General features: G+C 38.9%; 3 protein-coding genes across 3 annotated transcripts; 2 read left to right on the top strand and 1 right to left on the bottom strand.

Annotated features, from left to right (window-relative positions):
* The first annotated feature begins 22,445 nt into the window (after positions 1-22,445).
* Positions 22,446-24,165, top strand: LOC105867110 (melanoma-associated antigen B18). The gene is made up of 2 exons (XM_075999497.1): positions 22,446-23,519; positions 23,647-24,165. Exon 1 carries the CDS (start codon positions 22,446-22,448, stop codon positions 23,481-23,483), a length of 1,038 nt encoding a protein of 345 aa, XP_075855612.1. The 3' UTR covers positions 23,484-23,519; positions 23,647-24,165.
* A 23,178-nt stretch (positions 24,166-47,343) lies between these two features.
* On the top strand, positions 47,344-48,396 carry LOC142865816 (melanoma-associated antigen B1-like). The gene has a single exon (XM_075999178.1). The coding sequence runs from the start codon at positions 47,344-47,346 to the stop codon at positions 48,394-48,396; it is 1,053 nt and encodes a 350-aa protein (XP_075855293.1).
* A 12,414-nt stretch (positions 48,397-60,810) lies between these two features.
* Positions 60,811-64,216, bottom strand: LOC105867078 (melanoma-associated antigen B5). Its single transcript, XM_012756863.3, has 2 exons — positions 64,075-64,216; positions 60,811-62,147 (listed from the first exon to the last, which is right to left on the bottom strand). Exon 2 carries the CDS (start codon positions 62,084-62,086, stop codon positions 61,022-61,024), a length of 1,065 nt encoding a protein of 354 aa, XP_012612317.2. The 5' UTR covers positions 62,087-62,147; positions 64,075-64,216; the 3' UTR covers positions 60,811-61,021.
* Between the last annotated feature and the right edge of the window lie 7,873 nt (positions 64,217-72,089).

Genomic DNA, 72,089 nt, shown 5'->3' with positions numbered 1-72,089 from the left:
TTTCCCACTGCATTTGAAAACAGTTTGCAAAGTAATTATTTTACCTATATTGTCTCAAACGATTGCCTGAAAAATAAGTATTATATTCTTTTAGGCTGATTATTAGAAACCAGCTGGCTCACACTTTTTCTCTTGGTTTGAGAAAGTCCTATTCCAATATGTTATAATGGCAGTATAATTTGAATATAATTTGGCAAAGGCTAGGTTTTTGGTGGCTGTAAAATGGGTGGCAATTGGGATTGTTTGATTGAAGATACAGCTGGGAACGAAAAAAAGGAGCAGAACGTAATAGTATTTTGCCCCTTACACAACTATGAGGAGAATTGAGTTACATACAGCTGGAAACAACTGGTTGACACCCAAATTAAAGTACCTTCTCTGGAGTATTTAGTTTTATTTCAAAATAGCAAGTTTGACTTTTGGTATTCTAAGTCATAAATGCCTCAGATTCCCTCAGAATTGCTCAGTCATTTTTGAAAAATCCAGAAGGGAGAGTAGCAGTGTCTGTAATCAACACTAATAATGGTAATGACTTTCATTTACTAAAGGTTTACTGTACGCAGACAGGTTGACTAGGTTCTTGACATATATTATCTCGAATCTTTTCAAAAGTCTTGCAGAAAGAGGTTCATTTTACAGATGAAGAACCCCAGACCCAGAGAGCTTAAGATATGTCCCCAAGAGCACACAGCTACTAAATGGGAAAGGTCAGAGTGTTGTAATTTGTGTAGATCTCAAACTGTCTACGCTCCTTCCAGCCTGAACTAGGCCCTCTTTCAGTGCTCTTCCCACTATTCATAATACCCTATATGAGATAAAACTAACTTTCTGACCAATATTCTGAAAGCAAGCCTAAAGAGGGTAGGCAAAATGTAAAATAAATGTAAATACGAAGAAAACACAATTTTGGATGTACCAGTTGGATTCATTTACCCAGGATATTCCTGTCCTCACACAGGGTTGCTTGAAAGCTGCCACTGTTCAGCCATCTGTGTTTCATACATATTAATTTAGCACAACCACATTACAGGAGTCTTCACCTCAGTCTTCCCAGTGTTCTTTTCTGTTAAATTATTAAATGTGTATCTTGACCTGCTAACCATCTCTTCACAGCCTCTTCCACTGTCCCCAGTGGAGAAAACCAATGAGAATCGCTTGTCTTCTCCCTAACTCAGAGGCTGTCTACTCTCCACAGATGACCTTTATCTGTCCCATACTTACTATACCCCCTCCATACCAGCCCCATTAACTTTGGGGTGAGGTTTTGATATGTGGCCATCTCCTCCAGTCCATTTGTATATATTGGCCTATAACTTAGTTCTCCCTGGTCTTGTTTTGTAACCTTGCCCATAAGCCATGCCTAGTGATGTAGCCATGATGTGTGACAATGGGATACTCAGGAAGCCTTCCCTCTCTATCCCAATCTCCACCCCTTGCTAGCCTGCATTTGGTATGTTTCCTTATTGCATCCCTTCTTGTTCATTGTATATATTCCTGAAATTAGAGAAGGATGTTTTGGAAAACTGACTGATATTTGCAGTGTAATATTTTTTAGAAATAACAATTTATTCCTCTTGAGTAATTAGTATGTGGCAGACATAGTTTTTGTGTTTCATGTCATTTATTTCTTAACACAGGCCTATGAGGTCAATTATATTAGTATGCCTTAGTTAGATATTAGAATTTAGGAATCTATCATTTATCTCCACACTAGTCTTTATTTTTGCTTCCTTTTATTAGCTTTGGGTGTCTTTAGCTCCTCTTTATTTATTTCTGGGCTCTTTTTTCTGTTCCAATGATCTATTTGTCTATTATTTCACCAATACCACACTGTCTTGATTACTGTAAGTTTGATAGTAAGTCTCAAAGTCAGGGAATGTCTGTCCCCTGACTTTGTTCTTCTCCTTGAATGTTGTGCTGGCTATTCTGGTTCATTTCTGTCTATATATAAATTTTAGAATTAGTTTGTTGAAAACCAAAAAAATAACTTGCTAGTATTTTGATTGGAATTACATAGAATTTATGTATCAGTTTGAGAAGATCTGACATCGTGACTCTATTGAGTCATCCATGAGAATAGAATATCTCCCTATTTTTAGTGCATTTTTTATTTAATCAGAGTTTTGTAGTTTTCCCCATATAGATCTTAAACATATTTTGTTAGATTTATGCCTAAGTAATTCATTGTTTTGGTGCTATGTAGACAATAATGTGTTTTAAATTTCAAATTCCATTAGTTCATTGCTATGATATAGGAAATTGGTAGACTTTTGTATGTTAACGTTATATCCTATAACCTTGATGTAATCATTTGCTCTGGGAAGTATATTTTTTTTGATTATTTCAGATTTTCTATATAGACATTTGTGTCATTTGTGAAGAAAGACAATTTTTATCTTTTCTTTCTCAATCTGTATACCTTTATTTCCTTTCCTTATTTCTATACCTTTGATTTCCTTTAGTATAGCTAGTACTGATGCTTCTCACTCATGATGGAGTGATGTTCTAATAAACCTATTGTAAGTTGAAAATATTCTAACTTGAAAATGCATTTAATATACTTAACTTACTGAATGTCATAGTTTAACCTTGCCTACCTTAGATGTGCTCATAACAGTTTCATTAACCTATGGTTGGGCAAAATCATCTAACACAAAGCCTATTTTATAACAAAATGTTGAATATCTTATGTAATTTATTGAATATTGTGCTGAAAGTGAAAAACAGAATGGTTGTATGGGTACTTGGAGTACAGTACCTATTGAGTGCATACAGCTTTTACATCATCATAAAGCTTAAAAATTTCAAGTCAAACCATTTTTACATTGGGAACAATCTCTATTTCCAATAAAAAGTTCAATAGTATTGTTGAGAGGGAATATCTTTTTTTTTTTTAATTTCAGCATATTATGGGGGTACAGATTTTAAGGTTTCAATAAATGCCCATTTCCCCCCCTCCCCCCAAAAGTCTGAGTCTCCATCATGACCATCCCCTAGATGGTGCACATCTCACTCATTATGTATGTATATACCCGCCCCCTACCCCCTCCCACCTGCCCAATACCCTATTACTGTAGTACCTATGTGTCCACTTAGGTGCTACTCAGTTAATACCAGTTTGCTGGAGAATATATCTGGTGCTTGTTTTTCCATTCTTGGGATACTTCACTTAGTAGTATGGGTTCCAGCTCTAACCAGGAAAATATAAGATGTGCTATATCACCATTGTTTCTTAGAGCTGAATAGTACTCCATGGTATACATATACCACATTTTATTAATCCATTCTTGGATTGATGGGCACTTGGGCTGTTTCCACAGCCTTGCAATTATGAAGTGTGCTGCTATAAACATTCGAGTGCAGGTGTCTTTTTTGTAGAGTGTCATTGGATCATTTGGGTAGATGCCCAGCAATGGGATTGCTGGATCAAATGGTAGATTCACTTGTATCCCTTTAAGGTATCTCCATATTACTTTCCACAGAGGTTGAACTAGTTTGCAGTCCCACCAGCAGTGTAGGAGTGTTCCTCTCTCTCCGCAACCACGCCAGCATTTATTGTTTGGAGATTTTTTGATAAAGGCCATTCTCACTGGGATTAAGTGATATCTCATTGTAGAAGAATGGCCAACAAACATATGAAGAAATGCTCAACATCTCTAATCATCAGGGAAATGCAAATCAAAACCACAATGAGAGGGAATATCTTGACTTATTGTTGATCTTGGTGTGTAAGCTTCATGTTTCTCACCACTAAGATGTTGGCTGTATGTTTTTTGTAGATGTTTTTTTACCAAGTTGAGGAAGTTTCTTTTTATTCTTAGTTGGCTGAGAGTTTTTTTCATCATAAATGGGTGTTTGATTTTGACAAATACTTTTTATGCATCTCTTAATATGATCATGTAATTTTTTTCTCTTCAGTCTGTTGACATGATGCATTACATGAATTGATTTTTAAATGATGAACCAATTGCATACCTGGAAGAAATCGCAACTTTTCTTGGAGGATAATTCTTTTTATACATTGTTGCATTTGATCTACTAATATTTTATTAAGGATTTTTGGATTTATGTTCATGAGAGATATTAGTCTATAGTGTTCTTGTAATGTCTTTGTCTGGTTTTGGTGTTAAGATAACGCTTATCTCATAGAATAAATTAGAAAGTATCCTCTCCACTGCTGTCTTCTGGAAGAGATGGTACAGAATTGGTATCAGTTCTTCCTTAAAGGTTTCATAGAATTCACTATTGAGCCCATCTGAACCTGGTGCTTTCTGTTTTGAAAGGTTACAAGCCTTATTCCAATTGTGTATTTCTGCTTGTATAAGTTTTCGAAGATGATGTCCTTCAAGTAATTAGTCTATTTCATCTAGATTATGAAATTTGTGAGAATAGAGAAAATTGAATCATGTGGAATGCTAAGACTACCAAATGCAAAAAAGTGTTTAGGACAAAAAAAGGAGCAAAGAAGAGGAAATGGTAACATATATGGTAGATACTATCTCAACTATATCAATGATCACTTTAAATATCAGAAGACTAAATTCAGCAACTACAATATAGAGATTGTCAGAATGGATCAAAAAACCCAACTGTATAGTATTTACAAAAAAATTTAAATGTAAAAACACATATAGATTAAAAGTAAAGGGATGAAGAAAGATATGCCACACTAAGGCTAATCAAAAGAAAGCTGGAATGGCTCTATGACTTTTTGAGAGAGCAGGCCTCAGAGCAAGGAAAATTATCAGGGCTGAAGAAGCCATTACATAACAACGAAAGGTCCAATTTTTCCAAGACTTCTTTTATTATTAGGCAAAACTGATAGAACTGAAAGAATAAATAGATGAATCCACTATTATGATTGGTGACTACAGCACCTCTTTATCAAGTGGACAAATTCAGCTGGGAGAAAATTCAGTGAGGATATAATTGAACTCAACAGTGCTATCAGTCAACTAAATATAATTGACATGAGTAGATTACTTAATCCCAGAGCAGAATGCACATTCTTCTGAGGCTCACATGGAATATTCACTAAGAGAGACCACATTCTTGACCACACCTTAACAAAGAATAAATATATATAAAACATATTTATGTATATATTATACAATATATACTCTCAGATCATAGGATACTTAAACTAGAAATCAGTAACAGAAAGATAACTGGAAAATCTTCAAATACTTAGATATTAAGAAAAAGACTTCTAAATAATATATGGGTCAGCAAAGAAATCTCAAAAATTTAAACATTTTTTGAACTACTTGAAAATTAAAACACAACTTGCCATAATTGTGGAATGTATTAAAAGCAGAGCTTATGTGCACCTGGATATCTTAATCTTTATCAGTGATCTCTGAAGTTACCTGAATGACTTGTACCTGGTTATTGTAATCTTTTTGGAAATCTTTAGAACTTGTTTGCCTGTGGGATATCTATAGAGCATTGCTTGTTTGTGTGATTTAAAATGATCTTTTGTTCTTAGCATGAATAAATATGAGTGAGGAAAAAAAGATAAGCAGAGTTTAGAGGGAAATTTATAGCATTGAATAAATATATTAGAAAAGAAGAAAGATAAAAAAATCAATAATCTAAGTTTCCGTCATAGGAAATTAGAAAAAGAAGAACAAATTTAATGTAATGTAAGCAGAATAAAATATATAATAAGAATTAGAGTGGTAATCAAGGAAATTGAAAACAGGAAATCAATAGAGATATACTTTTACAAATAATCCACTTTCAAGTAACATATCACTTCGCAGGTAGAACAAGTACCTTATAATAAGAAGATATTCTTAATTCTTTTCTCTTCTCCCTGTTATCATTTCTGCCATTCATTCAATTTATACATAAGCTATACTCATTATATTTTATTATTATTGTTATTTTGAATAAATTGGTATCTGTTAGACAAATTAAGAATAAAAATAAAATTTTTTATTTTACCTTCACTTATCCTTCTCTAATGTTCTTCCTGTCTTTATGTGGATCCAAGTTTCTGACATATAATTTTCCTTCTCTCTGAAGAACTTCTTTTAACATTTCTTGCAAGGCAGGTCTACTGGCAACAAATTCCCTCAATTTTTGTCTGTCTGAGGAAGTTTTTATTTCTTCTTCTCTTTTGAAGGATAATTTCACAGGGTAAGAATTCTAGGTTGGTTTTCTTTTCTCTCAGTGCTTTAAATATAAATAGTTCATTCTACTCTTTTATTTTTTGCAAGGTTTCTGAGATGTCAAATGTAATGTAACTCTTGTCTTCGCTGTTCTGTAGGTATGGTTTTTTTTCTCTGGTTTCTTTTTTTTTTTGTATATATATTTTTAGTTAGTCAATTAATTTCTTTCTATATTTTGGTAGAGACGGGGTCTTGCTCAGGCTGGTTTTGAACTCCTGACCTCGAGCAATCCGCCCGCCTCGGCCTCCCAGAGTGCTAGGATTACAGGCGTGAGCCACCGCGCCCGGCCTTTTCTCTGGTTTCTTACAAGATTTTTTTTTTTGATAGGGAGTCTGAGTCTGTTGCTGGGGCTGGAGTGCCATGGGGTCAGCCTAGTTCACTGCAACCTTAACCTTCTGGGCTCAAGCGATCCTCCTGCCTCAGCCTCCCAAGTAGCTGGGATTACAGGCATGTTGCACCACCCTTGGCTAATTTTTCTATTTTTAGTAGGGTCTCCCTTTTGCTCAGGCTGGTCTTGAACTCCTGCCCTCAAGCAATCCCGCCTCAGCCTCTCAGAGTGCTAGGATTATAGGCGTGAACCACCATGCCAAGATTTTTCCTTTATCTTTGATTTTCTATAGTTTGAATATAAAATGCCTAGGTATTCTCTTTTTTTTTTTCATTTATTTTGTTTGGTTTACTTTAAACTTCTTGGATTTATGGTTTAATGTCTTCTATGGACTGAATGTTCATGTCCTACCCGAATTCTCTGTTGAAGCCTGGTCTTCACTGTGATGTGGTGTGTGTGTGTGTATTTGTGTGTGTGTGTATGTGTGTGTGTGTGTGTGTGTGACAGAGCATTCCTTCTACACTTAGTCTGGCAATTTATAACTCTGCCTATACCTCTCTTCCTGCTTGCACAGAGCATATAGATGAGCCTGAGGTGGGAGATCAGGACCTCTCAGGTAACTTTTTGAGTAGCAGTCAGCCCTGGGCATGCATATGGCCTTCTAGGTTCCCAGAAATATGTGGTAGCTTTTCAAAGCTTTTATCCCCCAAAGCAAATTACTTCTCTGCCTTACTTGTAATGCTTTTTGGTTTGCCCATAGTTTGCTCCAATTGTTATCCCTTGCCCAAGGCATCAGTGGCTAATACATTTGCCTTTAAATGTTTTTGGCAAACACCTCCCAGGAAGTATGTCCAACCTCCGGAGGGTTCTGAGTTAGGAAAATAGAGAGTCCTTTGAGGCCATCCTTCAGGGAGTCAGCAGACAGGCCAAAACTACAATTCTCCAAGAATAAGGTCTGTTTTGCTCTTTCTGGTATGATGAATCCAGATCTAGAATGTAGATTCCCATCCTTAAGGCCACCACTGATCATGGGAGCCAGGGACAGGATCAGTTAAAATCCACAAAGATTTCCCAGCAAGATTCTGCTGCCTTTTCTTGATTAACCATTCTCCTTGATTGCTGTAAACCTGTGATTATCAATAACTTCCAGAGTTCTAATAAAGTTGATTCTGACAGTTCCACCATTTTCACTGACCTTACTCCATTCCCCTATTTTTAAAGAGAAATAACTTTAAATTCTATGACTATGAAGTATTTCACAAGGTATGTTTGGTTTTCCTCCACATGTTTGGAATGGGAATGACTTGTATATTGCTGCTCAAGTAAAAAAGAAGTTGCTGAATATCACTATGTACATAACAGGATTTTAAACAACAGTTAAGGCTTTTATAACTGATTTTTAGTTTTTTAGTATTCTTTCTGGTCTCACTGAATTAAACTTTTAAAAGAAAAGATTGTTTAAGAAACAATATTTTCTACAATAATTTTTAAATCACATGGCAAATTTTAAGTACATTTTTTTCTATAAGATCGTAAATTATTTGCTGAGTTATTTTTCTATCAATGTAAATATTTTCGGATTAGTAAGGCAAAGTTTTGTCATATAGACACAATAAATGCTTTGCTAAGTGGTTTGCAAAATGTCACACAGAATAAATAATGGCATTGATATTTTAGCTTGTATCCATAATTACATAGCCTATAGAATATTGAATTTATTAGTTTTCCTTGGAAATCTATGATATACCTGTAAGGTGACCAGGGTATGTTTACATAAATAAAGTAACCTATCACAATACCACTTACATGTAATTATTAGAAAATAAAATATCGATTTTAAAAATAATAGTATATAATCTATGATGACATTTAGGCTTCTGTATGCACACTAGATAATAAAATAGTAATACCCATTCTTACAAAGAATGCAAATTGTCAATACTAATGGAAGTCCTATCAGAATTAACATGTACAGTTGCTTTCCCTGCATTGAAAGCAGTTTGTGAAAACTGAAATTTAAGCCACAATGGTAAAGTACTGCATAGGTCTAAGCCACAGGGTCTCCATCAATACAATATTGGTCTTAAAGCAATATTTGAAAATTTAAGAGTTTGGCATATGTGTATTTTAGGGATAGTTCCCATTGTAGTAAGATTTTTTTAAAAATAAAATGTGACTAGTTTATGATGTGGTCCAGTGTTATATAAAATTTATTTTATAGAAACAAATAATTTCTTTGGATCAATGCATAAAATAAAAGCTATAATAAAATTCTTCCTTTGTCATTCATGTGATCATTCTGATTAAAATTCTTCCAGCTCTCAAAATTCTCATTTTCTTACCTTTTGCAAATGGAGAGTTATTCATTTTGCAATTAAGAGTTATTCTTTCTTTGAATTGCATTTTATCTACCATAAGTTATTCTATCTGTCCAGGAGGGAATTTTTTTAATTAGTTGTATGTCCCGGCCCGCAGGACCTTCTGTTACTTGCGGGGGCGAGGGGGACCGTGCCTGAAAGAGATGAGCGAGAGAAAGAAACGAGACCAAGCGAATGATTGTCAAGGTCTGCTTTACTTAGATTCTTAGTGGGTTTTATAAGCATACAAAAACAAGGAAGTAGAAGCAAAAAAATAGAGTGTTGACGATGAGGCTTGGGTCTGGGTTAATTAGCCCCAATCAGCGTCTTATCAGTATCCTGTTTTTGACTGGTTACTCATCTCCAACCTGGCAGGTGGTCGGGAACAATTGCAGTCAGCATACCCTGGAGCATCCCGTGGTCAGCACGTCATGGACTGCATTCTTCTCGGAGCTATAGCTGGAATTTTCCAGGGCGAAGTCCGTGTGTAGGACGAGTCATAGGGGAGTTGAGGGTCTTTGAGGGTCCTTGCCTCTGACCGTTGTAGAAAACTAAGAATAAATAAATTTCTTAACTCAACAAAATGTTTAAAATGATATAGCACACTATTCTTTACAAAATAAAAATATTGCATTGACTATGATGTGGATGCATAATTTTTTTAAGTAAGATTATCCCAAACATAGAGTCCAAAATTTATTTATGTAGAATAAAATGACTATATTTATCTGTAATTGAGTTAAAATTTAATCTAATTATTTAGCCTGAAAGTAAAAAACATTGAATGGTTAAGGAAATAAAAGAAAGGATGAGTTATGATATTTTACTTTGTAGACTTTGCTAGGATATTGTGAAAATAACAAAAATACTACAAATTAGAATTCCATTAAATTATCTTGCACAATAATTGACCTCAATATGCTGACACTTAATTTGAACAATCAAAGGATATTAAATAATATAAATTCTCTTTCAGAGATATCTCTGTCTATGGTATTCAGTATAGGATCAGACATATTATCGATATTCAATAAATGTTTCAAGACAGGAAAATCAACTAATTAATAGCATTACATGTTCAATTACAGTTGCTATTATTGTGTTGAATCACATTCTCTTGGGAATTGGTTATTCTTGCATGAGATTTCTGTTAATCCTTTTAAGCAGAATATCAACTTAATTGGCTCATCACATTATTATTCCAAGGTAGATAATTAGAAAAAAATACTATGTAGAATAAATGAACACCTTTAAACTTTCATAACAATGAAGATCCATAGAATGTGAGAAGTGAACAGAAACCATGAAGGTACTAAAAAGTGTATACATTTCAAGTCCCCTCTTTGCCTTGCATTCTACAAAATAAGGAGGCATGGGTAATGACAAAATCCCAGGCAAAAAAACTAAGGAATTTTTTTTTTTTAATTTCAGAACATTATGGGGGTACACGCATTTTGGTTACATATATTGCCTTTGCACTGCCCAAGCCACAGCTACAAGCAAGCTCATCGCCCAGCCAGTGCACTCCGCACCCATTAGTTGTGAATTTACCCATCCCCTCCACCCTCCTCCCACATGCCTGGAACCTGATGAATATTACTTCCATGAGTACACATAAAGGTTGATCAGTTAGTACCAATTTGATGGTGAGTACAAGTGGTACTTGTTTTTCCATTCTTTTGATACTCACTTCAGGGAATAGGCTTTAGCTCCATCCGGGATAATACAAGAGGTGCTAGTTCTCCATTGTTTTTTGTAGTTGAGTAGTACTCCATGGTATACATATACCACATTTTATTAATCCAATCATGTATTAATGGGCACTTGGGTTCTGTTAACATCTTTGCAATTGTTAATTGTGCTACTGTAAACATTCAAGTGTAGATTTCTTTATTATAGAATGACTTTTTTTTCCTTTGGATAGGGGGATTACTAGATGAAATGGTAGTTCTACTTTTAGTTCTTTGAGCTATCTTCATATTACTTTCCATAGAGGTTGTACTAATTTGAAGTCCCACCAGCAGTGTATAAGTGTTCCTATCTCTCTGCATCCACATCAGCATTTGTTGTTTTGGGACTTTTTAATAATAGCCATTCTCACTGGAGTTAAGTGATAGCTCGTTGTGGTTTTGATTTGCATTTCCCTGATGTTGAGCAATTTTTTATATGTTTACTGGCCATTATTCTGTCTTCTTTTGAAAAGTTCCTGTTCATATCCTTTGTCCATTTTTTGATGGGGGTTGTTTGATTTTTTCTTGTTGATTTTCCTAAGGTCTATATAGAGTCTAGTTATCAGCCCCTTATCAGATATATAGCATGGAAATATTTTCTCCCATTCTGTAGGTTGTCTATTCACTTTAATGATAGTTTCCTTGCCTGTGCAAAGCTTTTTAATTTGATCAGGTCACATTTATTTATTTTTGTTGCTGCTGTGATTGCCTTTGGGGGTCTTCTTATAAATTCTTTTCCTAGGTCACTATCTATGAGTTATTACAACCTTTTCTTCTAGAATTCTTCTGGTTTCATGCCTCAGATTTAAGTCTGTTATTCATAGAGAGTTGTTTTTTGTGAAAAGTGAGAGGTACGGATCCCGTTTCAGTCTTCTACATGTGACTATCCAATTTTCCTAGCACCATTATCAAATATGGATTCTTTTCCCCAATGTATGTTTTTGTCTGCTTTGTTAAAGATGAAATGGAAATATAAGGATAGTTTTATGTCTGGGTTTTCAGTCATGTTCCATTGGTCTATGTCTTTGTTCTTATGCCATGTTGATGCTATTTTGGTTACTGTAGCCTTGTAGCATAGCTTGAAGTCTGGTAAATTAATGCCTCACAATTTGTTCTTTTTGATTAAGGTTGCTTTGCTATGCAGGGTCTTCTCTGGTTCCATACAAAGCATAGAATTATTTTTTCTAGATCTGCAAAATATTATGTTGATATTTTCATAGGGATTGCATTGAATCTGCAGATCAATTTGTGTAATATAGACATTTTAACATTGATTCTGCTGAACCATGAGCATGACATGTTTTTTCTATTTATGTCCTCTGCTATTTCCTTCCTCAGTGTCTCATAGTATAGAAATTTTATTTGGGAAATCTTTTAAAATTTCTATTCTAGCATTGATATTATGGACATGCTTGAAACTGTATTCATCACTACACAACAGTCCAAATGGCCCAAAATAAATCTTATCACTGAATAAATTGCTATGATGATTGATTCTTTTTACACAGGGTTATAAATGTTTCATAAAGTATGTAGATGTATTGTTTTGTTTTATCTGGTTTTGTTAAGTTTTTTCTTCCATGATGTCCATGAAGTAGATGTGTCTGATTCAGCTATAGCTTGTTTCTTGTTACATCACCTTTCTTTCTTGGTGTTTGTCTTTTGCCCATTTATCCAGTCATAGTCCAAGAACCAGAGAAAGAAAGCAAAGAATATTTTCATTCAAACAGCAAATAGTTTATAGTAGAAGTATAAAAAGGAAAGGTTTATTAAAAACATTTTTGAGATTTTAAAATGATATTTCTATATGATATATTTCTCTGCATTGTATTTTATTGCCTATATATCCTATACTTCACTGCCTTGGGGATCTCAGAGATCTCTTGCTTTTTAGTTAAATTCATGTGTACCTTTAAAAGTGTCAAAAAATGAGTTAAATAAACTACCCAGTTGCTAAGACAAAACTGATATTTAAAGACCTACATTAAATCTAAAGTTTAATAGAAATTTTCTTCATTTACAATCTCAAGGTCCTTTATGAATAACTAATCAAAATGACAATAATTGTACACATGTCTCAATAGTTATTGCAATTCACATTAAATGTATATGCCATGGAATTGGAAACTAATAATTCTGAGTAGACTTTTTTAAATTCTGGAAATGTATGGCTAGAACTAAGCAACAAAAAGGTTAGCTACTTCAAAGCTTGTTTATACATTCTGGGAAAATAAATTTTTACTTATACTCATCCTAAGGCTTAGCTGGTGTCTTACATCATACACAATATGATTACAACAGACTCCATAAAGTATGAACCACTGAAAATAGAAAACAAACTTTCTAATGTAAATGCCAAATATTACACATTCATAACAGTAAACTTTGCTGTCAATTTCGTATTTACATATAGGTACAATAAACGCAACCATTTGCTTTGTTTACATGGATTTTAAGTGCCTTAAAAAACACGTTATGCTTGTAGACATTGATATTTTTAAAAGCTGTTGAAGTTGAAATCAAATTAGAACAAACCAGTTAATATTAATTTTAATAAGAACACAAATGACTTAGTCTAGGAAAACCCGATAATGAGATACTCTAATTTGCTAGGGTAATGTGCATTTAATGTATTATCCTTCACATAGCAACATGTTGCCACCATCAACATAACATAGGCTTTCTGCTGTTTTTCAAATAGTGAAAATTAGGTTTTTTTCTGATTCAAATACAGTATGGAACTACACATATTTAGTTGTATTTAGCCAAATTCTCTAGATGCCCTAATAATGGAGTATTGATTATATAGGCTTAACTCTTCATAGAATGTATTTATTTATTAATTCATCTCTTTAATGTGCTTGTCATTTAACAATATTCTAAATGCATTACTTTAGTCATTACTTTAGTCATTAACATTACTATCTCTAACATTACTATCTGCTAATTAAGTGTGAAAATGTTTGTTGGGTATTCACAGGAACTGCAAACTCTGGAACAAAAGTGTTAATTTCTATGTATGTGCAATAGTATCATGGGTGATTATATTCTTTCCTATATGTTTTAAGTCTTCTACAATGAGCATGCTTTTCTACTCATTATTTAAGTGTTGTATTCCACTTAAATTTCTTATCTCATTCTGTACTCCCTTCCTTGCAAATTTCATTCATGTACATTGCTTCCATTTTCAAATATCTGCTCATGACATTGTATGTGTCTTTCAAGCCAAGACCTTTCCTCTAAGATTTAGCTGCGTATATATTTTTGCTTACCTAGTATATTCTCTTGAATTTTTATCAAAAGAACAAAGATACTTCAAACATAATCTTTTTAAAATTGAAATCATGATCTTAATCACAATTATATCCATTCTTACCACCTCCACCCTCAGTAAATTGCATCCTTGCAGAATGCCCAATTTCAGCAGGTGATGCTACTGTGAATGCAGTTGCCCACCATCGGGATATAAACATAGTCTTTCACAATGCCCACTCCCACACCATCCATACCCAAACTAGGCCACAAGTCCTACAGATTCTACTCATACATGGTTCTCTATATACATTTCTCCATCTCCAGTGTCACCAGCCGAGTATACTCATCATTCAAATTCTTCTCCCTTCATCTCTCTGTGTGTGTGTTTGCTTCCCTTTAATCTGTTTTCTACATTGCAGCCACAGTGGTGTTTACAAAATGGATATCTTATCAGGTACCTTTGTGAAAATCTTCAGTGGTTTTATTTTGTATCTAAGAAACTCACCTCCTAAAACACTCTTCTCATTGACTTTACACGCATGCCTAAGTGGTCTTCTTTCAGTTTCTTGAGTGCACCATGCTTATTCTTTAATCAGGCCTTTGCACTGGCAGTTCTTTAAAGTAAGTCCTCAACCTTCACACTACCCTTGCCAATATAACTTACATTCATCCTTTTCCTAGGATCAAAGACTAAATTTTAGGACAGCCTTCCCAAACTTGTTGAATTAGAGTAGATTGTATTTTATCTCCCTGTCCATTTATTTCATAACCTTTAACAATTTTAGTGTGTGTGTGTGTGTGTGTGTGTATCTCTATTGGATTTATTCTTCCTTTCCCACTAGATGATAAGCTGATAAGCAGCCATATAAAAGGACAAATTAATGCCTTTTGCAGCATTTGGAAGGAAGTGGAGACCATTATTCTATGTGAAGTATCTCAAGAATGTAAAAACATATAGCACATGTACTATCTAATAAATTGGAACTAACTGATGGGCATACAAGTACACAGAGGAAAGAAAACGTCATTGGAAATCAAGTGGGGGAAGGGGTAGGAGAAGAAGGGCAAAAATGGGTACAATGAAGACTATTTGAGTGAAGGGCACATTTAGAGACCTGACACAAGCCAGGTATCAAAAAAAATCTGTACCTCCCTAATATTTTACAATAGAAAAACTTCCTAATCTTTATGAGCCTGAGTTTCTTTCTCTGTATAATACAGTTAATAAAGCCCAAATCACAGGCTAAGTAGGACAATGCTCATAACACACTTCCTTGTACATCATGAGTCCTCAATAACTAAGCACTAATTATTATATTTACTTAAAATATTTATCCTATATCCTTACACTTTCTCTCATGTTCTTGTGGCCCAATAACAGATGTTTTGGAGAATGGGGTGTGGATGCATGTGGACCACATTCAATAATTCAATCACACCTTAGATCTACAAAGCAGTCTGGGAAACTAAGCTAAATTAATTTTTTCTTTCTTAGGACACATCTCACTTATAGCAGTTGCTAAATTGTCTTCTCATTCCCTCTTACTTGCTCCATGAGTATACACACATACACGGAGAGGGTTAGTTCTAACCTTCCACTAAGAGCGAAAAGGAAAAGAAAACAAATGACCAACAAACCAAAACCTCCTATTAGCTGATCAGATTGAAAATGCTCCAAATACCCTAGCATTCATTCAGAGTTGTCAAAGAATACTTTCTAAATTAACCAAACTCTTATCTTTGCTTGGTAGTAGTCCTTTAAATTTTTTTCTTAATTTCTTTCAGACTTTTCTAATAATAATTTAATTACAGTTAAAATATACTGTTCCATAGTGTTTAAATTAATTTAACTTGCCTCTTTGGTTGGCATCATTCTTTTCCTCCTTATATTCCTACAATTATCCTTTTTGAGCCCCACTAAATTTTAGTCTCTAACGAGTCACAACTTACCATATTATTATTATTTATATATTGTTATCATATTTGTTTGCCAGATTATTCCTGCCAAATGAACTAATGCCATTTCACTTGAAATTTATTTTATATTATATTTACATTTCCTACAGAATCTACATTTAGTTTTTGGTTTTATTAAGCACCAGTGACAAAAAATAAATAGTTAGGTTAGTTCAATAAAAACTTAGGCCTAGGCAGGTAAGGTTACGGTCAAGTTCAGAGGCATGCTGGAGTTGCACCATCCCTGAAACCCAGGGGTCCTGGCTCCAGTTTAGTAGTCCATGCATCACTCTTCCTTGTGTTACATTACCATTGCTATGGCTTTCAAAAATACAGGAAAATGAGAGTAATTTATTGCTTTTTACATTTCAAGTCAGTGTAATGGAAAGAAGACTGAATAGGCTGTAATCCCTGTTGATTTCCGTTTAGCACACTTAAGGTGTATACGCAGGCTCATTCATACTGCATACCCACTCTTGGCATGGTGATTGGTTTTTGTGTTTGTTAATGAAATGATAAGCCAAAAGAAAATAATCTAGGAGTTGATGAAACAACATGAAGACATTAATGATGAAACAATAGATGCTGTGAATTTCAATATTTAAATTCAGCCTTTCAGTTGGGGCATTAGAGGCCTGAAATTTGACAGTAGAGGCAAATATTCCATTGAAGCTGTGACTTGAGGGAGGCTAGCAGCCATCAAGCACAATTCTTTGAAAGATAGCTAAAAAAATATATAGCATTAGATACTTTAAATCCTTTCAACTTTCATTCTAAATTAAGTATATTATGTGAAGCTTGGGAGTTGTAGCTACTGATTGTGAGGGGTTGAGTCATTGCACACCTGCAAGGCCCGGCGCCCCCAGTGAAGCCGGAAGCAACATCCGGGAAGGCTGACCGAGACGTCCGCTTCTGGAAACTGTTGCTTGCTTGCCTGCACCATGGAAACTGTTGCTTGCCAACTTTGAATTGTTTGAACCCATGTATAGTGGGGCTACCAGCCAAGCAATCATGTTAAAGGTCAATGCATGATCCACACCTGATCAGCCAATGCATAGTGTATGCACCATAGGGATAAAAGGCACGCTGCAACCCCAGTCGGGGTCCTTGCCTGCGAGAGTGGCCACTGCGTTGGTGCTCTGGGGCTTGGACCCTGGCTAGCCAGAAAATAAACCTCCTCTTGTGTGACTGCATCCTCGATGTCTCTGCTTTTCTGTCTGGTGGGGCTGTGGAAGGTCGGTCCTTAACACTGATATTGTCAGAAATTCTGCAATAATTTGTTTTCTCTAGGTGTGATAGGCAGAATTTTAAGATTCTCCCCAAAGACTCACATGCCCCTATAATCCACTTCCATTGAGTGTAGGAGGGACCTGTGAATATAATTGGATATTACTTCTATGATGAGGTTGTGTTACATGGCATAGTTCCCTTTAAGAAGGAAATTATCCATGGCAGACCTAACCTAATCAGGTGAGCACTTAAAAGGGACCAGGCTCTTCCTAGAGAAAGGCATGCAAATTACTGGGGATTCTACATGAAGAAGACTCTTCATTGCTGACTTTGAGTATGAAGAGGGCAATATGGCAAGGAATTCAGGCAAATTCTAGTAGCTAATAGTGGCCTCTGTCTGGCACACAGCAAGAAAACGAAGACCTCAGTCCTACAACCACAAGGAACTAGATTCTGCCAACAGCCTAAATCCTTGAAGTATACCCTTGTGCAGTGCCTCCTGATAAGAATGCTGCCCAGCCAACAAGACACTTTCACACTGAGGACCTAAGTAGAGAACAAAAACGAGCTGCTCCTAAAAGACTGTGAAATAATATGTGGATATTATTTCAAGCCAGTGATTTTTTTATGATGTTTTATGCAGTAATAGAAAACTAACACACACAGTATCTCAAAGGGTGGGTAAAGGCTGTTTTCTAGTTCCTTCTTAAAGTTTCATTCTAAAAATATTTATAAGCAAGTAGTAACTTGTAAAGTTTACAAAGTGTTTTCTCATATATATTTTTATTTAATCCACCAATAACACATTAGAAAGAATATCCTTATTCTCTACCTTAAATTTTTTATAGAGAGTCAAGTAGGGTAATTTTATAGCTCAAGATCACAGAGGCAGGCAGTGAAATTATGCCTAAAATTTAAAACAAATAAAAATAAAAAACAAATAAATTTTTAAAATAAAAGAAAACAAGTTTTGAAAACAATATAATTAAGGAACAATGCTCTTAAGAATGTCAGACTAGGATTAGTATTAAACCTTTAGGACAACCAGAGCTGCTGCTAGGATGAGGCAAGTGAAGTATTTGCCTTGAGCTCATAACTTAAGATAAAGGAGGACCAAACATGCTCAGTGATCAAGAGAAGGAGGCTTGGGGATGAGGAATCCATTAGCACTTCAGTCATTCATTGGCAGCATGGCCACTGAAATTGTTGAAAGTTTATTGAAAAGAACAGGGTGAAGGATGAGCAATTAGTAGCCAAAATTGGACTGGAACAGAATCCAGGGTAAAGGTGAACAAGGCTTTCAACCACTGAAAGGCTAAGGTTGTGGCCAAACTCTAGAGACCTTCTTCTGCTGGAATAGTTGTTATCATATCACTCAGGGAGGAACAGGATAGATAAGGGAACAGGGAGAGAGAAGTAATAGTAGATAAGAAGCTCTAAAATTAGTTCTAAGAGCTGAATGGTAATTAACCTAGATTTATAACTGTCTTAGTCCATTTTTTTGGTGTAACAGAATGATACCGACTGGATACTTCATAAAGAAAAGAAATTTATTTCTTACAGTTCAGGAGGCTGGGAAGCCCAAGGTCAATGCACTTGCATCTGGCAAGGGAATTCTTGCTTTGTCACCCCATGGGGGAAGACAGAAGAACAAGACAGCATGCATAAAAGAGGGAGGGAAGGGAGATGAACTCATCCTTTTCTCAGTAACCCACTCCCATGATAACTAATCCACCCTCAAGATAACAGCAGTAATTCACTCATGAAGGCAGAGCCCTCATGAATTCCTCATGTCTTTTTTTTTGTTTATATTTCAGCTTATTAAGTGTGTACGAATGTTTAGGTTACCTATATTGCCTTTGCTTCATCTGAGTCAGAGCTTTTAGGTGTGAACATACTCATTCCCTGCTCCCCCCTGACAGGCCCAACACCCGATGAATGGTACTACCACATATGCACATAAGTGTTGATCAGTTAAAATAATTTGATGGTGAGTAAATGTGGGTCACACCACTCAACATCGTTACATTGAGAACTAAGTTTTCAACACATGAATTTTGGGGAACACATTCAAACCAGTACAAGAACCTAAAACTCCTTACCCACAGTGGAATGCCTTTGATCTACAAAATTTTACATTACCAGGTGTGTTCCAAAGGTTACAAGCTCAATAAGTAAATATTCAGTGAAAAATCTAAATATTTAATTTACTAACAAGTAAGTTGAGAGGTTGGAAAATTTCCTTTATAAATTGAGACTACATATTAGCATAATACTTCAAACAAATGAATATTTTTGTAGTCACACATTAATGAAAAAATCTTGATATAAAGTCCACTGGAACAACCCTATTTTGAATAAGTTTGTGAATCCAGAAGGAAGAGTGCTCTAATTCATCTTTTAGGTCTACATGCATACAAACTAAGATAATAACAGCACTCATATCGCTTAACATATTCACATTAGAATTTATAAAGATAATAATAAAACCCAACTGGCACATTGACTGCTTTGCTATGTAGAAGAAAAACATAGAAACTAAATTCCTTCAAATAAATGTAGCTTTAAATTCACAGTAAAATATCTATGTTTTCTAAAATTATAACTATCTGTAGGCACAAGTAATATATCATGTTACAAAGACTAGGGCCTGAACAATGATTATTCCAAACTTTTCATTAATAATCTTTAATAATAGTTAAATTATTTGATCAGTTATTAACTTGTATCATTCTTAAGCAAGATTTTTTGTTAGTGAAAATTATAAAAATATATATTTTAAAATTTTGGAATAAAGAGTTTTCTGATATTATTGAGAGAAAGGGAGATTTAGTTTTTGTTATCTTTCTGGGCAGTAAAATGAGCCAATTGTCAGAAAACCAAATGGACGTTAACAAATTATTCTCCTGATAGATACATTTTAGCCAATAATCTCTAAAGTTATGATAGAATTTGAGAATTACAATTCTGCAGCCCTTAATAGATTAATGGGTGAGGGTGATGATCCTGAGTGTGACTGCAACATCACCACAAAGGTAACAACCCACACTATGCATCTCCTAATGGAAGTGCATAGCATCACCTCTGCAGTGGTCATTCCAACGAACAGATGAATAAATAAATAAACCTTAATATGAACAAGGTTCTCCCTATAACTACTGAAGATTATCGTGCTCAGTGTCAAGCACATTGGGTTATTATTCTATACTCTGTAATGTTTATATGCTTGAGAATTTACATAATAAAATGACTTTATTATAAATATTATGCCCTTAAATTTAAAAGCTCAAGTAAAATAGAACAATTTTAACAAAAATATAAATTAGTAGTATGCTGATAAAGAAATAGAAAACTTTAATTACACCATACTAACTGAAACTGTAGTCCAGCCCTGGGCACCCACAAAGTCTTCCAAGACCAGCCAGGTTTGGAAGCCCATTACACCAAATGCTGAAGGAAAAACTCATCAACACATTAAGAAAAGTCTTACAAACCAGAAAAGAAGATATGAAAATACTTGATCACTTTAACAGGCTAGCTGTCATTGATAAAAAACTAGATAAGGATGCTCCAAGAAAAGAACATTTGAGCCAAGTTCACTCATACACAGACAAATATTCTAAACAAATTTATAGCATATTTAATACAGCAGTGAATAATACAGCACTGAAGCAACTGGGAAATGGGCTATGTCTAAGAAATGTAAAGATCAAATTACATTAGAAAAAATGTGAATTGGAATCCACTATGGTAACAGAGAAGAGAAAGCATCTGATCACGTGTAGGGATAAAGGACAAGCCTTTGGTAATGATTCAACACCAGTTCATGTTAAGAAATGTTAGCAAACTTCATTAAAATGGAATTTCCATATCATAAAATCAACAGCAAACATACATAAATATGGAATGTTAGCAGCATTCCTGATAGTCCAGAAAAAGACACAGTGGTATAATGGCAACTCTACTGGTCAAACTTGAACTGGGTGGCACCGCCAGTATATACAAGAATACCAAAGAAAAGTTATGAAAAATGAAAATAAAGAGGTAATATGATCATCTAATTAAAAATTCTACAAACATCAGCACACAAAAAGTTCAAATGTATAAGGAAATTCAAAAGTGTGGTGCAGAAGATCACTACAGTAAAATCAGGAATCTAATCACACAAAAAAGTATTAATGAGAAAATGTAATGGAAAATATCCCATTCAAAAGAGCAGCAACATCCAAAATATACCTTCAAAGAGTCTTAATGAAAATATACACAAACTTTATTGAAATAAACATAAAAATTTTCTGATAGACTTACATAAAATCTGTTCCAAAGGGAGCAATATGCTATGTTTATTCATGGTGAACACAAAATTGTATAGATGTCAATTCTCCATATTTAGAGAATTAATGCCTTACCTGATGGGTTGCCCTCAAGTTAGCAGAGAGGAGGTAGCCCAGCACCTACAAGGAGTCAAAGAAAGGCACTGAGTGAGGATTCTGAGGGCACTATTTACCCAACAATGGGGACCCTGCAGAGCTCCATCCTACTGTCAATATTGGGAGGTCACGGGCATGGCTTCTGGGCTCAGGATCCACCTTACTCCCTACTCTGGACTCTCAGGGAAATGAAATCCTTGGTCTTTGCTGACTGAGTAGTTCAGCAGAGAGAGAAGTCTCATCGCCTGCGAAAAGACAAAGAAAGGACCCTATGTGAGTTCTCAACAAACCTTCTGTCCCCCAAACAGAGAACTGCTAGAGTTCTGCTTCTGCTGTTGTCCTGGGGGTGGGGGTGGGGGGCAGCTTGTGGGCGTGGCCGGAAGTAGCCTCTTCTGACTTCCGCCTCAGGAGACTGTTGGGGGTGAGGCCTTCATCTGAGAGGTGTGGCCGGAGCAAGAAATCCCAGGAACGGGCAGGTGTCAAGGTGAGTACCCTTTGCTAGACCTTCGGGGACAGGCTTCTCCCAGAACAGAGGCGGCCCCGCAGAGATCCTCCCTGCTCCGCCCGGCCCTGTTCCCACTCCCAGCCCTCGGCGGACCGACGCCCAGCTGTGAGGCCTAAGGCCACTGGCGTCCTTTTGTTTCCTCTGGGCATCTGTGGGATGGGTGGGAAGCCATGATCTCAACGGGACAGGCTCAGGTTAGCAGAGGGAGGAGCCACAGGACTGTTGGGCAGTAAAATTAATATTCTGAGTTAGAACTGATGTGACAAGCTACCTCAGAACAGAGTCCCACCTCACCCGTGCCTTGTGACTTCCCAAAGCAGTGCCCTCAGGAGAACCAACAGAGGCAGCCATTCTTAGAGCCAAGGTAGAATCTCTCTACCAGGGCTGTGTACAATATCTCCTCCTCCATCTTCTAGGGTGACCTCTTCATCAACCCAGCTGCCTACGTTACTGCTTGCTGTCCCCGACCAGGGTAATCATGCCTCGTGGTCAAAAGAGTAAGCTCCGTGCTCGTGAGAAGCGCCGCCAGGCCCGTGGTGAGAACCGGGACCTGGGAGGTGCTCAGGCCACTGCAGCAGAGGGAGAGTCCCCCTCTCCTGCCTGTGTTCTCTCTGGAGGCAGCTCTGAGAATTTGCCTGCTTCTGAAATGCCTACAATTCCGAAGGTCCTTCAGGGAACCTCATCCACCACCAATACTACTGCAGCTGTTCCGTGCACTGATTCAAATGAAGGTGACAACAGCCAAGATGACAAAAGCCTTGATCTCCCAAGGGGAATTGAAAACTTCTACAAAGATCCTTTAAACAAGAAAGTGGTTGTGTTGGTGCAGTTCCTGATGCAGAAGTATCAAAACAAAGAGCCGATTACAAAAGCAGAGATGCTGAAGTTTGTTACCAAGAACTACAAGTGTCACTTCAATGAGATCCTCAGAAGAGCCTCTGAGCACATGGAGCTGGCCTTTGGTGTTGACTTGAAGGAAATCGATCCCATCAGACACTGCTATGCTTTTGTGAGCAAACTAGACCTCAGCCTTGATGCAGCAGTGAGTGATGAAGAGAACATGGCCTCCAAGACCGGCCTCCTGATGATTGCGCTGGGTGTGATCTTCATGCAAGGCAACTGTGCCCCCGAAGAAGAGATCTGGGCAGTGCTGAATGTGATGGGTGTATATGCTGATAGGAAGCATTTCATCTATGGCGACCCCAGGAAGGTCATCACCGAAGATTTGGTGCAGCTAAAGTACCTGGAGTGCCAGCAGGTGCCCAATAGTGATCCCCCATGCTATGAGTTCCTGTGGGGTCCAAGAGCTCACGCTGAAACAAGCAAGATGAGGGTCCTGGAGTTTTTAGCCAAGATCCATAATACCGTCCCGAGTGCCTTCCCATCCTGGTATGAAGAGGCCTTGAGAGATGAGGAAGAGAGAGCCCGAGCCAGAGCTGCAGCCAGGGCTCGTACCGCTGCCATGGCCAATGCACGCTCCAGGACCACGCCCAGCAGCTTCTCCCGTGCTAAGTGAAATCTGAGGCTGTTTCTTCAGGCTTTAGTTGAAAAGGTCTGTAAACATTCTAATAGTGGAGGGCCATTCTGGGGAGGGAGGGAATGAGTGTATGTCATCTTTGTGTTCCTGTTGTATATTGGTAACTGGAGTTTTACCTTTCTTTTTTTTTTTTCTCTTCTAGGATACATTTCAAATGTTGAAGTCTGAAGATTATTTTCTTTGTGGAAGAAAAGGGCCATCAATATTCAAAGTAGTGAATGGCCTGGGTGGCCCTGCAGGAAACACAGTATATATCATCTTTGTGTTCTTGTTCTATATGGATAACTTTGAGGTTTAGCTTTCTGTTTCTTCCTTTTCTGTTATATTTCAAATGTTGTTTCTTATAACTTAAGGTTCCAGTAAGTTCAGAATCTAAATTAATGACATTGGTTACACATTTTTTTTTCTTTTTCTGCCGTTTAAGAGTAGGAGTTTTGTTATTTTGTTAAACAAGTGGGAAACCTTCTTTCATATTTGGTGAATCAGAACATAACACGTGACATTAGAAGAGGCATTTTCTTAAAAATGTGAAAGAATTTAGCAGCAAAATTGGTAGTATCAAAAAACTAGAGGAGAAAAATGTTATATGTGTTCATTTCTTGGTTTCCTTCACCCTTTTTAGTCTGTTCTATAAAAATAAAATATTCCTACCTGGATTGGCTTAACTTATTAATGAATTTAGGAAAAAATAAAGTGTTTATGAATTAAAATTTATGCTGACTGGGTCATTTATTCCCCAAATATTAATTGTGCATGCTTTTTGAAAGTCATTTTGTTAGATATGGGGAAACTAGGATACCAAACAGCCACCCATGCTTAGACTTTTATAGTCAAGGAGCAGTAATCATACAGGGAAAATGGTGAAATAATTCTAAAACCTAAAGGACAAGTAAGATGAAGGACTAAGGAGGTAGACAGGGGTTTGAGGAAAGTGCATGGGAGGGTCTGGCTGAAAACAATAAAGTGCAAATTTCCTGAGGAAAGGCCCTTTGAGCCTTCTGGAAACAATGAGTCCCTTAGCAAGACATAATTTCAAGTTAAAGTGGGTGGTGGACCAGATGAAGCTATGGAACTGGTGAACAAAGGCCAGACACTCAGGGTGTGTGTGTCAGTGTTGAAAGACAAAACCCTAGAGTGAAAACTTGCTCTTAAGAGTTACTACGGTATCATCAATAAACCAGAGGAAAACCTCCTCCCGGGGCAGACATGGATGGTATCCTGTGCTCTTGTTCGCATTCAGTTGAACACATAGAAAAATGTAATTGTTTTATGCATAGAGTCTCCAGGGAATTTCTGGGAAATAAGGGTGAAACTTCCTCGAAGTGGAATGCCAAAAAGCTGCTGTGTTGGCTCTGTTGGCCCTGAAGTGAGAGATCCAGATCCCAATGCCTTAAAAAAGCATTTTAATTAAGTTATCTTGAGTATGATTTAGCAGACTATAAGGGAGAGCTCCGTATTTGATGATGACGAAGTGAATGAAAATGGGTAGTTTGGATAGAAAGCCACCTGGGAGGGAAGTCTGGTCCTTGACACAAATCGGAGGACCTTTGGTTGCATCCGACTGGAGAACACCCCCCACATGCAAATTTAGTAACATCCTCAAATGGGTAAACTTTATTTAGTTTTACTTGCTAAACAACATTATAGTCTACTTTGGTATTAATTTTCCTAGAAAGCTACATATTCTCCTTAATTAATAAAAATTAATCTCCCTAGAGGGGAGGGTGATATCATCTGTGGTAAAAATAATTATAGGATAATTGCCATTAGTTAAAGACCCAATATTTTCCATCACTCTGCTAAGTGTTTCATATTAATTACATAGATTCCAACAGTCCTGCAAGATTGAGTTTATCAGACATGTTTGCAGAACTCGTAATTTTCTTAAGTTCACATGGCTGATAAGTGACAAAGCTGAGTCTAGAACCCTGGTCTAATCTAGACACAATTTTTATAGAGCCCACACCTTTCCACTCCTAACCTGAAGCAGGTTTTTTGTCTTTTAATTCACTATTATTCTCACTACTGCAAAATGTATTACAGAGGATTAAAAAGAAAGGATCCTCTAGCTAATGTACTAAAAACAGACCTAAAGAAGGAAGATGAATATGAGAAGAGAGCATCAGTTGGGGATTGTAGGCTTCATTTTCTGAGTACCCTCCTGTTGCTAGCCCCCAGTTTCCTTGAGAGTGAACTCTCCCCAAGTGTTGGCACATGAGTCTTGCACCAGCACCTTCTCTCATTACAGCACCTTTCCCCTGGGTACTCCCGGATGTGTCTTCATGTCCAAACTGGCACTTCATCTGGTAACCAGGGCTTCACTGACTTCTCTAAAGCCCGTACCCTTGCTTTCTGTGATACAGACACCCCAGAATCACTTGACCGACCCTCAACTTAAAGCATTCAGCTCCTTGAAAATGTCCCTTGGAGGTCCCATCCTTCTTGGTGGAACTGCTGACAGTGAAGTTGAGGTATCTGATTACCATGGGAGTATGTTATTTGAGACTGGCCCCTGAACAAATATGCCAATTGCTGAGTTTACCTAGATGGTCAAAAACCAAGGCCACCCTCATTAGTTTGAGATGACCAAAGACCACAGAAATCACAATAAACATCCACTGAGCCCAAATTCCTCAATTCCCATCCCCAGAGTACTTCTAAGAAGGGAAAAATGGCTTCTTGGCAGACATGCTGTGTTAAAACAGCAAATTTAAAAAAAATTCACCATCCTTCTGCTGCTTCTTATGTCAATACTTGCCCCAGAGGAAAATTTTGATTTTTCCTTCTGAGTAACAGCACCTGTAAATGCACATTCAGTCATTTGTAGGTTTCCAGAATTCTTAAATTAAGATTGTGGCTATGCACAAATAGAAAAAAGCACTTTATCATCCCACTGATGTTCAGTGCACTGGGGTCCATGCAGAAAGGTGCTCCTGAGTGAAAAAACTGAACTCTCTCTGCTGAGATTCTCTAAGGCCCTTTGAAAATTAAATGAGATCCTTTATTTGAAAGTACCTGTGATATAGGAGACTAACAAAGATGTCGAAGAACTGCAAGACAAATTTGCCTCCTTACAAACTCCACCAAGAAATGAAGAGGGTTGTAGTGGGCAGGGAAAGATGTCCAAATAGAACCCTCCAGCAATTGTCCCTCCACAGGAAGACCAAATTCAGTTATTATCCATGCAGGAAAGCACCTTCCGAAGAACCAAATATCAGGAGAGCAATCACAGTACCTGATTTTAACATTATATTAATATCAGGGGAGCAGGCACTGAAGAGGGCAGGAAAGACAGTCTTGCCTTGCCTACTGCACACCTCCCATATCTTCCAGCAAGGCTGCGCCACCACAAGGTCAAGAGAGAATCTGTGTGCCCAGGAGAGGGACAATGAAGTGACTGTGGGACTTTGCATTGGAACTCAGGGCTGCCCGGTCATAGGAGAACACAGCAGAGGGGAGAACTCTGCCAGTGCCCACAGTGGGGGTATTTAGACCAGCCAAGCCAAAGGACAATCCTCTGCCCCAGTGGTAGAAACCTGAGTTCTGGCTATCTCCTCCACCAGCTGACAAAAGCAGTCCGGAACCTGGAATAAATTTGAAAGGCCAACAGGCCACAAAGTCTGAAGTCAATGGGCAGTTCCTATTGCTGTGCTGGCTCAGGGCCAGTGGACTTTGGGTGCATGTGACTCAGTGATTCACCATAGCAATGGCCAAGGGAGTGCCAGTGTCACCCCTACCCCAACTCCAGGCAGTGCAGCTCCTTTCCACCTTGGGAAAGGGAAATGAGAGTAAAAAGGATGTTGTCTTGTAGCTTGGGTACCAGATCAGTCATGGGAAAATAAAGTACCAAGCGGACTCCTAAGCCCCTGATTCCAGGCCTTAGTTCCTGGAGAGTATTTCAAGACACATCCTGTGATGGAAGGAAAGATGCCGCCTTAAAGGGAAGGACCCTGTCCTGGCAGGATTCACCCCCTGCTGAATAAACAGCCTCTGGGCCTTGAATCAACATGACAGGTAGCCAGGAAGTGGGCACCACAGGCTTTGGGGAAGACTGGACTAGCTTCAGGTGTGACCTGGTGCAGTGCCAGCTGAGGTGGCCATGAGGCAGTGCCCACATCACTCGTCTCCCAGCTCCAGAATCCCAGCCTGGAGAGTGAGGGAGGAGAGTGAGAGACTTTGCCTGGTAATGCAGGGAATTCTCCCCTATGTCACCCAAGTCCACCAAAGTGGTATCATTAGGAATCTGCAAGAGTCACAGCATCACGAGGCTCATTCTTGCTCTCTTCCTCATCTCTCAAAGTCTCAAAACATCTCATGTACCATATAATTATATAAAACTATTAGGTACTCATAATCATTTAAAATAAAAAATTTTAAAAAGAAACAAAGATAGCTGTTTTCATAATAAATTCTAATAGTTGCTCTTGTATCAAGCACCTATTATGTAACAGTTTATGGGAGAGACTGCACAGGCTCATCCAAACAGTGTCTTGCTCCCCTTCCTGGGCTCATGGGGCAACTATGTTGCCCAGTCCACCTGTAATTAGGAAGGACCATGTGACTGCCCTTGCCACTGAAATATCAGCCTTCAAGAGCCCATGTTCATATGTAGAGCTACATGTAGGAAACAGCCTGTATCCCTGGATCACCTGTCAGTGGAGACCTCTGCCTACCTACATCACATTTTATGTATATGAGAAATGAACCTTTGTGGTTTCAATCCATTCTGTTGCAGGTTTTGTCTGCTGCATCAACTAGCAGATACTTTATCTGAATAATGCGCAGGTACTATTTTTGTGGTTAGAGGTATTTAAATATTTTAATTACAAAGGTAATAGCACAACATTTATTCTTGTTGCAAAAAATTTCTCTCTCTCTCTCTCTCTGGCTTTCTAGCATTCTCTTTCTTTCATTCATTCTTTCATAGTTGCCTTTCTTTCTTTCCAGTTAATTTCTAAATGTTCATTTTAAAAGAATATATAAATAGCTTCTGAATATAATTATATGCATCACCACTTTAATTATACATTTGTTGCTGTGTATCAGGTTTAAGAGTAGGAGCTATGTCATTCTGTAAAACAAATTTGGAAATCTTCCATCTTATTTTATGACCTGGAACAACATAATATGGCAGCAAGTAGGTGTTTCTTTGGAAATAGTAAAGAATTCAGTTGTAAAGTTTTGGGGCTCAGTAAGTGGAGATAAATAAAGTGAAGTGTTTATAGATGTTATCCTACATGTATGCCACCATTGTTCGCTGGATGTATTAGGACAGATGACTTGCCCTCTTTGTTTCACAGGTCTATAATAGAGATGAATTGGGTCCAACTGGTATGCTTAATGAACTACCCTCCACCCTAGAGACTCATCATCTGTAGTTGGACCTGATTGAGAGAAACAGACTTAGATTTTGGGCTCATGTTGTAATAGAGTCAAAACTGAGGGATGTTGGAGGAGGGTGAATGTATTTTGCATAAAGCTGGACATGAAACACTGGGGTCCAGAGGATGAACTGTGCCTGACAGAATCTCATGGGACTCCCATGAGCTCCACCTCCTGGTGACCATGGCTTTGTGTGCTCCTAGTTTGGGTATGGTTAGGCCAGTGACTTGCTTCTAAGTAAAAGGTTATGGTAAAGGTGATGTGTGCCTTCCCATAATGACATTATGTTATGGGTTTTGAGGAAATCATCAGAAACAAAATATCCTGCTGACTCAAAATTTCCTCTCCACATAATATGTCACACACACAGAAAAATATTCAGATTCTTCTTTAAAAATAATGATAGCAAGGGAGGAAAGGGACATTTGGAATAGGGAGTTGGAGACTATGGCAATAGAGAGAACACTGTGACTGTAAGATCTGCAAGTATTTCAAGACTTAGGCAAAAAGAGTTTTTCCTTTTTTTCAATGATGTATTTGGTAAACTGATTTTTTTACCGTTTTTTGTTTGTTTATTTCAAAGTATTACGGGGGCACAATTGTTTTTGGTTACATGGATTGCTTTTGTAATTCTCGAGTCAGGGCTAAAAGTGTGCCCATCACCCAGATGGTGTTCATTGTATCCCTTAGGTAGGTTTCCCTCATCCCTTCCTCTCCACCACCCCCTGTTTAATTTCCATTGAGATTTACTTCCCTATATGCACATGTGTGCTGCAAATTAGTACAACCCTGTGGAAAATAATTTGGAGATACCTCAAAGAGCTAAAAATAGAAACACCATTTGATCCAGCAATCCCACTACTAGGCATCTACCCAAATGAACAAAAGACATTCTATAATAAAGACATTTGCACTCCAATGTTTACTGGCAGCACAGTTCACTACTGCAAGGATGTAGAAACAACCCAAGTGCCCTTCAAAGCATCAGTGGATTAATAAAATGTGTTATATGTATACCATGGAATACTACTCAATTACACACACACAAAAAAAACAATGGTGTTCTAGCACCTCTTACATCATCCTGGATAGAGTTTGAGCCCATCCTTCGAAGTGAGGTATCACAAGAATGGAAAAATAAGCACCACATGTACTCGCCATCAAATTGGTACTAAATGATCAACAGTAAGGTGCTCACATGGTAGTAATACTCACTGGTTGCCAGTCAGATGGGGCCATAGGCCATAGGTAAACTCACAACTAATGGATGTGGTGCCCAGTGTATGGGGGAAGGGCATGCCTCTAGCCCTGGCCTGGGAGAGGCAAAGTCACTACTTGTAACCAAAATGTTTGTACCCCAATAATATCCTGAAATAAAATTTATTTCAAAAAGTTTATTTAAATAAATAAATAAAAGTGTGGTATGTGTATATATACTATAGATATTATCTGCCATGAAGAAGGATGATTTAATGCCTTTTGCAACAATCTGGATGGAACTGGAGACCATTATCCTAAGTGAAGTATCTAAAGAATGAAAAGAGCAAACACCACGTATACTCACAATTAAGATTTTTTCTTTTATAGACAAGAGTGAACAAGGCTAGAAAGAACCAGGTGTGTGAGGAAGCTGGATGAAAGGGTGGTGTGATTTGATAGTTGATTAGAGAATTTTTACATAGAGGCAAAGCTATTCTCAAGAAGGGTTGTTTTCTGGCTCAGGTCAGGCTGGGACAAAGTTCAGAGACTGGAGGAAAAAGAGAAGCTGAACCAAAGTTTGGTCAGGGAACGTTTTATTTACATTGATTAGCAGAGACAAGCAGTTCAGTTAACCATGCACAAGGCAAAGAAAGGGAATATTGAGGATCTGTGTCTGACCTTGTTACCAGTAAACAAGAGGAACATCCATGATTCTCATGGAAGCCATGCGGGGAAGAGTGTGTTCTACCAGAAGTTCTTCTTCTGCTGGAACACAAAGTAAGGGGGCAGAGGGTGGAGGAAGGGAGATTTCTTAATCTTCACTGTTTTCCAAGATCGCAAGGCTTATATAAAATTCAATGTGATGTAAGCATTATAATATTATATATAAGAAAATAAAAGTTTTATTATTAAATAATCATTAAACTGGAATATGATGCACATAACAGACAATCTGCTAACTAAAGAATTAGCAAAGACAGAATGAATCTCACTCAATTATATAGCCTATTCCCAAAGTACCTTTCCTCCTTTGCAATAATCCTTTTTCAAGGAGTCTTTCCTTACTAAGTATGAATTGTTTTTTCTTATTCGACATGTATTTTGTAGAGAGGAATTTTTGAGTTAAGAGGATATTTTGTTCCTAATAATTTCCCCAAAATGTAATCATTTGAGTGACGCTCATCACCTTTACTATAACTTATTATTTAGGAGCAAGTCACAGGCCTACCCACACTCAGATACAACCTATTAAATGTATATTCATAACATAAAAAACACTTCTTCTGCAAGTAAGAGGATTTGATGGCACCATTTGTCGCATATATTTCTTCTTAACTTCACCTAGGAATTGGGGTGGCTTTCTGTATTAGCTAATTGCTTTCATCCAAAGGAAAAACAACCTTGGGTTGTCAAACTAGCAATAGGCCTACTTAGCTTTTCTGTTGTTGTTGTTGTTAATGGAGACAGGGTTTCCCTCTGTCTCCCCAGATAGAGTGCAGTGCCCTAATCATAGTTCACAGCAACCTCAAACTCCTGGGTTCTGGTGATCCTCCTGCCTCAGCCTCCTGAGTAGCTGGCATTAAAGGTGCCCACCATCACACCTGGCTAATTTTACTACGTTTTGTAGAGAAGGTGTCTTGCTCTTGCTCAGGCTGCTTTCTAACTCCTGACTTTGAGCGATCCTCCCGCCTCCACCTCCCAGAGTGCTAGGATTACAGGCATGAGCCACCTCGTCCTGCCCTATTTTGCTTTTTAAAGATAAACAGATTTTATACTTACAATTCTTCTAAAGTAAATGCCACAAGAAAAAGGGGGTGGTGAAAATATTATTGCAACAGAAGAGAAAAATTGTAATAAATTATCAGCTTTTCATTGCTCTTTAGTTTCTGAAGCTGCCAGCAAACTATCCAAATATTAAATAATTATGGAGGTCTCCAATGGAACAAATTACTCTAGTTTTCCTGTTATTGACTAGAGAATATAGTAGTGGTGTCCTGAAAACCTTGAGGAATGGATATAGACTCGTGTACTAGAGGAATAGAAAGAGAGGAAGGATAAAATCAGATTATAGATCAACTATAGAGAAAAACAATTACAGATAATGGTACCAAGGTAAAAAATCAGAATAGTTGCATGGCTATAGACTACAGAGGTTAAAGGAACAATACATTTATTTCTCTAAGACCTTATACAAATCTATAATGTGCTCAATTATCTTTATAAAATTTATTTTCCTTCTTTACTGGAAATATGGGAGCATTACAGGGTAAGTGCCTTTTCCTTTTTGATTTTGTTTTACAAAAGGTATTGCTTTCTAAATGGCTATGGCTTATCTTTCTGGTGAGCTATTCTTACTGGTTCTACGATACATCTTGAATTAAACCAGTATCGTCATTCCTTATGCCCTACTTGACCAATACTCTTGTCACTTTAGTTGATAGTATATACAAAGATTCTTTTGGCTCCTCTACACCATAATGTAAGTTTAAAACAATTGTATCATAAAATATTTAAAGGAAAAATTTAACTCCTCTTAGAATCCATTTTAACATTTAGTGTGAGAAAGTGTTTCAGTGCATTTTTTCCCAGTTTGTATATCCAGTCATTCCACTGTCTTATTTTAGTAAAAATAATATTCTTTCTCCATTTCCCTGAAATAGCATTTTTAATATAATAATAAGAGATCCAAGTATAATTGAGTCTCTTTGGGGACACTCTATTCAGTTTGATTAATCTATTTGCTTACCTCTGCAAATCTACCATAATTTGTAATTGCCATAGTATTTTAAAATGTATTTTTAATTGACAAATAGTAATTTGACATATTTGTGAAATACAATGTAATGTTTTGATCTATGTATACATTGTAGAAAGAGTTAATCAAGGAAATTAACAAAATCATCACCTCACAAACTTATCTTTTTGTGGTGAAGACATTAAACATTTTTTAGCTATTTTGTAATATACAATATATCACCATTAACTGTGGTTACAATGCAGTGCAATAGATCACTAACCCTTATTCTACCAGTTTAACTGAATCTTTGTACCTTTTCATCAACATATCTTCATCCCCCATCCCTTCCTCTCCACCCAGCACCTTTTACTCTCTGATTCCATGAGATCAACTTTTTAAAATATCACATATAGGGAAGATCATACAGTATTTATCTTTCTGTAGCTGGCTTATTCCACTTAGCATAATGTTCTCCAATTCTATTCATGTTGTCATGAATGATAGGAATTCTTTCTTTTAAAAACTGCATAGTATTCTATTGTGTATATATACCACATTTTCTTTATCTACTCATCCCTTGAAGAACACTTAGGTCACTTCCATGTGTTGGCTATTGTGTGTAGTGCTGAGATGAACATGAAAATGCAGATATCGCCTTGACATGCTGATTTCACTTCCTCTGTATATATACTCAGGGATGGGATTGCTGGGTCATATGGTAATTCTAATTGTAGTATTTTAAGGAACCTCTATACAATTTTCTAAAATGACTGCACTGATTTGCATTCTCACCAGCAGTACACAATTGTTCCTTTCTCTAAACATTCTCACCGACACTTGTTTTTTGTTTTTGTTTTAGTTTTTTTCCTTTTTTGAGACAGAGTCTCACTCTGTTGCCTGAGTAGAGAGCAGTAGTGTCATCATAGCTCACTGCAGCTTCAAACTCCTCTGCTCAAGTGATCCTCCTGCCTCAGTCTCTCAAGTAGCTGGGACTACAGGCATGTGCCACATGACACTTGGCTAATTTTTCTATTTTTAGTCAAGATGGGGTCTTGCTCTTGCTTAGGTTGGTCTCTAACTCATGAGCTCAACCAGTACTCCCACCTCAGACTCCCAGAGTGTTAGAATTATAGGCATGAGTCACTGAACCTGGCCAACACTTGTTTTTATTTGTCTTTCTGATAATAGCCATTCTAAGGGTTGGTAGGTGATACAATATGTTATTGTGGTTTCAATTTTCATTTCCCTGATTAGAGGTGCTGAGTATATTTTCATATATCTGTTGTCCTCTCATATCTCTTCCTTTGAGAAATGTCTGTTTAGATCCTTTGCCCACTTTTAAAAATCAAGTTTTGGTTTAAATTGATGTTCAGTTGTTTGATTTCCTTATATATTTTGAATATTAGCCCCATATCAGATATGTGGTCTGCAAATATTTTCTCTCAATCTGTGGGATGTCTATTGATTCAATTGTTTACTTTGCTGTGCAGAAGCTTTTTAGTTTGATACAATCACATTTGTTGACTTTTGCTTTAGTTGCCTCTGCTTTCGAAGAAGTCCATTCTAAGCAATCATTGCCCAGACCAGTGTTGCTGAGCTTTTCCACTATGGTTTCTTCTAGGAGCTTTATAATTTTCAGCTCATACATTTAAGTCATTTACCTATTTTTGAGTTGATTATTGTATATGGTGTGAAATAAGGGTTTAATTTAATTCTTTTGCATGTGGATAACCAGTTTTTCTAATACCATTTATTGAAGAGACTTCTCTTTCCCCATTGTGTGCTTTTGTCATTGCTGTTAAAAACTCATTTACTGTAAATGTTGTAATTATTTCTGAGCTTTGTATTCTGTTACATTGCTCAATGTATCTGGTTTTAGCCCATTACCACTCTGTTTGATTAAAATAGTGTTATAACGCGTTTTGAAATCAAAGAGTGTGAGTCCTTCATCTTTGTTCTTTTTGCTTAAGATGGATATGGCTATTAAGGGCTTTTCTGATTCCATAGGCATTGTAGGATTGCTTTTGCTATTTCTGTGGAAAAATAAAATTAGAATTTGCATAGGGACTGTGCTAAATCTGTAGATCACTTTAGGTAGTATGGGCATTTTAACAATATTAATTTCCTAATCCATAAACATGGAATATCATTCCACTTACTTGTGTCAATATTAATTTCCTAATCCATAAACATGGAATATCATTCCACTTACTTGTGAATTTCTTTCTTTAATGTTTTATAGATTTCAGTATAGAACTCTTTCACTTATTTGGTTAAATTTCCTACTAAATATTTTTCTGATGCTACTGTAAAAGAAACTGCTTAATTTATTTTTCGGATAGTTCATTGTTAGTGCGACTTAGTATGTTGAAGCTGTAACCTGAAACTTTATTGAATTTATTTATCAGTACTAGATTTTTAGAGGAGTCTTCAGGGTTCTCTATATATTTAGGGCTTGGGGCACCCCAGTGTTGATACAGCTGCAGTGACCAAAGGCTTAGATCCCAACACTAATTCCTTTGGAATACCTAGAAAGCCTTCTCAGGAGGAACGGTTCAAACAAGCCCAGACTGTGAAGATCAAAATCAATACTTAAGTCTTCAATGCCTAGACATCAATGAACATCAGACAGCCATCAACAATACCCAGGAAACACAACCTCACCTAACAAACTTAATAAGGTACCAGTGACCAATCCTGGAGCAATGTAAATGGGTGACATTGTAGACAAAGAATTTAAATAGCTGTCCTGAAGAACCTCAGTTAACTTCAAGACAATACAAGGAAGGAATTTAAAAGACTATCAGATTGACTGAACAAAGAGATTTGAATAAAAAAAAAATCAAGCAGAAATTCTGGAGCTGAAAAATTCAATTGAGAAATGGAGAAATGTATCAGAGTCTCTCAATAGCAGAATTGATCAATCAGAAGAAAGATTTAGGAAGCTTCAAGACAGGCTGTTTGAAAATACACACTAGGAAGGGGAAAAAGAACAAAGAATATAAAAGAATATAAAAAAGCCTCAAAAGGGCAAATCTAAGAGTTACTGCCTTAAGGACGTGGTATACAGAGATACTGGGATAGAGAATTTATTCATAAAAATAATCACATAGAGCTCTATGGACCTAGAAAAATATATCAATATTCAAGTACAAGAAAGTCACAGAAAACCAAGCAGAATTAATCCAAACAAGACTACTCTAAGGCATTTAATAAGCAAACAGACTACTAAAGGACACAGATAAGGAAAAGATCCTAAGCAAAGTAAGGAAAAAGGAAAAGAAATTAACATATAAAGGAGCTCCAATATGTCTGGCAGCAAACTTCTCAGTGGAAACATTACAGACCAGGAGAGAAGGCAATGACATATTCAAAGTGCTAAAGGAAAAAAACCTTAATCCTAGAATATTACATTAGCAAAAATATCCTTCAAACATGAAGGAGAAATAAAGACCTTTCAAGACAAACAAAAGCTGAAGGATTTCATTAACACCAGACCTGTCCTACAAGAAACGCTAAAAGGAGTTCTTCAATCTAAAAGAAAAGGATGTTAATGAACAATAAGAAATCATCTGATGGTATAAAACTCACTGGTAACAGTAATTACACAAACACAGAACACTCTGTTGCTGTAATTGTGGTGCATAAACCACTTATACAACGAGTAGAAAGACTAAAAGCTAAATCTATCAAAAATAAGAATACCAACTTTTTAAAAGCTAGTATGAAAAGATATAAATGGAAACAACAAAAAGACAAAAATCAAGGGACTGGAGTTAAAATGTAGAGTTCCTTTTAGATTTCTCTTTGCTTGTTTGTTTACTGTAAGCAGAGTTATCATATGTCTAAAATAATTGATTATAAAATGTTTTTAGCAAGCTTCATGGTAACTTCAAATTTAAAAAAAACTACAACAGATACATAAAGAATGAAAAGCAAGAAATTAAACACACTACCAGAGAAAAATCACTTTTACATAAAGGAAGACAGAGGGAAGTAATAAGAAAGAGAGGACCACAGAATAACCAGAGATCAAAACACAACCTGGCAGTGGTAAGTCCTTTCCTATCAAAAATAACATTGAATGTGAATGAACTAAACTCTACAATCAAAAGGCATAGAGTTGTTAAATGAATAAAAGAAATAAGAGCCAACTACTACATCCTTCCTGCCTTCCTTTGTCTGAAAGAAACTCACTTCACTTATAGAGACACAGATGGACTGAAAATAAAGGGATGGAGAAAGATATTCCATGCAAATGAAACCAAAGAAGGGCAAAAGTAGCTATACTTCTATCAGATAAAATAGATTTCTAGACAAAAACTGTAAAATGAGAAAAATAAGGTCATTATATAACGATAAAGGGATCAACTCGGAAAGAGGACAAAACAATTCTAAATATATATGTACACAATACTGGAGTAACCAGATATATAAAGCAAATATTATCAATGCCAAAGAGAGACATAGACCCCAATATAATAATACTTGGAATATTCAAACCCCACTTTCATCATTGGATGCATCATATAGCCAGAAAATCAAAAAAGAAATATTGGACTTAACCTGTGCTATAGACCAAATGGACCTAATAGATATTTCCAGAACGATTCATCAACAGCTGCAGAATAAATATTCTTCTCCTCAGTTTATGTATCATTCTCAATACATGATATGTTATACCACAAAACAAGTCTTAAAATTTTTTTAATAAAATTGAAATCATATCAAGTATTTTCTCTGACCAAAATTGAATAAAACTACAAATCAATAACAAGAGATACATTGGAAACTATAAAAAGAAATGAGATAACACCTAACCCCAGCGAGAATGGCCTGTATCAAAAATCCCAAAACAACAAATGCTGGCGAGGATGTGGAGAGACAGAAACACTCTTACACCGCTGGTGGGACTGCAAATTAGTGCAACCATTGTGGAAAAGAATTTGGAGATACCTCAAACAGCTAGATATAGAAACACCATTCGACCCTGCAATAGCATTGTTGGGCATCTACCCAAAAGAAAATAAGACATTCTATTATAAAGACATCTGTACCCGAATGTTTATCGCAGCACAATTCACTATTGCAAGGTCATGGAAACAACCCAAGTGCCCGTCAATTCAGGAGTGGACAATTAAAATTTGGTATATGCTCACAATGGAATACTACTCATTCTAAGAAATGACAGTGAGCTAGCACTGCTTATGCTATCCTGGATTAAGCTAAAGCCTGTTATGCAAAGGGAGGCAACACAAGACCAAGAATATGGGCTCCACATCTACTCACCATCAAATTGGTACTGACTGATTAAAACTATGGTGCTCAAATGGTGGTAGTACTCACCAGGGATTCGGGCGGGGGAGCGAGGGGGAGACCACATCCTAGGGATGTGGTGAGCATTGTGGCAGGGAAGGGAATATCTCTAACCCTACCTAGGGAGAGGCAAAGATATACAAGGTAACCAAAATGCCAAAGACAAAAAGAAAAAAAAAATTTATTGGATAGTCGGCAGGTGTGGGAGGGAATAAGGGAATGGTGTATACATACATAATGGGTGTGGTGTGCACCAGCTGGGGGGTTGACATGCTTGAAACTCTGGCACAACCGTGGGGGAAGGGGTGGCAGGGGCAATATATGTAACCTTAAAAATATCTGTACCCCCATAGTATAATAAAAGAAAAGAAAAGAAAAAAAGAAATGGAAATGAAACAATATGTTCCTGAAGGACCAGTGGGTCAATGAAGACATTATGTCGGAAATGTAAAAGTTTCTTGAAGCAAATGAGAATTACAACACACCTATGTGATATAGGCAAATATCATATGTTCCCACATGTAGAAGCTACATATTAAAACAATAGATCTCATGGTGACAGAGATTAGAAGAATGGTTACTGGAGGCTGGGAAGGGTAGTGGTGAGATGGGATAAAATGTGGATAGTTAATGGGTACAAAAATGTTGTTAGAGAGAATGAACAATATTTTATAATAAAACTCAGGGACTGTAATAACAGTAAGTTAGGAAACACTTTAAAATAACTAAAAGAGTGGAATTGGAATGTTACTAACTCAAAGAAATGATAAATGCCTGAAGTGATGGATACCCCAGCTTCTCAGATTTGATTAATTCACATTGTATGCCAGGATCCAAACATCACATGTATCCTATAAAGATGTACAACTAGTATATACCTATAATAATTAAAAAGAATAAAAGTTAAATGGAAATAGTGATTGCAAGCACCCTTTTATTTTTTGATTTTAAAGCAAAACCTTTCAAAGTTTCCAAATTATGTTTGAAGTTTACTGTTGTTGTTGTTGTAGATATTCTTTCCTAGTCTGATAACATATTATTTTCAGCATGAATGAATATTAATTTGATAAAACATTATTCTGTATCAATTTAGATATCAGTTTTCTCATCTACTCTGCCCATGAGGTATGCTAGCCCTGGACCTATTTACCCTCAGATCTATTCTTCAAGCTTCCTCTCCTCTGTTCTCCATTACATAATGTCTGAATTCTATTTTTCATGCTCTGTTCCTTCCAACACCTGGATGCCAGCTCAATTCAGCCAAAGATGGTAACAGCGGGATATAAGATCCCAGGAGGAAGGGAATGTGCAGAGTTTTTCACCACCTTCCTCTCTGCCTCAGGTGGCTTCTTCTTCAATGGCTATATTAATGGCTACGATTTCCTTCATATTGATCAACCTCGTTTCCTTATCCTGTTGACCAGAACTCCTAGTCTCAAGTAATAATACCTTTTCTCTTGGTTCCTATGCCCTAGAGGGGGAAGAATCTTCCTCAAGTTGCTAAGTATTATTTGCTTGACTATCCTTGCTTGACTTCTTGAGTAATGAATTTCCTCCATTTAGGGTGGTTTCTGTTTTCTGGATAATCTTTGATTCTTACAGTTTGCCAATTATATTGACCAATTTTCTCATTTGGAACCTTGATTTTATTTCTAGGAAAAACTCAACTCTGTCATATTCTGTCAAATATATATGTACACAACACACATGTCTTAAAAAATTCTAAGAGTATATTGGAGATATTTATTCAACTTTTAAAAAATTTTGAACACTACAGATAAAGCTCCACCATATTGCCTACCAGAAACAGCCTGCAGGCTACTCAGAAAGATATTAAATCTTAAAATGGTATTATAAGAAAAAGAAATGCTTAAAACATCCAAATAATTCAAGAGCTACAGAAATAGTAGCATATTAAGCCTAAATAATCAGGATGTAGAAAATAATGAATCTAAGTGCAAGAATGATGAATTAGAAGACAGTAGCATCAACTAATAAAAGGCAGGTTTTGGATAATAACACAAAACACCTTTTATATAGTATTCCTTTTCTCCTCCTCCCCCCAAAAGTCTGAGTCTCCATCATGACCATCCCCCAGATGGTGCACATCTCACTCATTATGTATGTATATACCCGCCCCCCTCCCACCTGCCCAATACCCTATTACTGTAGTACCTATGTGTCCACTTAGGTGCTACTCAGTTAATACCAGTTTGCTGGAGAATATATCTGGTGCTTGTTTTTCCATTCTTGGGATACTTCACTTAGTAGTATGGGTTCAATGTGGTATATGTATACCATGGAGTACTATTCAGCTCTAAGAAACAATGGTGATATAGCACATCTTATATTTTCTTGGTTAGAGCTAGAGCATAGTATTCCTTTTTATAACACTATATTTACATAAAACTCTTTTTGTAGGTTTTATCAATCATAAAAGAAAGAAGTAGAAATAAGTGATATTATTTTAATATTATAAAATTCTACAAAATATACCTCTAGAGAGATTTAAAGAATATAAGAGAATATAATAAATACATTTACCATTACATCAGGATAACAAATAGTAGAGCAAAAAAAAGAGAAGGTTCTAAGTATAGAGGAAGGAATGATAGAATTATCATTCTGTAGCCCCTAGTGGATTAATTGATGGGAGTGAAGATCCTCAATGACTACCAACATCACTGCAGAGGAGATAACAGACATTCTGTATCTTCTAATTGGACAATTTCTGACATACAGTGTCATTTCTAGAGTGGTCTTAAAAATAAACCAACAAAAAAATAAATCTTTATCAGATCAAGCTTCTTACTATAACTATTGAGGACTGTTTTTACTGAGTGCCAGGTATACTGGCTTCATTATTGTATTTTCTGTACTATGGTATATGTTTGGGAATTTCAAGGATAAAATTATTTTATTGTAAGTATGTCTTTAAATTTAGAAACCCAATTGAGATAGAAGATAATTATCAAATATAAATGACTAAAATGGCTCACAAAATTAGAAAACTTAACTGAACTGTAATTAAAACCCAATACAACTTTAGGATTCTTTCAGACCAGCCAGGTTTTCAGGCTTGTTGCATCAAATGGGGAGAAAAAACTAATCACCATATTAAATAAACTGTTTCAAACTGTATAAAAATAAGAAATCACTCATCCACGTTTAACGAAGTAGCTCTCCTTGATACAAACACCAGATAAGGATGCCTTAAAAAGGAATACTTAAGTAAAACACACTCAAAAACAAATACCACAAACAATTCCATAGGATATCCAATATAGTAGTAAATTAATAAAGAATCAGGTTGTGTCCAAATAATACAAAGATTATATCACATTAGTAAAAGAAGTAGTATAGAGTTATTCACTACAATAAGAGATAAGAGAGAAAAAAATTCATGATCGTGTGCAGGGATAAAGTAGAAGCCCTTGATATAAGTTCTGCATAAATTCGAGGTAATAACTTTTAGCAAAATTATATAAGAATGGAATTTCCATATGGCAAAATACAAATAAATGTACATGATTGTGAAATGTTATAAACATCCCCAATAACGTGTAGAAAAATACAAGAGATATGGGCATATGGAACCAAAAATCTGGATTGGAATGTGTAGTCAGTAAAAGCCAGGCACAATAACACCAAAATAAATAAGAGGTGTGAAATGGAAAATATACCATTCACAATAGCAACAATGTCTAAAATGTACCTAACTTGAAACCTTACAGAAATTTATGACATCTTTATAGAAGCAACGGTAAACATTTACTGACAGAGTTGAGGGAATAAAAGAGTGCCAAATATAGCAGTATGCTACATTTATTCAGAGAAACAGAATACAGGCAAACCTCAAAGACATTCGGGGTTCAGTTCTAGACAATTGCAATAAAGCGAATATCACAAGCCATACAATTTTGTTTTGGTTTCACAGTAGGTATAAAACTTATGTGCACACTATAGTCTATTAAGTCTGAAATTACATTACATCTAAAAAAGCAATGTATATACCTTAACTAAAAATACTTTATTGCTAAAAAACACTAACAATTTTCATAGGCTTCAGGGAGTTGTGATGTTTTGGCTGGTGGAGACTTTTGTCTCCATGCTGATGGCTGCTGACTGAAAAGGGTAGGGGTTGCTGAAGCGATTTCTTAAAATAAGACAACAATAAAATTTGCTGAATCGATTGACTCTTGCTTTTACGAAGGATTCATCTGTAGCATGCCTTGCTATTGGATACCATTTTACCCACAGTAGAACCTCTTTCAAAACTAGAGTCAGTCTTCTGAAACCCTGCCACTGTTTTATGCCAGGTTCTAAATCGTTTGTTGTTATTTTAACAGTGTTCACAGTATCTTCACCAGGAGTAGATTCTAGTTCAAGAAACCACTTTCTTTGCTCATCCATAAGAAGAGACTCCTCATTCATTCAAGTTTTATGGTGATATTGCAGTGATTCCGTCATATCTTCGGGCTCTACTACTAATTCTAGTTCTCTTAACTATTTCCACCACATTTGCACTTACTTCCTCCACTGAAGTCTTGAACCTCTGAAAGTCATCATGAGGATTGGAACAATTTCTTCTAAACTCCTATTATGTGGATATGTTTACCTCCTCCCGGTTGCATCTAGAATGGTGAATCCTTTTCAGAAGGTTTTTAATTTATTTTGCCCAGATCCATCAGAGGAATCACTATCTTTGTCAGCTATAGCTTTATGAAATGTATTTCTTTAATAATAAGACTTGACAAAATAACTCCTTGGTCCATGAATTACAGAATGGGTGCTGTGTTAGCCAGCATGAAAACAACACTAATCTACTTGTACATCTTCATCAGAGCTCTCAGGTGACTAGGTGCATTATTAAGGAATAGTAATATATTAAGAGAAATCTTTTCCTCTGATCGGGTCTCAACAGGGGGCTTAAAATAGTCAGCAAACCATGCCATAAACAGATGTGCTGTCACCCAGGCTTTGTTGTTCTACTTACAGAGCACAGGTAGAGTAAATGTAGCATAATTTAAGAGTCCTAGCATTTTTGGAGTGGTCAATGAGCATTGGCCACAACAGAAAGTCACCAGCTACATTAGCCCCTATAAGAGAGTTAGACTGTCTCTTGAATTTTGAAGCCAGGCATTGACTTCTCTGCTCTAGCTATGAAAGTCCTAGATGGCATCTTCTTCCAGCTTAGGGATGTTTCATCTTCACTGAAGATCTGTTGTTTAGTATAGCCCAGGGATCCTCAAACTGTGGCCCACAGGCCACATGCTGCCCTCTAAGGATATTTATCCAGCCCGCCTGGAGTTTTTGCCACCACTGCCTGTCCTGCTTAGCAGCCAATTCGTCAGGAGCCCACAGTGCGCATGTGTGGAATGTGCGCCACACTCTCCAACGGCCCTGCAACAGTCTGAGGGACAGTGAACTGGCCCCCTGTTTAAAACGTTTGAGCCAGTTTCATCAATTAGCTAGATCTTCTGAATAACTTGCTATAGCATCTATGTCAGCACTTGCTGCTTCACCTTGCATTTTTATATTATGGAAACAGCTTCTTTCCTTAAATCTCATGAACCAACCTCTGTTAGCTTCAAACTATTCTTCTGTACATACCTCACCTGTCTCAACCTTCAGAGAAGTGAAGAAAGTTAGGCCCTTGCTCTAGATTAGACTTTGGGTTAATGGAGTTTCACGTCTGGTTTAATCTTCTATCCAGACCATGCAAACCTTCTCCATATCAGCAACAAGGTTGTTCTGATTTCTTATCATTTGTAGGTTCACTAGAGTAGCACTTACACTTTCCTTCAAAAACTTTTCCCCTGCATTCACAACTTGGCTAACATTGGCACAAGAGGCCTAGCCTAGCCTTTGGCCTATCTCAGCTTTTGACGTGCCTTCCTCTCTAAGCTTAATCATTTCTAGCTTTTGATTTACAGGGAGAAACTTGACACTTCACTTGAACATGTAGGGGCAATCGTAGAGTTATTAATTGGCCTAATTTGAATATTATTGTGCCTTAAGGAATAGAGAGTCCTGAGGAGAGGGAGAGAGACTGGGGAATGGCTGGTGGGGAGAGCAGTCAGAACACACACAACACTTATCCATTAAGTTCGCCATCTGAAGTGATTGAGGTTTGTGGCACCCCAAAACAATGACAATAATAACATGAAAGAATACTGATCACAGATCACCATAATAGCTACAATAAGTATCAGAAAACTTGAAATATTGCAAGAATTACCGAAATGTGACACACAGACACAAAATGTGCACATAATGTTGGGGAAATGGCACTCATAGACTACCAAGGTTGCCATAAACCTTCAATTTGTAAAAAACACATTTGCGAAGGACAATCTAGCAAAGTACAACAAAACGAGGCATGCCCGATTTGTAGAAATGTCAATTCTCCTTATGTTATTTACAAATATAGTCTCCTATGCACAGCTTCCAAGATGACAACCATGCTAGGACTATTCTTTCCCATTCCCAAAACTAACCAAGGAAAATCTGAAAAAGAAATAAACAAAGAAAAATATCATAAATGTCAGCAAAACAGAAAAGTAAGAAACCCTTCCTTGAAGCACACTATGTCTGCTAAACTAGTGCTTGTGTAGGGGCATGCCCTGAAGTAGAGACAGGGCCATAGTCTGCAGTACAAAGCAGATGATAGGATCCACTGAAAGAATGATTTTAAAGTTTGGCCTTTGCTTCTTCCAATGTGCCTTGGACAATTCATTTCACTTGAAGAATCTGAGGTAGTACCTCTGACCCCACGTGCCAGAACCATGGAGTAATAAATACTCCAAGTAGACTCGGCGCGGTGTCACCCACCTGTAATCGTAGCACTCTGCGAGGTCGAGGCAGGTGGATCAATCATGGTCAGGAGTTTGAAATAAGCCTGAGCAAGAGCAAGACCCCATCTCTACTGAAAATGGAAAGAAATTAATTGGGCAACTAAAAATACATAGGAAAAATTAGCCAGGCATGGTGAACTTGCCTGTAGTACTAGCTACTTCGGAGGCTGAGGCAGCAGGATTGCTTGAGCCCAGGAGTTTGAGGTTGCTGTGAGCAAGGCTGACGCCATGGCACTATAGCCTGGGCAATAGAGTGAGACTCTGCCTAAAAATACATACATACACAATAAATAAATAAATAAATACTAAAAATAAACAAAACAAAATTTTCATTGATTAAAGCAGTATGAAATCAGATATTATAGAAATAACTACCTAAAACCTCTTAAATGCTTGAGGACTGGCTTCCTTTATGATTATCTTAATCGATATCTTAATCGATATTCAATTATCTTAATTGAATATAAGACACAAACTAAAACAGAATAGGAAATATCCCAGTGGATCACATGTAATAAGCGTATGAATTTACTACTGAAACATTTGGAAAATGCTGCTGATGTCAGCCAAGAGAGATCACAGTCAAAGCCGTCAGAATAAGGAGCCCCCTCATTTTCTCAGGCTTGATTTTGCAGTCCATGGTAGGGGATGGGGGCATTCATATCAGAGGAGGCAAGAATTCTAGGCCCTGATACCAGCAGTCAGCATGAGGGACTAAGTGAGGCCTAAAGGACTCAGCACCTCAGAACAGATAGGATGTCACATAGTCTCCCCTCCTTCATGCCCCCTCCACACCACAACGTACCTTCCGCAGCCATGGGGGGCTGGGCCAGGCAGTAGTGGCCAGATGAGGATTCCTGCACTTTATATCAGGAGTCCCAGGCAGTCGAGGTATCTGGTATCAGAGGCTGGTTCCAAATACATAGACAAAAGCTGACCCAGGAACTCTAAAGAGTGAAGAGAAGACAGTGAGTGAGGAGTGATGCAACATCCATTCCAGAAGAATGGGAGCTCCACCCCTACTGCCAGTTGGGAAAGTCCCAGGCATGTCTGCTGGGCTCAGGCTCCCCTACCTTTCCATTCTAGACTTTCAGGTAAACAAAGTCCTTAGTCCCAGGCCTGGGGACTCAAGAATCAAGGAAAGGACTTGCTGTGAGACCCCGGGAAGCGCCCATCCCCCAGAAACAGCTGGACACACTGCCCCGCCCCTGCTGTTATGGGCCCTGGAGGGGGCGTGGCCGGAAGTGATGGGCCCTGACTTCCTCCTCCTCCACGCTGTGGACAGTGAGGACTGAGGCCTTCGTCCGAGAGTCGAGGCCTCAGGTCAGCAGAGGGAGGCGTGCGAGGTCTTCTCAGCTGCCCTGGTGGGTTTCCTGAGAGAGAAACGCCAGACATTCACCTGAAACTGTAACGGCCCCGCCTGAGAGAGTAGGCCACACATGGCGCTGCCCCACCCGCCCCTGCCCGTGGCCCGGGAATCCCCAGTAGGCCCAACGTCCATTCCTTTTGACGCGCGGTCTCAATGAGCGAACCAAGGCCTTGGTCTCAATCCGGTGGGCTCAGGTCAGCAGAGGGAGAGTCCCTGGCACTACAGGTCAAGGAGAGGACCCTCCTAAAGACTGAGGGGACTCCAAGGCCCAGAACTGGGGCGGCACAGAGCTCTGCCCCTACATAGTCTGAAGGTCCGGCAGGTCTCAGAGAGTCAGGGGTGGGGGCCTGTCCCAAGGCGCTGGCAGCTGGTCAGCAGAGGACGATTTCCAGGTCAAGAGAAGTCTGGCTGATAACTGTTATTCTTGTGGGGGACCAGCCTGCCCATAACAGGAACGCTCAACCATCTCCCTTATTGTCAGTCCTGGAATGCCCAGGTGCCCCGTGACTGAAGTGGGGGCTGAAATGCTCCTTCATTTCCTCCTCTTGAGTACGATGGAAGGTTGTGGTGTCAACTTGAGAGCAACAGAGGGAATTGGGGGTCCGGGTCGTGACAACAATTGATATGATGGTCTTGGAAGTAAACTGAGAGGACTTCCACACCTAAAGAGGGAGGGGGGCCCTTCCAGCCACTCCTGTCGCACAATTAAGCCCCTAACTAGGCGGTCATGTAGTGGCCTAAAAACCTATTTAACTTCCTCCACAGAGTTCCAAGGAGAAAGCCTGACCGGGAGAACAGGAGCCCTGTGGCATCCCAATGCTAAGGCTCTCACAGAAACCTGCAGAGGCGGCCTTGGTTAAAGCCAAGGTGGTCTCTCCCTGCTGAAGGGGCTCACAGGATGTCATTTTTCTCCACCTAGGTGCTGCATTGCTGGCCTCCTGTCTGCACTCTGGTCCGCTGTGCCTGATCTCAGCCATCATGCCTCGGGGTCAAAAGAGTAAGCTCCGTGCTCGCGAGAAACGTCAGCAGAAGCGTGATCAATCCCAGGCTTTCAGGGGTCCTCAGGCCACTGCAGAGAAGGAAGAGGAGGGCCCCTCCTCCTCTCCCCCCACTTCTTGCTCTTCTCCTGTTTCTAGGGGTGGCCCCCCAAGCTCCCCTGCTGTCTTCATTCCCCTGGGGTCTCAGGGAGCTCCACGCTCTAGCTCTCCTGATGCAGGTGTAGCCTGCGCAATGCCTGATGAAGATGCCAAGAGTCAAGATGAGGAAACACCAAGCACCTCCCAGGCAGCATCCTCCACTCAGAGCTCACAGAAAGATCCTCTCACCAGAAAGGCGAGTATGCTGGTGCAGTTCCTGCTGGAGAAGTATAAAAAGAAGGAGCCCATTCTGAAGGCAGACATGCTGAAGGTTGTCAACAGAAAATACAAGGAGCACTTCCCTGAGATCCTCAAGAGAGCCTGTGAGCGCATGGAGCTGGTGTTTGGCCTTGAGTTGAAGGGAGTGAAACCCGGCGATCAGTTGTACACCCTTGTCAGTAAGCTGGGCCTCTCCACAGAGGGCTGTGTGAGTGGTAATGGGGGGTTGCCTAAGTCGGGTCTCCTGATGACGCTCCTGGGTGTCATCTTCATGAAAGGCAACCGTGCCACTGAGGAGGAGGTCTGGGAATTCCTGAATGCGTTGGGGGTATATGCTGGGAGGAGGCACTTAATCTTTGGGGAGCCCCGGAAGTTCATCACCAAAGATTTGGTGCAGGAAAAGTATCTGGAGTACCGCCAGGTGCCCAATAGTGATCCTCCAAGTTATGAATTCTTGTGGGGTCCCAGAGCCCGTGCTGAAACCAGCAAAATGAAAGTCTTGGAAGTTTTGGCCAAGATCAATAACACCGTCCCTACTTCCTTCCCTAGTCTGTATGATGAGGCTCTGAGAGATGAGCAGGAGAGAGCAGCAGTGAGGGCTGCAGCCAGGGCTGGCACTGCTGCCCAAGCCAGGGCACGCTTCGGGGCCATGTCCTTGAGACCCCCCCACATCTAGTGAGGTCTCAGGTAGATTTTCCACTCAGAGCAGTGAACCTCTAAGTAGTCCAGAGTAGACGGGGCTGTGGGGAACAACATGTATATCTTTTTCTTTTTCTCCTGTTACAAATTAGTAACTTGTGGTTTTAACTTTTTCTTTCCTTGCTAACAGTTTTGAAGTGTTGTTCCCTTTAAGATTTATTTTGTTTCACGATGTAACTTTCTTAATGTTACAGATGACACATTTATTGCTGTTTGTGAGGTTTAACACTAAGAGTTCTGTTATTTTTAAACAAATTGAAAAACCTTCAGTATTTTCTTTTTACTATAGAGCAAGGTAATATGGCATTGTAAGAGGTATTTCCATGGAAATGTGAAACAACTCCACTGGAAAATAGTTTGATCGCAAAATGGTGTAACAGATGTAAAATCGTTTATTTGTAGTTTTCCTACAGAGGAGTAACCTCTGTTTATATCCTTTTCTTTCTTTCTTATTTTTTCAACGTTGTTCTTTTTATTTAAGGGTTTATTTTGCTTCTAAATGTAAGACTATCAATGACCTGCATCTCACATCTATTGCTCCTTAACAGTTACTTTTAAAGAGTTACACTTGAAAGTTATAGTTTGGGTATTTATAATACAAATTCACAAACCATTCACATTTTCTTTATGCTTCTGAACTACATAATCTGCTAATGTAATAGGGATACTCATGGAAATGTGAGAGTATCCCACAGTAAGATACTTGGCATGATATTATGCAAAAACAAATAGTAAAAACAGAAATGTGAAAGTTGTATAATTCTTGGATTCTCTCCTTTGTTAGAGTATTACTTTTAATATAAATAAAGACTATTTGCATTTATTTAGCTTGGTCAACTATGTATGTTGTTTTGTGTGTGTGTTTGTGTGTGTGTGTGTGTGTGTGTGTGTGTGTGTGTGTGTGTTCAGCATATTATATACTGTTTACTGGGCAAAAAAAAAAAAAAGAAGAAAAAACAAACCTCTGTTTGGAGGGTGGTATTTTCTGAGTTTAAGATAATCATATGAGATGCAGTGATCAGTGTGCTCCTGTGAATGAGTTTACTAAGAAGATTTTTAAAACAAGGCTGCTAAATTTAAGGCATTTTCAGAGGCTGAAATCGTCTCAAATGTTTGCAAGATATATGACAATTGTCTTTTATATTATATAATTAGGAATATTAAAAATAACATCACATAAAAATAAAATAATATAATATAATCATATGATAACTTTCATTTATTAAAAACCCAACATTTCCTAATCAGGATGCCATGTGCTTTATGTATAGTGCATACATTCCCATATTCTTACAATATAAGGCTTAACAGATTCCACAAGTGAAAAACTTGAACATTTTTTGAGTTCACAGGCCTTTTATTGATAGAGTTGGGAGTGGATCACTGGTTGGATTTATCTAGAGCCCAAATTTTTCCGATCTTCCCAGCCTGAGCCAGACTCTTTGTCTTGTGATTCATTTATCTTCTCACTGCTCCAAATGGGTATGGAAGATAAAAAAGACACCGTACCCAAAGCAGTGTTTTGGAATATACAGGTAGAATATTAATAATACTGAATAAATGGGTGGGATGAATAAATAAATGAACAACTAATATTCATTATGGTATGATCGTCTACATATGCAGTGTCAGATAACATGAAATGATCAGGAGTTCATGAAATTATCTTGCTGTGCTCCTTCCCTGTAAAAAGCATATCTATTCAAAGAAAAGTTATATAATAGTCTAATTCTTCCTGGTGAAACAAAGGAATGATCAGGATTTTTTTCTCTGACAGCCTACCACTGGTCCTGGGCCTCCTGCCTCGTGCTATTGCTTCCCCATCTCACATGGAGCCTTGGACAGGAAGCTACTCCCTGCAAGGTTTGCAGTAGGGAACCTGCTCAATTATTTGCAGGTGTGTGACATTTCCCTGCAGCCTTTAATCAAAGAGGAAGGAGGCAAAATGAGGACCCCCGTAAATGAGGACTCTGGAAATCAATGCCCCAGAATATAGGGGATACCCAGAGCCTTTCTACTCTCAGAACTCTAGTAACCCAGGCAGAGCTATAAGCTGAGATTCCCATTTATTCTGCAAGACTGTCAGGGACATAAGAGGCTTGGTCTAAGGGTGGCATGCTCAGGTCAGTGGGAGGGGGATTTCAGCCTCTGAAAAATATCAAGGTTAGGACCTCGAATGAGGAATGAGAAACTGCCCACCCAGAAGAATAGGGGCCATATAAAGAACACCTTGTTTTCTGTCTTGGATGGCTATAAGCACCCCAAGAGCTATCTGACCCAGGTGCCCTCTCATTTCCTCTGAGGTCCCTACTGGTGTTTCAGGGAGTTGAGTTAGTTGATCCTGTGACATAGCTCCAATTCTGCTTAAGTAGGAGATCCTAGCAAGCTCTGACTAGAATTAAGGTGAGGACAATGAGTGCTGATGAGTCTCCCCATAACAGAGAGGGCCACACAGAGACACCAGGCAGGGATAGCCAAGGACTAGCAGCCTGAACTTTCTCTCTGGTTTCTCAGTAAGCATAATGCTTTCATCTGAGGTGAGCAGGCTCAGATCAGCAGAGGGAAAAGTCCGACATCACACCCTAACTCAAGGTTAGAAATCTGGGTGAAAACTGACGGAGCCCCTGATTCAAAAAGACTAGAGTCTCATAGAATTCTCATCTGGCTATCATCCCTCAGAACACCCTCCACTGTGACCATATATGGCTATTCCTAACTTCCAATTCAGAAATTCCAAGAAATTGATGTCCTTTGTCTGAGGACTGTGACCTCTGGTCAGAGGAGGTTAGAGTTCCAGGTCTGGTCAGGGTTTAAGGTGAGGACCTGGAAGGAGGATAGAGTGGACCACTCACCCAGAACGGAGGGGCTACACAGTGTACTGTCCCTGCTGTCAGTCCTAGAAGACCCAGGGCAGACCTATCGGATTGAAGTGGCCCTCATTTCCACTGAGAATGGTCTCATGGAGCTGAGGCCCTTGGTATAATTGGAACTGCCCCACTCAGCAGAGGATAGAAAATTAGTCCCTCAGAGGAGTCCAGTTGATGACCCTAAATGAGGATGTTGGCAACACTCCCAGGACAGATGGAGTCCTGCCACTGATATATCCCCTATCAAACCTGGGAATTTGGCATGCTGCATTGCACCCATTTCCCTTTAGGACATCTCAGGGAGGTGAGGCAGTTGGTCAAAGAGTCTGGCCTCAGGTTACCACAGGCCCAATTCCAGATAATGTCAAGGGTCGAGCAAGGACTGAAGGAACCACTGAAATCATAAAAACAAGAACATCACAGAATTCCTCCCCTCTGTCAGTCATGGGTGACCTCAAGCAGTCATGCCCAGATAAGGTGACACTTACATCCTTCTAGGGAGTCTCAGGGAAACGAAGCATTTAGTGTGAGAGGATAGGCCTCTAGGTCATGGGAATATTTGGTTTTGAGGACCCTGAGTGAGTTCTGAGGGGAGCAACCACCTGGAAGAGAGAGGGACCCACACAGTCCTTCATATTTCAGCCCCTGGAAGCGCCAGGCAGGGCTGAGCAGATGTGTCAATCACCACTCACTTCTAGCCCTGGAAGATTTTCAGGTCACTGAAGGGAGGAGTCAGAGATCCTGGATGAATGAGAATTCAAGGGATCACCAACCCTAAAAGAGTGGAGTCTCACAGAGTCTTGCCCCTGCTGTCAGTTCTCTGAATACACAAACAGCCATGGCCAGGTCACTCTGACTTCCCTTCTGGGGACTCAGGGTGGGGAGGTCTTTGGCCTGAGGCTGGTGAGGCAGCATAGGGAAAATTGCCAGGCTGTGTCAGGAGCCAGGGTAAAGACCTTGAGGAAGGAGCAGAGCATGACAATGGGAGCAGCTCATAATCTCTCCTCCACTGCTCGTCCTGGGAGAAGCAGGGATAGATGTCAGGCAGAGCAGAGGCAGCCCTCAATTCCTCATCAGGATGCCAGAGAAAGGAGGGCCTTGTTGTGAGCAATGCAGTAAAAGGCCAAGAGGGGGAGGAAATATTGTCCCTGCCATGAGTCAAACTGAAGAACTTGAGTGAGGTCTGGTGAGGCCAACCATCATAAGGCTAGAAGATGCCTGACAGCAGCTTTCTGTCTTAGGAGACAACAGGCAGGTGTGGCCAAATGAGGCTCCCCTCCCTTCCCTCCATTGCATCTCAGAGACTTCTGGGTCTTGCTATGAATAGATGCCCTCGGATCAAAGGAGAGAGGAGCTACAAGCCCTACACGGAGTCAAATTGAGACCCTGAGGGAAAACTGAGGGGACTACACCCCTCCCACTCAATAACGGGGACAAGAAAAAGTCAGACCCCACCCCTGCTTTCAACATATGAAGGCCCAGGGAAGGGCTGTTAGACAGGCTTCCTCACTCCTTTTATATGTCAGGTCTAGGGAGGTGAGGCCTTAAAGGTGAAGGTGAAGCCACCAGAGTGCAAAAGGTTGGGTCCCAGGTCCTACAGAAACCCGTGATGAGAACTCTGTCTAAGTACTGAGGGTTCAATGATCCCAGGGCAGACAGGATCCCCCAGAGTGGTCAGCACTGAGTACCCTCTGGGAAGGCTGGTGGGCTGAGACAACCCCTCTCTTCTTATGGGTACTAGGGAGCCTTGAAGTGATAAGGTGACACCAGCTCATGGCCAATAGAGATTCTCTACACTATGATTTCCTGTGAGGTGCAAGAGAGCACGCTGAAACCAGCAAGAGGAAAGGTTAGTGGTTTTTTGAAAATCGATGATACCAGCCCCAGTGTCTTCTCATCCAATTATGAAAGGGCATTGAGAGATGGGAAAGAGAGAGCCCGATGGCTAGATGCAGCCAGGTTTGGCATTAATGCCATTGCCAGGGCACCCTCCAGGGCCATGAGAAACATTTCATGTCATGTCAAGGGAAGGCCGAGGGAGATTTTTCATCCTTTTAAAGAAAAATGCAGTTAATGATTTAAGTAATAGAGGACAAAGGGAGCACTGGAAGGAATACAGAGTATTACTTGCATTTTTTTTTTTGCTATTTTCCAAATATTGTTTTATTTATTTATTCATTTGTTCATTTGTTTTTCAAAAATACTTTTCCCACTCCATCAAACCTTTATTTGCCGTTTTCCTAGTCTGAATGCAATATCCTTGTATTGATAAATGCAAAGGTCATCCTATTTTATAGCTGATTACGTGATTTCCAACTGCTCTCTGTGCATAAAGAAATTTATTTATAGTTACAATATATAAAAGCACTTATGGACATCCAATAATCTGTGAGGTCCAGTAAGACCTATGCTTAAAGAAACTATTAAAAATACAGGTTTTTCTATATTAGGGGGATTGGTTAAAGTACCTCTCATTTGCTCTCTGTTCCAAGCTCCTAGCTTGTGAATTCATAAGGTGATTTCAAGAACACCAACAGGCAGGAGGCTTACATTTTCTTTACACACTGGAGTTTCTGTCCGTCCTGACCCACATAGCTGAGCAAGGGACCCAGAAGAAAGTTTGGGTAAATATGTATTTATATATTAATATATTTCCACTCCCTTCCCCCATCTTACAAAGCATTTTGAGCATCATAATCATTGGGAAGTGCAAGACTTCCAGGATATTGGTATGATTTAGGACACATCACAGGATAAAACATCTTCCATAACACAATATATTATTATTATAATTCCCTTATTTATAGGATCTATAAGGTTATGTAGAATGAGATAATTTCAATTCTCAAATTCTTTACACACTAGCATAATTTTTAACAGGTGTGATCCCGTTCCACATCCTGGAGTGGTTCCTGAATGCTTCAAGTGGCTTCCTCAACCTCAGTACTGCCCCTCCAACCCCATGGAGTCATGATACCATGAGACTTTTGTTTTCATGTGTCAACATACAGTGGAAGGGGACAGGCACATTAAAAGGCTATAGAATGTCTCTCTATAACTGTAGAAACTTGTCAAGCTTAAACACCTAAATTAGTGAGGAAGGTAATTTTCCAGTGGATAATGCCTTTTTCTTGTCTCCCCAACTCTCCTCAAAGTTTACCCTGAAATGCTAGTTCACACAAAGGCAGCACTCATCTCGCTTCCTGCAATAAGGAACAGAGCTGTGTGAGAGGGACTGAAGCAGTTAAGGGAGACATGCATAAAACCGTGAGCAGGAGGCGTGGACACTGTCCTCCATGCAGGCCTGAGTCATCTCTAAGAAATATTTAGTTTTGTAGGTGATAAAATTGCACAAGTGTGGATTTTTACTTTTGTAATTGAGCTTAGCTTCCAGAGCAATCTGGGGTATCATGTTGAACAATTTAAAAGCATAAATGAACAATTCAGCTATCAGTACCAGGTGGGAGTAGCTGAATTATCCCTTATGGAAATCACATTAAGGATTTTTCCAATTTCTTTGCTCAGCCTCTAAGGTTTAGGACCTCAGTCTTACACCTATTTCTAGTCTCGTTCCTGAGCCTAGTTTGGCCTCACTTCCCTGGATACACAAAGGAAAACCCATTTGTCTGAAAGGATATGACTTGTCCCTCAGGAAAACATTCCCATCACATTGTCCTTTTTCTGATCCTACACAACCTGAAGCTGTCAGATCAGCTTCATTCAAAATTTCCAGCATCTCAAACATCAGGAGGTTTCACTGTCACTAGAATTTCTCTGGCAGCACTGAGTAATTCTCCACAACACTGATTTTTGAGGCTTAACCATGGAATTTCAGAGGCTAAAGACTTCTGTTTTGATAGGCAAGGGACCAAGAAGAAAGGTATCTACTGGATAGGAAATGATGCGGACTTCCTTAAAGACCAGCTGTCAAAAATCTAATGTGCAAAAGAGGGAAAGAGAGAGATTGTATAGATAGAGTAATTTGCATTCTGTGTAAGATTTTCATTTAAGGAGAGCCAGAGGCCAAGGGAAGGAGGATTGAAGGGAGAGCTGGTAACTTGTTTGCACAAAAAAATGATTAAAGCATGTTAAGTTAGTTTAAAAGGAGATGCATTTCCAAAGGAAGCTTCAGGTAATCTAGAGAAATTAGAGGACATCCCCTTGCTTAGCCTCAAGAATCACACTCAATTTAGAAAGACAACAAACAAATAACCCATTTGCCCACCTATCTTCAAAAGATCTCAAGCAGCAGTCACTTCTAACTTTATTGCATCGACTATAAATGGGACTCAGAGGTCCTGGGGAGCCTGCATGAAGATGGCCATCCTGACTGCTATGGTTTGAATGTGTGCTTCAGCAAGCAGGTGTTGAAAACTTAATTCTCAATGCAAGAGAATTGGGAGATGAGGCCTAATGGGAGGTGAATAGGCCATGTAGATTTCACCCTCATGAATGGGTTAATGCTGTTTTTGCAGGAGTGGGTTTAAGTGAATTTATTATCATGGGAGTGGGGTCCTAATAAGAGAACACATTTGGCACTCTTTTGTCTCTCCCTTTCACTCTCTCTTGTCCTTCTATTTTCTGATATGGGGTGGTGCAGCATGAAGACCCTGACTTTGAGACTTACTATTAAGCTTACAATAATCAAAACAGTGCAGCATTGGTAAAATAATAGACAAATAGATCATTGGAACAGAATAGAGCGAACAGATATAAAAAAAAAAAAAGGAAGAGCTGACTACAAAGCTAATAGAAGGAAAAAATTATAAAGACTAGTGTGGAGATAAATGATAGATCCCTAAATTCTAATGTCTAACTAAGGCATACTAATAGTATTGACCTCATAGGCCTGTGTTAAGAAATAAATGACATGACACACAAACACTATGTCTGCCACATAGTAATTACTCAATAGGCATAAGTTGTTTTTCTACAAAAATATTATACTGCAAATATCAGTTTTCCAAAACATCTTTCTCCTAATTTCAGGAATATATCCCATGAACAAGGTGGGATGCAATAAGGAAACATAGAGGATGCACATCAAATGCAGGGTAGCAAGGGATGGAGTTGGGGATAGACAGGGAAGGCTTCCTGAGTATCCCATTGTCACACATCACGGCTACATCACTAGGCATGGCTTATGGGCAAGGTTAAAAAAACAAGACCAGGGAGAACTAAGTTATAGGCCAATATATACAAATGGACCCGAGGAGATGGCCACGTATCGAAACCTCACCCCAAAGTTAATGGGGCTGGTATGGAGGGGGTATAGTAAGCATGGGACAGATAAGGGTCATCTGTGGAGAGTAGACAGCCTCTGAGTTAGGGAGAAGACAAGCGATTCTCATTTGTTTTCTACACTGGGGACAGTGGAAGAGGCTGTGAAGAGCTGGTTAGCAGGTCAAGATACACATTTAATAATTTAACAGAAAAGAACACTGGGAAGACTGAGGTGAAGACTCCTGTAATGTGGTTGTGCTAAATTAATATGTATGAAACACAGATGGCTGAACAGTGGCAGCTTTCAAGCAACCCTGTGTGAGGACAGGAATATCCTGGGTAAATGAATCCGATTGGCACTTCCAAAATTGCATTTCATTCGTGTTTACATTTATTTTACATTTTGTCTACCTTCTTTAGGCTTGCTTTCAGAATCTTGGACAGAAAGTTATTTTTATCTCATATAGGGTATTACGAAAAGTGGGAAGAGCACTGAAAAGAGGGCCTAGTTCAGGCTGGAAGGAGTGAAGACAGTTTGAGATCTACACAAATTACAACACTCCGACCTTTGCCATTTAGTAGCTCTGTATTATTGGGGAGATTTCCTTAGCTCTCTAGATCTGGAGTTCTTCATCCGTTAAATGAACCTCTTTTTGCAAGATTTTTGAAAATATTCGAAATAATATATGTGGAGAATCTAGCCAACTGTCTGTGTGCAGTAAACCTTTAATAAATGAAAGTCATTACCATTACTAGTGCTGATTACAGACACTGCTACCTTCCTTCTGGATTTTTGAAAAATGACTGACCAGTTCTGAGGGAATCTTAGGCATCCATGACCTAGTATATCAAGAGTCAATTGCTATTTTGAAATAAAACTAAATACTCCAGAGAAGGTACTTTAATTTGGGAGTCAAGCAGTTGTTTCCAGCTGGATGCAACTCAAATCTCCTACAGTTGTGTAAGGGTCAAAATACTATTATGTGCTGCTCCTTTTTTTGGTTCCCAGCTGTAACTTCAATCAAACCGTCCCAATTGCCATCCATTTTTACAGCCACCAAAAACCCTTGCCAAATTATATTCAAATTATACTGCCATTATAATATATTGGAATAGGACCTTCTCAATCCAAGAGAAAAAGTACAAGCCAACTGGTTTCTAATAATCAGCCTAAAAGGGTATAATACTTATTTTTCAGGAAATTTTTTGAGACAATATAGGTAAAAATAATTACTTTGCAAACTGTTTTCAAACGCAGTAGGAAAGGGCCTGGAACATCTACCTTGATTACATCAATAGAAAGTTTCTTTGTCCAGGATTCAAGAGCCATGTTGCATTCTAAGCTTCAGTCTCTCAACCCTGACCCTTGCTCCCCATTCATACAACCCTACTGTCCTATGACATAGATGGACATAGCAAAACTTAAATTTCAGTCTCACTGATGAACTTGCAGTTTCTAAAATGTATTGCTTTGAAGAATTTACACTTATATGCCACTTTACTACACTCATCTGGACCCCAAGGTCCTTATTCTCTCTCTGTATTGGTCCCTTTGATCTAGTATGACATCTCAAAATCTTTCTTGTGAGATTAGTTCTCATAGAAACAAAAATCTTCACCAATAATAGCACAGTGTCTTCCAAATAGCAGATGCCCAATTAATGCTAATGATATAAATGTGTCAATAAGTACAATACCTAATATTAACATGTTGAAATTTAAGGTTTCCTAAATTCTTAAGGAAAACAAAGATAAACAAATCCAGGTATATTCCATTTAATTTTACAGAAAAATCAGCTAAAAATAATAAGACACATAGACATTGACAATATTTACTTTATTTTTCTCTATTTCTTGATCCCAACAGTATAATTGCTAAGTCCTATCTCATTTCTAAAGAAATACTGTTCAAATATCATCTTATCCTGCTCCGGATTACAAAATAAGAGGAAGTTTCCCAATTTGTTTCACAAAATATAAAAACTGCTACTTTAAACTTGATATATAGCAATAAATGTGCAAATAAAATGATCCATAAACTAACACTCAGATACTGTTTAAACAATTTATTTAAAGGAACATTGGAAAAATAAGAGCAAGAAAGAGAGCAAGACAGCGAGAGTGAGCAAGAGCGATAGAGAAGCAAAGAGTGAGGGAAGAAAGGAGAAGTTATCACATAAACAGGAATACAAAGTTGATATACAAACATGGTGAAGGAAGTGACCACTAGGGAGTTAGAATACCCTAAGTCATGAGGAAAGCAGGTGATAACCATCAGTGGACAAGGTAAAAAGGTGAAGAACTTGCCAGCAGGTCAGGTTCCAGAGCAGGAAGAAGTTCGACACTGGGGTACACACTGGAGAAGTTACAGGGGAAGAGTGTTGTAAAGATAGAAAGAACAAGAGCTAGAAAAAATGTCAGCTCCTGGGCAGGGTTATATCTCAGTGGCAATGAGCTTAGGAGCAGCATGATCCTAGGAAAATGAAGTCCAAAAACAACTGCCCAATTTTTATTTATTCTCATATTTACCTTCCCTTTGTAGGCCTGCTTTTAGTACTTTGGTTACAAGTGTCTTTTTATTACCTGAGATATATTTTGTAATACTGACAAAAAGTGAATTAAGAGACAGAAAGTCTACCTCTGATGGGATCAGTGGAAGAGCATGGGCTCTAAATTCATACCAGGGCTCTTGTCCCAGCTCTGCTACTTACCAGTCTTTCAAACTTGAGAAAATTGAAAGATCATCATGCACTATGTAAATCTGAAAAGCCCTTTCTTGTAAGACTTTACTACATAAAAACCACAGGCAAGATGACAGTAAAATATTACCCAATATTTACAGAATGACAATTATTATTATTATTTTGTTTCCAGATGATACCACCCACCATGCCTTGAATTATCTTTTAATCCAAATGTTAGAGAACATCGAATACTTTTGTACCAAGAGCACTGAACCAGCCATAAATTCTACCTAGCAAGTAAAAATGTGTAAATTTCCCCATGGGAACAGCTGTTATTTGACTAGGGAGTGGGGTTGTCTTCCCTAGTTAGATGGAACTCAAGCCTCTCAAATTGATGTTAAGGCACAAGTCATTTCATGCCTACCAAGTGTCCTTCCATCGAAATAATATTTATTTACATTAATTATGCCCTTCACAAACAAAGTCTATCCCTTGGTTAGAATTTGCCAAATTACACTCAAGATCACCTAATTAAAATGCTTGCTGAATGCAGTAGGACTCAGCTAATATCAAGGGAAAAATACCAATAAAATGGCTTCTATACATGTAACCTCCAGGGATTATCATCCTTATTTCTCAGAAATTCCTCTGAGAACATGTGCATGGAATATATAGTTTGCAAACTGTGGTCATCACACCGGAATCAGAGCACAAGATACCTTGCTTTCCTGCCCAGGTGCAAACTTGGTTCTTGTTTACCCCAATCCCAAAATAATTTGTGGGAGTAATTTTCCATTACGAAATAAGCATTTGTGCCACACTACCAATTTATATGCTGAATCCCATCCCCCAATATGATGGCATTTGAAGGTGGGGCCTTTGAGAGGCAATTAGTTTTAGTGGATATTATAAGGGTGAGGGCCGCATTTTAGGATTAGCATTGCTTTAAGAGGAGGAGAGGTTGGAGCATGTGTTTTCTCAATCTCTCTGTCCCTTCCTTGTGAAAACACAGAGAAAAGGTGAATTTCTACAATCCAAGAAAGGTACCCTCATCAAGAACAGAATCTGCAGGCACCTTGATCTTGGACTTCCCAGCCTCCAGAACTGTGAGAAATAAATTTCTGTTGTTTAGGCCATGGAGTCTATGGTATTTTGTTACAGCAACCCAAGAAGATTAAATCACAGAGTTTTGATTCTCAACTCTGAAGCACAACTTGTAGGGGTTTGGCTGCCACGTATTGCTTTCCCATCCTCAATTGGCCCACTAGTTTAAATGAAAATTACATCCCACTAAGGATGTGCAGTTTCCCCAAATCCCAAACTGACTTGCTCAGGAAGTTCTCACATGACTACTCTCATAAGGAACACAGTGACCCTCACTCATACTTTTTACTTTACCTATAAGTCAGAGACAGTAATTAAACATCTTACTTGAATGATTGTAACATGTAATGCCCAAAATTTCTATGAGCAGTGGATGGGTCTTCATTTTCAGAGGATCTCCAGTACTAGCACAGAGTTTTTCAAAGAGCAGATGTTAAATTAATGTTCGGTGAATAAAAGAGTCAGAAAGCATAAGATCTAATTTGTTAACATTTAATTTCTTCTACTTTCTTGAATAAGCTAACAAAAACAAAGTATAAACCACATAGTTTTATAAAATGAAACACTAAAAGGAATTAGGGGAAACAAGGAATACTCATGTTTTAATATTTTTTCTCCATTATATTACCCCACTTACTTAATACTTTACTGTGGGGTTCTTTTATATTTCAAAGAAAATACCTATTGTGATGTCATATTTTCTAATCTGGATTATGAAAAAGACTCAGACATCAATAGGGTCAGCAAGATATACTGTACGCATGGCGCTGCACAGTGCACAAACTTTGAAAGTAGGAGCAGGCTTGGCTACACGTACGGCTTGGGCTCTTGTTTCCTCATCTTTCAAAGCCTCTTCATAAAGGTTTGGGTAGGCACTGGGGGCAGTACCATTGATCTTGGCCAAAAATTCCAGGACTTTCATCTTGGTAGTTTCGGCATGGGCTTTGGGACCCCACAGGAATTCGTAGCGTGCAGGATCACTGTTGCGGATCTGGCGGTACTCCAGGTACTTCAGCCTCACCAAATCCTTAGTGATGAGCTTCCTGGGCTCTCCATAGACGAAGTGCTTCCTGCCAGCATATACTCGCATCATACTTAGGTATTTCCAGATGTCTTCCTCAGTGGCGCAGTTGCCCTTCATGAAGATCATACCTAAGATATTCATCAGGAGACCGGTCTTGGGTAAGCCCCTGCCACCACGCACCCTCCCGTTGTTGGGGAGTTTCAGCTTGCTCACGAGGTCATACAACTCGCGCGTTGAGTCGACTTCCTTCACATCAACTGCAAAGACCATCTCAAGGTGCTCACAGACTCTCTTGAAGATCTCAGGAAACTGGTCTTTGTACTTCTGGTTGACAATCTTCAGCATGTCTGCCTTCATAATGGGCTGTTTCATTTTGCACTTGTAGAGCAGGAACTGCTCCAACACCTTAGTTTTCCTGGCTATAGGATCTCTGCATACTTTATTCCTGGAGGGTGAGGCCTCAGCATTGCTTTCTTTTGCCTCATCTTGGACATTGGAATCTTCCTCAGATCTAGTGCAAGAAATGACTTCAGAAGTAGTGGTGGTGGGTGGAGCTTCCTGAGGCTCCTGGGAAGTGCTACAGGACTCAGCAACAGGCAGGCTCTTGGTAACACCTTCAGAAACAGATGAGGAGGGAGGGGACTCTTCTAGAGGGGGCTCTTCTGCTGCTGCTTTTTCCTGAGCACCCCCTCTAGCCTTATTCTCACATCGGGCCTGTTGGCGTTTCTCACGAGCATGGAGCTTACTTTTCTGACCCCGAGGCATGATGACTTTGGTTTGGGATAGTAGAAGAAAATGCGAGCAGGGCAGCTGGTGATGCAGGTACCTGAAGGAGGAAAAATGAGATGGTGTGAGCCTCATCATCAGGGAGAGACCATCTTGGCTATAACTAAGCCACCTCTGTAGGTGTCCTAGAGCGCTTCTGTGGGAACCCACAGGGCTTCTGTTGCCCTGGTCAGCCTGTCCCCTGAGAACCCTCTAGAGGAATTATAGTGAGTTTTAGGCTGCATCCTAGCATCGGTGCCTGGGATGTACCGGATAGGGAGCAAGGGCTAGTAATTGGCCCTCTCTTTTGGCATGTGGGAGTCCTCTCAGTTCACAATCTTAACCATCATGTCAACTGTTGGCAGGTCCTGAGCCCCCTCTCTTCTGCTGCTGTAAAGTCTACACCTTACACCAAAGCCAGCACCTCCCTGATATCCCAGAGGAGGAAGTAACAGAGTTTCTCTGCCCACCATCCCTGTCAAGGGGTACATGACTATCAAAGCCGTCTCTGCTATGGGCTGCTTGGGTATTCAGTTCTCATGCAGGGAACTCACTTGTTCTCTTTTGCTGAATGGTGGCTGCAACCTAACACCAAAGATTTCACCTCTTTAAGATTAAATATAAGGAAGTGAAGGAGAGCTTTAGCCTAACTAACACTCCTTCCTTGGTCCTTCTGGTGCTGAATGCAAGGGTGAAGCTCAGATTCTTTATTATCTACTAAATGGTGGATGGACCCCCAAACCATCCTTTGACCCTTGGCATGGGCCAGGGACTTCTCACTCTCTGCCAGTATCCTTTCAGACTGGCAAGGAGTATATGAGGACCACCATAACTGCCTATCATCTCCCAAGCCTGATAATAGGTCAAATGGATTCTGTGGTACCATCATTGTCATTATTCCCCTCATATACTATGGTCTTCACCTTCACTCATGGAAACACCAGTGAATCCTGATACAACAAACCTTAGGTAATACCCTTTAGACTAGTGGTCCTAGGCTTTTTGGCACTAGGCACTGTTTTCATGGAAGACAATTTTTCTATAGACCAGGGTGGTGAGGGATGGTTTGGGGATGATTCAAGCACATTACATTTATTTTGCAGTTTATTTGTATTGTTATCACATTGTAATATATAATGAAATAATTATACAACTCACCATAGGTTGGGGACCCCTGCCTTAGACAAAATCCCTCATCAACCCTCCCCCATACCAGAGCAGGAAATGAATTTGAATCACGCCACCAGTCCACAGGCATTGAAGGTTGCCAGCAGGGTGGGGGTTCCCTCAGTCCTCACATAGAGATCTTACCTTGACTCCTGGCTATACCCGGAATGCTGTCCTTTCTCCGACTTGAGGACCCTTTTCTCCGCCCAAGGCCCTCACATTTCTGAGACCCTCCTTGCAGAAGTCAGACTGACAGCCCTGTCCTGGGGCCTCCCAGGTTTACGGCGGGGGCAGGCTCTGAGCCACCTCACTCTTCTGAGGTCTGCGGTCCCTTCATAAATCATTCAGCGGTCTGCTTTCGATTCCCTAAAGGGCATGGAACTACCTGCTGCTGAATGGAAAGGCCCTGCCCCAACCAGGCCAAAGCCCTCAACTCCCTGATACCATCAGAGAGGAAAAGAGAACTCATATTCCCCAGACCGGCGTATGTGGGTCCTCGGAAAGCCGCAAACAAATATGGCGGGACTCTGCACCCGGGCTTCCTCAGTCGGACTGTTTGTAGGGTTCGCGTCTCCTCCATGCTGGACGGGGGCCTGCCCACTTTTATCAATCCGACATCCTCCTGACAGCCCAAAGCAAAAGGGAGCGCACACCTCAGTCCGCCTCCTCTGCTCAGGCCTCCCTAACCCAGGACCGTGGTGCGGGGTGTGGGGTGTGGGGTGTGGGGTGCGGGGTGCTGGGTGTGGGGCGGCTTTGTGGGTATGGGACCCAGAGAATTTCCCTAAAGGGGCAATTCTCTCCTTCTCACTCAATATTCTCACCTTGACTCCTGTCGGGGTCGGGGACTCCTCACTCTCGCTGGCTTGTGGCAGACTCGCACCTCAGGCAAGTTCCTTCTCCATCTTGAGACGCCTCAGAAGGGAGCGAGTGCCACGCGTCTTACCAAGGAAAAGCCCTCTCAAGGCCGACTGCAGGGGCCGCATCTTCGGCGCCCCCTCTGTGCCGGAGGGGGTTGTTCCCTCAGCCTCACAGAGGATTTGCAATTGGAATCCGCTTAGAACCTTAGGCTCTTCCTTCACACCTTCACAGCTCTGCAAACTCTTGAGTAGTCTCCCTACTTCAAATCTTCCCTGCAATAGGTCTGGGTCCCCAGAGTGACGTGAGATGGGGAAGCTGAAGAACTAGGAGGAAGGCCTGGGAGAGGAGGTGGACGTCACAGAAAACAAACACTAATCTATTCCTTCTCTTCGTCATCCAGACTTAATCATTTATATAACTTCTGTTCTGAAAGATATACTTAATAAAGGAAATGAGCTGAGCTAGATAATTTTGCGAGATCTCAAGCATTTTAGATTGAATGACAATGCATATGGAGACATTTATATTGCTAACAAATATTATCTCCTTTTCATTATTCCAACCTCTCATTTATTTTGCTATTCTTAGTGCTCTGGCTATGTATTCCAATACAGTACTTTGGGCACAAAATCTCTCTCTCTCTCTCTCTCTCTCTCTCTCTCTCTCTCTCTCTCTCTCTCTCTCTCTCTCTCTCTCTCTCTCTCTCTCTTTGACATTTCAGATATATTTTGGGTAGTGAGGATAAAAGTTAATAAATATACGCAAGGTCAACTTCATGGTGGGAGTAGTGTAACAGTCTGTGTCACACTAGGTGGGCTCAGAGCAGGGATCTAGTCTAGCCATATCACTTTCTACTTTGTAAGTATGAGACTATTGGAAGTTCTTCATTTGCCAGTTGAGTTTGCTAAACCCTGTTATAGACTGAATGTGTCCCTCCAACATTCGTGTGTTGATATCCTATTCCATGGGAGAGAGTACTAGGAAGTGGGACGTTTGGGGGATTATTAGGTATAGATGAAGTCATTAGGGTGGAGCCTGTATGAATTAATGCCCTTATTAGAATAGACCAGAAAGCTTGTCCCCCTCTCTCTAGCACATTAAGATACAGCAAGAAGGCAGCTCTCTGCAGCACTAGGAACCAAATCCACTGGATTGGACTTCCAGGCTCCAGAACTTTGAGAAAATAAACTTCAATTTTTTAAGCCACTCACTCTATGGTGTTTTTTCATGGCAGTCTTAACAAATTAACACATGGCCCTAAGTAGAGATTTATTTCTGAATTAGTCCAAACTAATTCATAAGAGCATATTTTAATGGCATCCTACTTCATTGGTGGAAGAGGAATTTCCAAACTATGGCTATGTGGTACCCAAACCCACAACACTGGCCACCATATAGATGAACTCAACAGCAATTTATTAATCACATATACTCAGTTTTTATTTTATTTTATTTTATTTGTCTAATTCATGATATTATGGGGGTACAAACATTTTTCTTACATGAAATGCATTTGCATTGTTCAAGCCAGGGCCACAAGTGTGTCCTTCCCCGGTATTTTGTGCCCTGTTTCCATTGGCTGTGGGTTTACCCAACCCATCCACTCTACCCCCACTCCTCTCTTGTCTATCTGACCCATACCCAGTGTGTATTACCACCATCTAAGTACCTTAGTGTTTATCAGTTACTACCAGTTTTATGGTATACATGTGTATTTTTTCCATCCTTGTGATACCTTACACCAAGGATAGGCTCAATCTCTATCCAGGATAATATAAGAGGTACTAGATCACCACTATTTTCTGTAGTTGTGTAGTATTCCATGGTATACATATATGACATTTTAATCATCTACTCATGTATTGATGGGCATTTGGGTGATTTCCATACCATTGCTATTGTAAATTTTGCTACTATAAACATTCAAATGACAATGTCTTTATTATAGAATGTCTTTTATTCCTTTGGATATGTGCCTAGTAGTGGGATTCCTGGATCAAATGGTATTTCTATTTTTAGCTCTTTGAGATATCTCCAAATGACTTTCCACAGGGGTTAACTAATTTGCAATCCACCAGCAGTGTAACAGTGTTCCAATCTCTCCACATACATGATAGCAGTTGTTATTTTTGGACTTTTTGATAGAGGCCATTCTCACTGGTGTAAGGTCATATCTCATTCTAGTTTAGATTTTTATTTCCCTAATGATAAGAGATGCTGAGCACTTTTTGATATGTTTGCTGGCCATTGTTATATCTTCTTTGAAAAATTTCTGCTCGTGTCCTTTGCCCACTTATTGATGGGGTTGTTTGACTTTTTCTTGTTGATTTCCTTAAGTTCTACATGGATTCTTGTTATCAGCCCTTTATCAGATGTGTAGAAAGCATATACTTTCTTCCATCCTGTAGGTGGTCTATTCGTGCTAAGAACAGTTTCCTTGGCTGTGCAAAAACTTTTTAATTTGATCAGGTCCCATTTGTTTATTTTTGTTTCTACTGTGATTGGTTCCTGGCTCTTCTTCATAAATTCTTTGCCTAGCCTGATGTCTAGAAGTGTCTTCCCCACATTTTCTTCCATAATTCTTAAGGTTTCAGGCCTTATGTTTAAGTCTGTTATCCAACATGAGTTGATTTTTATGACAGATGGGAGGTGGGGATCCACTTTCAATCTTCTGAATGTGGATATCCAGTTTTCCCAGCACCACTTATGGAATAGAGATTCTTTTCCCAATGTATACTTTTGTCTGCTTTGTCGAATATTAGATTACAGTATGAAGATTTTTTATATCTGGGATTTCTGTCCTATTCCATAGGTCTATATCTCTGTTCTTGTGCCAACACCATGATGTTTTGGTTACTGTAGCCTTGTAGTAAAGATTGAAGTCTGGCAGACTGATCCCTCCCAATTTGTTCTTTTTGCATTAGATTTCTTTGGCTATAGGATGTCTTCTCTGGTTCCAGACGATGCGTATAATTACTTTTTCTACATCTGTAAAGAATGATGGTAGAATTTTGATGGGGATTGCATTAATTCTATAGGTCACTTTAGGTAGAATGGACATTTTAACAATATTGATTCTACCAATCCATGAGCATGGTAGGGATATCCATCGGTATACATCTTCTACAATTTCTTTTCTCATGGTTTTGTAGATTTCCCTATAAATATCTCTCACCTCCTTTGTTAAATATATTACTAAATATTTAAATTTATTTGATGCTATTGTGAAAGTTTCTGCTGAATCTTTGATTTCATTTTCAGCTTGTCTGTTTTTGGCGTATATGAATGCCACTAATCAGTATGCATTAATTTTGAATCCTAAAACATTACTGTATTTATTTATCAATTCCAAGAGTCTCTTGTTTGAATCCTTGGGATTTTATATGTATAATAGCATATCACAAACAAAGAGTGAGAGTTTGGCCTCTTCTGTCCCATTTCGGACATGCTTAGTTCCCTTCTCTTGTCTGATTCCTGTGGCGAGGACTTCCATCCAGCACTATGTTAAATAAATATGGAAATAGTGGGCAAACTTGTCTGGTTCCAGTTCTACGTAGGAATGCTTTAAATTCTTCCCTATTCACTATGATATTGGCTGTGGCTTTATCTTATATGGCCTTACTAATTTTAAAGAATGTCTCATCTATGCCTATATTGTTAAGGATTTTTATCATAAAAGTGTGCTGTATTTTTTCAAATGTTTTTTATGCATCTTTTGAGAGAATCATATGGTTTTTGTTCTTGCTTTTATTTATGTGGTGAATCACATTTATAGATTTGCATATGTTGAACCAGCCTTGCATCCCTGGGATAAAGCCCACCTTGTCATAGTGAATATTTTTTGGATGTGCTGTTGGATTCAGTGGCTAATGTTTTATTGAGGACTTTTGCATGTATATTCATGAAGGATATTGGTCTATAGTTTTCATTTTCCACTATATCTTTTCCTGGCTTTAGTATCAAGGTGATATTGGCTTCGTACAATGAGTTGGGGAGGATACCATAATTCTCAATGTTTTGGAATCATTTCTGCAGTATAAGTATGGGTTCTTCTTTGTATATTTGGTAAAATTCAGGTGTGAAGTGATCTGTTCTGGGACTTTTTGTTTGTTTGTAAGATTTTTTATTGGTTATTCAATTTCTATGCTTGATATTGGTCTGTTCAAGTGTACTATTTCCTCCTCATTGAGCTTAGGGTGGTTGTGTGTTTCCAAGCATTTTTCCATCTCCTCCACATTTTGTAATTTGGGGGCATAAAGATTTTTATAGTATTTAAAGATAATGTTTTATATTTCAATGATACTATAGTGATTGTCCTTTTTCATTTCTTATTGAGTTTGTTAAAGTCCTTTCGTTTCTAGTCTTGTCAATCTAGCAAGAGGGCTATCAATTTTTATTACATTTTGAAAAACCAGTTTGTTTTTTTTTTATTGATCTTCTGTATGGTTCTTTTACTCTCAATTTCATTTACTTCTGCTCTGATCTTAGATATTTACTTTCTTCTGCTGGTTTTAGAATTAATTTGCTATTTGCTCTTACTTTTCCAATTCCTGGAGACAGTTCATTAGTTTGTTGATTTTTGAGCTTTCTGCCTTTTGGATGTGAGGATTTAATGCTATTAGTTTTCTTCTCAGGAATGCTATTGCTGTATCCCACAGGTTTGGATAGCTTATTTCCCCATCATTATTTAATTCAAAGAAGTTGTTCATTTCCATTTGAATCTCTTCTTTTACCCAGCAATCATTTAGCACTAGATTGTTTAATTTACATGACTTTGTGAAACAGTGAGCATTTCTGTTGGTATTGATCTCAAGTTTTATACCACTATGGTCTGAGAAGATACATGGTATCATTTCTATTTTTTTAAATTTGTTGAGGTTTGATTTATGGTCTAGGACCATGCTTATTTTTTGTTTGGAGTATTTGTCCATTTCAGACAGTGGGGTGTTGAAATCCCCTGCTACTATCACATTAACATGCATCATACTGTATGTTGAAATCCCCCATAAGTATGGCATTACCATTTATCATGCTATTTAATTCATACAGGATTTGATTTACATCTCTGGGTGCTCCTATGTTGGGTGCATAGAAATTAACAATTGTTAAGTCTTCTTGTTGGATTTGTCCTTTCACCAGTATACAGTGGCTACCTTTGTCTTTCTTTACTTTTGCTATATTAAAATTGATGGTGTCTGAAATTAGAATCTTTACCCCTGCTCTCTTTTGGTTTCCATTTGCCTGAAAGTTTGTTTTTCAACCCTTGATCTTGAGTCTGAAAACATCTTTGTGGGTAGGATACATTTGCTGGATACTGCAGATATTTAGCTTATAATTTTATATCCATTCATCCAGTCTATGTGTCTTCAAAGGTCAATTAGCACCATTCTAATTTTTGAAAGGATTCATATTGGTGTAGCTTTCTGTTCATATTGTTGGGTAAGTTCTTATTGTTTTCCTTTACCTCTTAAGCCATTGTGGAATCTGGGTTCTGGGCCTTAACTCTTTAGTGTTTTTAATTTGGTGGTTGTCTATTAAGCTCTACAGTGTAGAATGCAGATCTGGTCTCTGCAAATTCCATCAGTGATTGCTTGTCTGGGACAATCTTTATTCCCTCATAGATGAAGTTCAGTTTTGTCAGGTAAAGAATTCTAGGTTGGCCATTGTTCTGTTTAAGAAGATTCAGGATGGGTCCCCAATCCCTTCTGGCTTATAGGGTTTCTTTTGAGAAATCTGCAGTTAGTCTGATAGGTTTTCCTTTGTAGGTTATCTGATGTTTTTATTTTACTGTGTGAAAGATTTCCTCTTTCATGTTTACTTTGGCCAGTCTGATAATTATGTGATGGCGTGGTTGCCTCTTCAGTTTGAGTCTTCCAGGATTTCTGTGTGCTTCTTTTATCTGGACATCTAGGTTTCTGGCCAGGCCAGGCATATTTTCCTCCACTATCCCAAGAAATAGATTTTCCAGGCCTGGTATATTTTCTTCTTCTCTCTCCCAGATGCCTATAATTCTTATATTTGGTTTCCTTACATTATCCCACATTTCTTGTATGTTTTTCCCTTATCTCTTATTTCTGTGTTCTTTTTCATCATCTGATTTGTTTAGTACATAGGCATTATCTTAAAGCTGTGAGAGTCTCTCCTCTTTGTGATCTATTCTATTTTTAAGGATTTCCACTGAATTTTGAAGTTCCTTGAATGCCTCCCTCTTTTCCAGATTTTGTCTTTGGGTTTTTTTTTTTTATAATATTTCAATTTCTTTAGAGAATTTTTCATTTCTTTCCCGTATTGTTCTCATGGTTTCTTCATGTTGGGTTTCTATTTTCTCTCCAATTCCATTGAGTTTCCTTACAATCCCTATTCAGAATTTTTTCTCCATAAATTTCATAATTTCATTTAAATTAGTATCTTATTTTGAGGGTCTTATGATTTCTTTTGGGAATGGCTTTTCTCTCTGCTCTTTCATATTCCTGTGTTCTTTCTCTGTTTCTTTCTTATGAGAGTAATTCATTGAGAACTGGGAGTGCTAGTACTGGTTTGTGCCCTTAAGTTGAAGCCCCCAAGGGACATTCCTTAACAGTGCTGGGAGTAGGTGTGCTGCTTTTTTATTGCCTAACAGGTATTTTGGCAAGTTGGGTTACCTCTGACCTGTTGTCTTCACTTCTTGCCAGTGGAGATTAGTGAGTTTGGTCCCCCAGCTTAAGCTCTCACATAGTCAATCACACCTGTGTGTATAACTGCACCGTCCTCTAATAGCTGGAGATGGAGGGCTGTTGACCTGTGGGCTTACCCTCTCTGTCATTGTTTGTAGATTGCATGGAGGAGCCAGTTATTGAGTTAATCTGGTGCTTCTGTGTTGGTTTATCGTCCCTAGGTGAGGAATACTCTTGCCCCGATCTTTATAAATGATCTTGCCACCACCCAGGGATTCTTGGACCCTATTTCCTCTTAAAGTGGTGGTAGGAGCAAGGCAGATCACAGCTCCTGCCTACCAGCCTGGGTGTGTGTGCATCTATGTTTGCTTGTTCTGCGTCTAGTGGTAGCTGCTATTATGTTATTCAGGGTTCTTCAACCACACTTGGGAGGCTGCTCCTGATGGAAGGAGTTACTTGGTGCACCTGCTGTGGCCTCTGGCCAGGTTTTATCTTCCCTAGCCACAAACCCCAACGTTGGCAGCCTGCAGTTGCAGAGAGCAGGCACCAGAGTTATGATCATACTAAGTGACCTATGCCAGTCTTATAGGCTCAATCACTGGGCTGTCAACTATTGATCTGTACCAAGGCCCACAGACTCACTCTATTTACACAGGGAAAATGGCTTTTTCTTGCCTCTCCCTACCTCCAGGGTTGTAGCCCACCACTCTTGGCAGAAAAGTCACTGTGTTAGGGGAGGAGTGCTGCCTGAAACTGTAGGGCACAACAACATCCAGGTTATGGACCCCCAAAATGGTGGCTGCACACCCAGAGAATGCCATCAATGGTGGCCAATGTTCAGGAGTTGGCAGATGCCAGATAGGGCAGCTGAGTCAACAGGATGCCCGTTTTCTCTTGTGTGTCACACTCCCGCAATCTCACGCCTGTCCAGCAGGAGGTCTTGCTCTTTCTGACATGCCCTGAACTGGCCTAATTGTCCCCACAGGTTTCCAGGGTAGAGTTCTTTTCCAATGTTCGCCTTGTTGTTCTGGTCCCACTCACTGTCAGAGGTGAGGTGCTGTCTACTAACTCCTTCTAGCAGTAGTTCAGACCAGTCCCTCCCCCACCCAGTGTAGTCCTAGTACAGAGCTCCGAGGAGGTCAAGATGCTTCCCACTATTGTCCCCTCTCCAGAGAACCCAACTTCTGTGCCGTGATTTTGCACTGACATCAGGCAGATCCCTGTCTGAGTGGGTGTAGAGGTCAGTGGGGAAGCAGAATGTTCTCCTGTGGGTCAGATCCCACTGCACTTGCTGGATAGGTGGGTGCAGCCGTCCAACATTCTAT

This window comes from Microcebus murinus, chromosome X (assembly GCF_040939455.1).
Source record: "Microcebus murinus isolate Inina chromosome X, M.murinus_Inina_mat1.0, whole genome shotgun sequence".
NCBI classification, from domain to species: Eukaryota; Metazoa; Chordata; class Mammalia; order Primates; family Cheirogaleidae; genus Microcebus; species Microcebus murinus.
The sequence above is the reverse complement of the archived record's forward strand: the minus strand, read 5'-3'. Positions and strand labels throughout refer to the sequence as shown.

What these genes read in the sequence shown, in the direction of transcription:
- LOC142865816 (XM_075999178.1), top strand. Translation starts at nt 47,344, where the DNA reads ATGCCTCGGGGTCAAAAGAGTAAGCTCCGTGCTCGCGAGAAACGTCAG.
- LOC105867110 (XM_075999497.1), top strand. Translation starts at nt 22,446, where the DNA reads ATGCCTCGTGGTCAAAAGAGTAAGCTCCGTGCTCGTGAGAAGCGCCGC.
- LOC105867078 (XM_012756863.3), bottom strand. Translation starts at nt 62,086, where the DNA reads ATGCCTCGGGGTCAGAAAAGTAAGCTCCATGCTCGTGAGAAACGCCAA.